This window comes from Populus nigra, chromosome 5, assembly GCF_951802175.1.
Source record: "Populus nigra chromosome 5, ddPopNigr1.1, whole genome shotgun sequence".
NCBI classification, from domain to species: domain Eukaryota; kingdom Viridiplantae; phylum Streptophyta; class Magnoliopsida; order Malpighiales; family Salicaceae; genus Populus; species Populus nigra.
The window spans coordinates 13,122,032-13,179,221 of NC_084856.1; the positions used below are offsets into that span (position 1 = coordinate 13,122,032).

General features: G+C 33.4%; 5 protein-coding genes across 9 annotated transcripts; 3 read left to right on the plus strand and 2 right to left on the minus strand.

The window, feature by feature from the left end:
* The first annotated feature begins 2,036 nt into the window (after nucleotides 1–2,036).
* Nucleotides 2,037–5,396, plus strand: LOC133694652 (pentatricopeptide repeat-containing protein At3g57430, chloroplastic-like). The gene is made up of 2 exons (XM_062116273.1): nucleotides 2,037–4,280; nucleotides 4,407–5,396. The coding sequence occupies exons 1-2, from the start codon at nucleotides 2,369–2,371 to the stop codon at nucleotides 5,279–5,281; spliced, it is 2,787 nt and encodes a 928-aa protein (XP_061972257.1). The 5' UTR covers nucleotides 2,037–2,368; the 3' UTR covers nucleotides 5,282–5,396.
* A 449-nt stretch (nucleotides 5,397–5,845) lies between these two features.
* Nucleotides 5,846–17,004, minus strand: LOC133694650 (uncharacterized). 2 transcript variants are annotated; one of them, XM_062116272.1, is made up of 9 exons: nucleotides 16,837–17,004; nucleotides 13,231–16,651; nucleotides 10,599–12,353; nucleotides 10,281–10,516; nucleotides 10,061–10,205; nucleotides 8,394–8,574; nucleotides 7,971–8,303; nucleotides 7,186–7,877; nucleotides 5,846–6,886 (listed from the first exon to the last, which is right to left on the minus strand). In XM_062116272.1, the coding sequence occupies exons 2-9, from the start codon at nucleotides 16,519–16,521 to the stop codon at nucleotides 6,236–6,238; spliced, it is 7,284 nt and encodes a 2,427-aa protein (XP_061972256.1). In that variant the 5' UTR covers nucleotides 16,522–16,651; nucleotides 16,837–17,004; the 3' UTR covers nucleotides 5,846–6,235. The 2 variants fall into 2 exon arrangements, with proteins under 2 accessions (XP_061972256.1, XP_061972255.1); XM_062116271.1 differs by having other exon boundaries at nucleotides 8,394–8,592; nucleotides 16,837–17,003.
* A 5,231-nt stretch (nucleotides 17,005–22,235) lies between these two features.
* On the plus strand, nucleotides 22,236–25,165 carry LOC133695292 (B3 domain-containing protein At3g19184-like). Of its 4 annotated transcripts, none has more exons than XM_062117216.1 (6): nucleotides 22,236–22,487; nucleotides 22,749–22,829; nucleotides 23,743–23,774; nucleotides 23,881–24,037; nucleotides 24,138–24,344; nucleotides 25,006–25,165. In XM_062117216.1, exons 1-6 carry the CDS (start codon nucleotides 22,464–22,466, stop codon nucleotides 25,153–25,155), a joined length of 651 nt encoding a protein of 216 aa, XP_061973200.1. In that variant the 5' UTR covers nucleotides 22,236–22,463; the 3' UTR covers nucleotides 25,156–25,165. The 4 variants fall into 4 exon arrangements, with proteins under 4 accessions (XP_061973200.1, XP_061973198.1, XP_061973199.1 ...); XM_062117214.1 differs by having other exon boundaries at nucleotides 22,238–22,553; XM_062117215.1 differs by having other exon boundaries at nucleotides 22,238–22,487; nucleotides 23,875–24,037.
* A 1-nt stretch (nucleotide 25,166) lies between these two features.
* On the plus strand, nucleotides 25,167–26,206 carry LOC133695291 (B3 domain-containing protein Os01g0234100-like). Its single transcript, XM_062117212.1, has one exon. The coding sequence runs from the start codon at nucleotides 25,209–25,211 to the stop codon at nucleotides 25,959–25,961; it is 753 nt and encodes a 250-aa protein (XP_061973196.1). The 5' UTR covers nucleotides 25,167–25,208; the 3' UTR covers nucleotides 25,962–26,206.
* A 20,954-nt stretch (nucleotides 26,207–47,160) lies between these two features.
* Nucleotides 47,161–48,529, minus strand: LOC133693456 (cyclin-dependent kinase inhibitor 6-like). Its single transcript, XM_062114675.1, has 4 exons — nucleotides 48,082–48,529; nucleotides 47,933–47,988; nucleotides 47,568–47,768; nucleotides 47,161–47,452 (listed from the first exon to the last, which is right to left on the minus strand). Exons 1-4 carry the CDS (start codon nucleotides 48,421–48,423, stop codon nucleotides 47,383–47,385), a joined length of 669 nt encoding a protein of 222 aa, XP_061970659.1. The 5' UTR covers nucleotides 48,424–48,529; the 3' UTR covers nucleotides 47,161–47,382.
* Between the last annotated feature and the right edge of the window lie 8,661 nt (nucleotides 48,530–57,190).

Below are 57,190 nucleotides of genomic sequence, written 5' to 3' on the forward strand. Positions count from 1 at the left end.
AAGATTTACATTTGAAATGCTTGTTAGATTTGCAAAACTCTTGTAAGTAATTTGAATAACAAGAAAGCAAAATTAATCCAGTGACAAAAAAAAATTAAACATCCCGACCTAGACCGTATGTGAGATCTCTTTTATTTAGTTTTTAAACTCATCATCATTATTTATAATATCCAGATTAATTAAATTTAACGAATTGAGACAATTGCATAATGCAAATTTTATGGTATCCGGTTTTCTTGAACACCCGAGCAATTACTTAAAATTAAGGTTGTTAATTCTATTTTGGTAGGTATTTTATTTTTTCAATTGAAATAGAATGTTTCAGTTTTGAAGTGTTTCGGTGTGCCGTTCCAGGGTTGTACTGTTCAGAACAAACATAATTCAAAATCAAGATATATTAATTATAAATTATGCAATACAAACACAATGCCAAACAAATATAAGTTCAAAATTTAAAATATTTCTAAATAACCAAGATTAAATAGATCTTTAACTTAAAGTAATTCAACTTAAACAAAATATCAAAATATTATGAAAGTAAAATATTTTAACACGAATATTTTAAATATAAAGTTAGGTCAATGTTATCAAGACTAATGGAATCTAAAGCATCTCTTGTTTTGCTCAAATTCCTACAAAGTATAAACATGAAAAAAAAACATGAATATAAACCATATATATTAGTGATAAATCTAATTTTAAAAAATTAATATCATTGTTAATGAAAATAGTAATAATAATTTTCAATATTATTATTAATATCATTGTTATTGAAAATACTAATGAAAAAGAGCTTTTTATACTTGAGTGGTTTAATTAATTAAATTAAACAAGGTTCAATTTAATTTAATGGTTTTTTAAGAGCAGAACGAAACATGTGGAATGAAACCGGAACGTTCTGACCGAAATTTAGCTGAAAAATCCGGAACGGACCGAGATTTAAAATGAGATGAAAATTATTCCGTTTTATTCCATTTTTTAAATTGGTATGGAATGTTTTAGCTTTTCTGAACGAAACAGAACGGGATTGACAACTTTGCTTAAGCCATGTTTGTTTCCCGGAAAGTAGTTTTCGGGGAACCACTTTCCAAACTTTCCTATGTTTGTTTGCTATTAGGAAAGGTGGTCAACGGAAAACACTTTCCAGTCAAAGAAAAATTTTACTTGGTTTCTAAGAAAGTATTTTCCCTTTTGGCTGTGTTTGTTTTCCGGAAAGTGATTTTTGGGAAACCACTTTCCAAACTTTCATGTGTTTGTTTGCCATTAGAAAAGTTGGTCAACGAAAAACACTTTCCAGTCAAAGGAAAATTTGGCTTAGTTTTCAAAAAAATGTTTTCTTGAAAAATTTGAGCGGAAAACACTTTCCAGAAGTTGTAAAAAATTTAGAAATGTCATTATTTGCTGATTATATCAAATTTGATCCTCAAACTTTTGATTGCTATATATATTTTGTTTTGAATATTTATTTTTTAATTTCATCTTTTAAATTTTAATTTTTATATTAACTTTGGTCCTTATTTTTATAATTGCTATTTTCTTTTTTCTTATCATTTTTTTATTGAAATTTTTTATCTATTAAATTTGGTCCTTATTTTTTTTATTATTACTTATTTTATTTGAAATAATTTATGAAATGTTAATTATTATTATTTTAATTTCTTCATCTTTCAATTTTTTTATTTTTTATTTGATTTTTATTATTTTGATTATTATTTATTTTATCTATGATAATTTATGAAATTATATTTTTTTTTCAATTTCATTCTCATTCAAATTTTTAATTTGTAAGATTTGTTCCTTATTATTTTAATAAACTTGAAAAAAATAAAACATTAATAAGTTATTTTCCAGCTCATTTTTCATAATATAACTAAACACTAGAAAATATTTTTCAATTTGTTTTTCATTACACTATTAAATATCAAAAAATATTTTTCCAAAATTCACTTTCTTTAAAATTTACTTTCTAAAAAAAAATATTTTACAGCAAATAAATAACAATTTAAAATAAATTGGTTTGTCCCTGCCATCAAAGCTACAAGCCGGGACTCTCCCAGAAACGGGATTTGAAAAGTCTGTCCTTAGGTGTTGGAGGGTGTCTCTTGGGTGAAGCTAGCGGCACAGGAGCCGACTCGGCTTCAGCGGCTTCGTGCCGCACTGGAGAGGCACTTTTCACTCAACTGTTGCATGCATCTACTTTCAAAAGATTTCTTCCTCTCCTGGCGGGAAACGCAGAGCCCCAGCCTCGAAGATCCAAGCATAGGCAAGCAATGCGAGGCTATAAAATAAAATCTGCAAGAAATTTCCTCGCTTCCAACTCTCTTTTCATGAATCTGTGACCACCTCTGTCTCACTATACCCCTCAGTGATGGTCTCTCTTAAAAACAAACAAGAATCTGCTTCAATAATGTACAGTTCACTCAATTCAAGATCCAGCTGTAACTTCTCCAATATCTGCAAAAACACCAACCACTTGAAGTCCTTGAAAGCTCGACTCATAGTTAACGGTCTAATACAATACAAGCTTTTGCTGAGACAATTTTTGGAGTCTTGTTTTAATTTGGGTTCTGTTGATATAGCTCTCTCGACTTTCAATACAATTAAGAAGCCAAGCTTGTTGTTGCAAAACTTGATGATTAGGAATCTAAGTAATAATGGGTTACACGAAAACGTCTTGTCTGTGTATAAAAGTTGTCAGGTTTCGAATTGCCTATCTGATGATTTTACGTTTCCTTTTGTGATCAAGGCATGCTCGGTTCTTGGTGCTTTTGAAATTGGAAAAGAGATTCATTGTGCTGTGTTGAGAAATGGGTATGAGAGAAATGTTGTTATAGAGACTGCTTTGGTCGACTTTTATGGAAAGATTGGTCATTTAGGGACTGCACGCTCTCTGATTGATGGAAGTCCACAACCAGACTTGGTTTCTCTGAATGCTTTGATTTCTTGTTATTCTTTTCATGGGATTGATCAACCAATGTTTGAGGTTTTTAAGCTTATCTTCGTGGTGGGTTTGAAGCCTAATTTGAGTACTTTGGCTAGTGTAATTCCTGTGTGTACCAGATTGGGATGTTTGGATACAGGTAAGTCTCTCCATGGATTTGCTGTGAAGTCTGGATTTCTTGCGAATGAGTTCTTGGTGCCTGCTTTAATTTCAATGTATGCTCGTGATGTGTGTGTATCTAGTGCTATAAATATGTTTGAAGATGTAAAAAGGAAGAATGTTGCTGTTTGGAATGCTATGATTTCTGCTTGTACACAAAAGGATATGGCTTTTGAAGCATATGAGATGTTTCGACAAATGCTTCATGCTGATGTGCTGCCTAACTCAATTACTTTTGTGTCGGTCATTCCCTCATGTGAGGTTGCTGGTGGTATACTGTATGGTGAATCATTTCATGCTTGGGTGATAAAACACGGTTTAGAAAATCAGGTTTCTGTTTTGACAGCCCTCGTGTCCATGTATGCTAAGCTTGGAGAGATGCATAAAGCTGAAAATCTTTTTGATCGGATTTCCAATAGGAACCTCTTGTTATGGAATGTGATGGTGTCTGGGTATGTGCGCAATTGTCTATGGGATCTAAGTCTCGCTGCATTTTGTGAAATGCGGCTTGGTGGATTTAGTCCAGACGCAGTCTCTATTGTTAGTGTTCTTTCTGCTTGTTCCAATCTGGAGGCTGTTTTGTTTGGTAAGTGTGCCCATGCATTTAGCATTAGAAAGGGGATTGATTCAAGCCCCAATGTTTCAAATGCTCTCTTGGCATTTTATTCTGATTGTAGACAACTCACCTCTTCTTTTAAGCTCTTTCACAAAATGCACACTAGGAATACTGTGTCGTGGAATACTTTGATATCTGGGTGTGTGCATAGTGGAGAAATGGAAAAGGCAGTTGACCTTGGTCACAGTATGCAGAAAGAGGGTGTGGCATTGGATTTGGTCACCCTAATAAGCGTTCTCCCTGTTTACTGTGACAGGGACTATTTAGTTCATGGGATGGCCCTTCATGGTTATGCGATAAAAAAAGGGTTTGCTTCTGATGTATCTTTGGTCAATGCACTTATCAGCACATATTGTAAGTGTGGCGATCTTGATTCTGGGAGATTTCTTTTTGAAGTTATGTCAGAAAGGTGCGTAGTGTCTTGGAATGCCCTGATTACTGGCTTGCGGCATCTCAACCTACAGAACGAGGCTTTGGTCCTTTTCAGTCAAATGACGGAGTATCAGAGGCCAAATTCTGTAACTCTGCTAAATGTATTACCTTTGTGCTACAGCCATTTGCAGGGTAAGTCTGTCCATGCGTTTGCAATTAGAACAGGAGTTTTACCGGAAACGCCTCTTGTTACTTCTCTGATTCACATGTATGCTAGATTTGAAAATATGAATTCATGTCTCTCGCTATTTGAAATAGGAACAAAAGACATACCAGTGTGGAATGCTATTATTTCTGTGCATATCCAAACAAAATATCCTGAAAACGCAGTTTGCTTCTTCTATGATTTGCTTCGAATGGGTTTACAACCTGATAACATAACAGTTCTGAGTTTAGTTTCAGCATGCGCTCAACTAAATTTCTTGAGTCTTGCTCATTCTGTAATGGCCTATGTGATATGCAAGGGATTTGAGAAAGATTCTGCCGTTAGCAATGCCCTAATAGATATGTATGCAAGATGTGGAGACATTGTTACTGCTAAAAAGCTGTTTGAGGGCTTGATTGAAAAGGATGCTGTCTCTTGGAGTGTGATGATCAATGGATACTGTCTCCATGGGGACGGAAAAGCTGCCCTCGAAATTCTCTCCCAGATGCAGTTATCAGGAGTGATCCCTAATGTCATTGTATTTTCAACTATTTTATCAGCTTGCAGCCATGCTGGTTTAGTTGAGCAAGCTTGGATGGTCCTCAACTCTATGGTCGAAAACGGTATATCAGCAAGAATAGAGCACTATGCATGCCTGGTGGACCTGTTAGGGAGAAAAGGTCACTTGAAGGAGGCGTACAATGTCGTTAAGAAGCTACATGGTAAACCTTCAGTTACCCTGCTTGAGTCGCTGTTGGGTGCCTGTAGCGTACATGGCAACGTCGAAATTGGGGAGGAAATTAGTGGGCTGCTGATTGAAATGGACCCAGATAATCCTGTTCCTTATGTGATTCTTTCCAATATCTATGCAGCAGCTGGTCGATGGGCAGACGCCAATAAATTGAGGTCAAACATAGACCGGAGACGATTGAGAAAAGCAGCTGGTTGCAGTCTTCTAATAAGGGAAAAAAGTGACAACATGTGGTAATGAAGGAAACCTAACTCTCTATCCATGGTTCTTTGTATATTATACATTTTCTCTTATATGTTCCCCTTTTGATTTTGTTAAAAAAAGGAAAAAATTAGCATCCATATGCTCTACACATGATTCTCTAGCTTTCAAGATTTAATATAGCATTGTTACACACAAGGAAGCTGTCTCAGGGCATTGATGTTGTGTTACAGCAACCGTGCCGCTATCCGTATTTCACACCCGTATAGTGAGCGTTCAGCAAAATTTGATTTGATTTTTTTTTAATGTTTTTAGATTGTTTTAATATATTTATATTAAAAATAATTAAAAAAAATATTATTTTAATATATCTCTAAATAAAAAAACAACCTCATAAAAAAAATTCCACTTTAATGTAAAAGTGATAAAATTCACACTTAAAATAACAAAAGTAGTAGCAACACTCAGAAAAATTATAAAGTTCAAGCACTTGTTAGAATTTTCTCTTCGTTTAAACAAAAACGAACTGCATCAAAAATTTAAAAAAACAAAATAAAGCCAACTCCCTAAAGCCCTAAGCAAAATAAATTACCAAACGAATTCTCAAAATTATAAAGATTTTCGAAGCAGGAAACCCGGAGGATCATAAACGTTTTGATACATCAATGCCAAGATATTACAATTGGGTCTGTACATCCAGACAACAAGGTTAATGAAACAGTGGTGGACCAAACCCAACTAACACACACAACACTTGGAAAAAATAGCCCCAAGCCAACTGACACACTAGACCTCCCACCTCATCCTAAAATCCAAAAGACAAGGCAAGGCTATAGTCAACCCATCTTATGGACACTGGTAAAATCCAAAACCCAGTCATCCCCTACCATAGATTCTGCCAAAAAAAAACCAAAATTTTTATTCTCGAGAGATGCTTCTATCCCGAAGCTTTCAGCTTGTAAAATCCAGGAAAATTAGCTTCAATGCTCCTCATGACATTGATCTCCCGGTTGCAGTCTGTTTAGCTACGTAAATCTGCTTCGTTTTTGAAGGGGGGTAGTTCTTTTCTGTACCCAAAGTTTGATTCCTTCCTTGGTATGCCATTCTACGATGAGACCATTCAGCCCCGGAACTACTCTTCTGAGATCCTCCACCTCCTCGCTGATAATTATACCCAGAGTAATTGTAATGCTGCGCAGATGTATTCTTCTGGTGCGAAGGCTTTGTCTTCAAAGCAGACCTTGAGTTCTGGCCACTACCACTGCTAGCCCTGTCATTCTGCATAACATCTGTCTTGCCAGCCTCTGGAATGGTGCTTGCAGATGTGCTCTTAGCACCAATGCTCTGAGTTGAAGTCCCCACACTGGTGGTAATGGACTCTACCAATCCAAGTTCATCAGGTAACTGGCTGACAGTGGCTTCAGTTGCTGCAGGGAAGTTCTGCCTATTGTCAGGAGGAGTTGTTGTTCGAGACCCAGAGAACCTGTTAGCAGCTAATGGTTGGTCAACAGGAAGGCTGTGGTTAAAATGAGATGATGCAGGAACACCCTCTGCCTGTTGCAATGGCTTTGACACAGGAAGTGATTGAAGAGGGGATGCAGAGACATGAGGCCAGCGAGCTTGGACTGAAATGTCAGAAGACTGGGCAAAACAATTTAATCAAAATGTTAGGTTATGGTACACCATTCTTCAATACATTAGCAGCATCACACGATAAGCAATAGGAAAGAAATCATTAGTCAACCTCAAAACAATTGATGTCAACCAATTTTGGTCCAAACATCTGCTAAAACACATGACAGAAAAGCTTCCAATTCATTAAACAATTTTTGGCAAAAAAAAGGCAAACACTTGTAGAGGGAAAAGAATGGGAATTAAGCATCATTTTGGCAAGCAAATAGTTCTCAGCTTCCAAACCAAACCATAGATCAAATGTGTACCTGAAAAGGAGAAACATCAAACATGGCCACAGGCGAGGCCATTGACAAAAGCGGAGAACCAGGGGCAAGATGCTGGATAGCAGGCAAATTGGTGGGATTGCGCTGTGATGACACCATATTCATGTTATTCATGTCCCCTTCACCAACACTCATGGCAGAAGATGCAGGGTTATGCTTCCAATCAGGTTGTTTTCCAGATGGGATATATGTGGTGCCCATATAACTCAAGCCAACTTGTCCGAACTGTCCCACTGGTGCAAAGTGATTGTAGACAACCATGTGAGGTGGACCTTGAACCCCCGGGATGCTCCCAGGTGAGCTGATGAAAGGGCCTGTGAAACCAGCTGGAGGACCATAGAATGAATCTACAGCAGAATGCTGTTGCCAGGCACCCAGTGGACCTGTAACTGATGCATTACTTTTCTGGGACTGTGACTGAGTAGGTGTTGATTCATCATGTGGCCCAAAAGCAAAGATTGGTCCTCCCAACATGGGATTCATCTCATAGAATGGAAAATGAGAAGGTGGAGCTCCAGGGACATGCGAAAGCATATGGCTTCCAGAATTCTGTGGAATTGGCGAAGGTGGCCATAAGGAAACTGGAGTCTCCACTGAAAGGTCAGCCGGTAGAGCCACACTAAGAGACTCTTCAACTCTTGATTGACTTGCTAATTGTTGATCAGCAGAAGCACCTACAAATTATTAACAAAGACAGCTTAAAGATAATATAAGGAAAGGAAATGTGAGGCTCCCAACAAATATTGCAGCAATAAAAAAATCAGTACCCGCTGATATGCTATCAAGATCTGCACCTCCAAAAATTTTTGAGTCTGAACCAGAGATGGGGCCTGCACCCAGTAAATTACCACCAATCTCATCACTACTAATAGCTGCAACAGCAACAGCTGAAGCAGCTGCTTCGGCTTCGGCTTCACAATCTTCCGAATGAGCACAAGATTCATTGGAGTGTTTCTCTTTTTCAAAGAAAAGAGAGCAATCTTTTTTGGCTGCAGAGAGATTATGAGAATTATGAATGTCCGATTGACATGGACCTGGAGGGCCAATCCCGTGGGAAACAGCCCGTCTGTTAGAAGGAAGAATCGGAGATGTCACAGCACCTGAATATAAGGGAACATCACAAATTTCAAAATAAGGCCAATAGTAATTCTTTAGATCAAACACAAGTTCACAAGAAAGTAAATGCCCACCAAATTGAATTTTCTCCCCAGCAAGTAATGAATTGATTGGGCTACCAGCAGAAGAAAATGACTTGTCCTTGCTCAAAAGGGATGATGATGGCAAGCTGGGTTCACTAACTGAGTTAGTTGGATCACCAACAGATGAATGTGAATCAAATTGCACAGGCTTCATAGCCTCATCAAGTTGAGTCTGTGTAAGTGCCATAACCTATCAGATACATTTAATCAGATGCCAAATTGATGTTGATTGCAGATTTACCAAATGGTCATGGATGATTAATAACAATGATGTTATTGCAAAAATATGAAGAGATATCAGAATAATTATTTGCAAAGGAAACTAGATCATGGATCTTGAAAGTTGAAACTGTAACACAAAGCCCACAAAATTTACCAGCTTGCTTATTATAAAGGCCTTGCTGTTTTTTTTTTTTTTTTCCTGCAGTTAATTTGCATGATCAACATTATAGACTGGATCTATTTGCCGGTCACCAGAAATTGGTCTAGCAAAACTTAAGAGAAACTTCTCACTGGCATGAGTTGAAATGATATCAACTGACGCTACAGCAAACACATATGAACTCTTTAATGGCTGCAGGTCTCCCAGGTAATGTTGAATGCTCTGATGGAACATTGTATTTCAGAGCTTCGCAGAGAGAATAAATCAGCATGAAGTCAAAATCAATTATAATAGAGCATGACAACGTGCTCCCACTTTTACTAAAACAGTGAAGCACACTGAAATTGTCACCATCACAAATGCCACAGGATAACAAGCACATTCAAGTCACCTGTTCTTATTTACAAGTCCAAATCTAATTAAATAAGGCATAACTCAAGCATACAAATATGCCTTGTTGTCTCTCATTATGAGTATGATGAAATCATCATGAATTTCACAGTTGTTTGGTATGTTAATAAAAAAAAAGTGGTTTCACTGTGTTAAAATCTAATAGTGTGAGGCTAGCCTCTTTTTTTTATGGCTTGACTTTGCAAGCTATGGTTTCAATTTCTAAACCCCTAAACCTTACACCCTATCCCAATAGACTACCATCTTCAAACTTCATCTAAACATGTCATTAATTGTAAGCATTTTAAAATTTAAAGCACATGATCTATCTACATATATGATACCTCTTATCACAGAATTTATATATTTTCCTCTTAAGTGCCTGTCCACTTTTTTCAACACGAAGACGCAAAAGAAATTAAACAGAAATTCTATTCTCATCCTTTCACTCCCTTCCCCTTCCTTTCCTTCTACTATTTCACCTCCTTTCCATCTTCTTTGGAAAAAAAAAAGTAGCATTGGTTCTGAGGGCTTGAAGACAAGTGTGGTAGGACTGAACAGAGATGCCAAAATCATTAAGCCAGATCTTGACTGAACTAAGGGTAATTTTTTGCAGTGCACTCCAGAGAAACACTGCACTAAACTTAGAAAGCAATTAACATGACCCAAGACCCAATATCGATGAATGAATCATAAAAAGAAATAGCCGCTAAACTGAAGAACTTCAACTAACAACCAAATTTTCCATCATGTTTTTTTAGTGAGATCATAACAATCATATTCATGCAAAATGATAGGAACAGAAGAACCCTAAGAGAAAATTAAACTATCATGGCACTTTAACAGCAATAATTGGAAAAATGATGGTAATAACTAATTACCATACCTGTTGGTTAATCCGTGAACTACCCCAGGAGCCCAAAGAAGTTTGGACAGTTTCTAGAACATTATTCTTGCTATCAAAAATTAAGCCCGAAGCATGGTTCTTTCCACTACCTGACACACCGGTCAAGGAGCTTGTATGGAAGGACCTGCAGAAGAACATATGAGACTTATAAGTCTGTCCATATATATTTGGATATATCAAATTCTGAAAGTGTACATACTTGATAGCCTGAGTTTCAGTTTTCACAGCAGGAGTTCCAATTGGAGGCAATGGTTGAGACACTATAGGTGTATTGAATCCAGCTGATACTTCAATGTTTGCCAAGCCATGCCCCTCAGGTGCCTCAAAATCAGAACGAATGTTGTTTGCTGCCTCTCCATCAACTGGTGCATGATTTTTATTTGAGATGGAAGACACAGAAGCACTTTGCGAATATGATCGAGGTTTTCGTGGCATCTAATAGCAACAAATTAAAGTAATTAAGCAACATGTTTTTTGATGCAACAAACGCTAATTCAAATTACAACTACAATAGAACCTTTGAAACCCGAGACTTCGCCTTGATCTCTTTCTCTCTCTGTTCACGACGATCATTCAGCATTTGCCTCTTTGACCTCACCTCAATGAAATCATCATCATCGCTAGGGGCTTCTATGCCAGGTTGCTCAAAAACACGCACGATTCCACTTTGCAAAGGAGCATCTAGGTCCTCTCTGGAGTGAGAGATGTTCTGGATCTTTCTCACAGATTCTTTTCCAGCTACCTTCTCAGCCCTGCTTCGAGAATCTATTTCCTGCAAACTTACAGGCCTTGAACTAGATCCCTCTGATTCAGATATCTGTTTTGGTTGTCTATTTGAAACAACCACCCTCCTAGACCCACTTCTTGCACCAGCATGTCCACCATTGATATTAGACTTATCATCTACCTCTGATCCAGCAGATTGCTTCTTATCTGAATTTTCACGAACTCGAAATTCGGTTCGCAAACGTCGAGGTTTCCCCTGAAATCCACTAGAATCTGAGCGAGAAATATCTGAAGCTTGAAATGATGATCTTGGGCCAGAATGTTTCGCCGGGAACGCATACCGTCTACCTCTCCCACTTGACATTAGGCCTGGACCCTTTGAAACTCCTAAACCTTTTTCTTTCATAACAGATAGAGATGACACTTCCTCAGTTTGAGACCGGTGTTCCAATTCTCGAGTGGGTGCAGTTTTGAAATTCTTCACAAATGAATTTTCTGCTTGAAAACCTGATTCAGGCCTCGAATTGATATCGCCACTGTGCAAACAATCTCCTTTGCCCTTGTGTATTTTTATAGTGCTATCAGCTCTTTCTCTCAGTGGCAATGAATTTCCCTCTTTCACTGCCAGATGAGATAGATCCAAGTGTCGTGGAAGAAGGCCTTGTTGGTTATCCATTGAAACTGATGAAACATCGCCTTTCACAATGTCTTGACCAGGTTTAATAGGTACAGCAACTCCAACACTATGATTGAAAGAAAAATTACTTGGAATATCAGGTCGAACCAAGGACATCGATTGAGGATTCAAAGGTATAACCCCCTGTGGAATGGGAGATGTATACCTCAGCTGACCAAACTGAAAGAGTGGAGGCTGTGATGGGTGGATATGAGTGAGGGATGATCCAACTGGGGGATGGAGATGAAGTGGCATCTGTATAGAACCAATCTGTATGGCTGGAACTGGTGAAGGTATCAGAGAAGGACCAGAAAATAGCCCAAACTGAAGCTTAACAGGTACCTCTGGCTGATTATTAGCAGAAGGAATGGTAGACATGACAGTTTGATCAGATGAAAATTGGATTTGAGGCTGAATTGACAAGCCATGATTAGATGAAGCATCAGAATGATCCATGTGCTCGGGCAATGATGAAGTTTGAGAAGCATTTTTGGATTGAATTGCCTTCTCTGTTTCCTGGAAGATTCTAGTAGAATTATCGAGATTCACTTGAGTAGAACCATCCACATGTTGAAGGGTTTGCCCATCACTGCACATTGCATCAAAAGATCCCTGCTCTTCTGAAGGTTTTGGTGTCACAAATTTGGTTTCTTCATTCGTAGAACTTCTTTCAAAATCATCATTAGGCATCCCAACCTCAACACCCTCATTGAAGCCTAAGACCAAGTTTTCCATCATATCAGGAGCATCTTTCTCATCTAAATGCATGTCTTCAAAATCTTGAGTCAGGTTAATATTTTCATCTTCTCCATCATGCACTTCGTCTTCTTCCTCATAACCATCTTCATCCTCATCATATTCTTCTTGCTCCTGCAAGTGTATCATCATTTTTTTTTGTGGATGAATCAAAGGTAAGCAAATAAAAGGAACAAATCAGTTATCAAGATATTCAAATGGCAAAAGTCATCTACAATGGGGAAATACAAGAGAGCTTAGGGCTGTTCCTAAAACCAGATAGGAAAAACACAGAGAAGATGATGGACTGCAAGCAGCAAGATAGAAAGCCAAACAAAACGGTGGCAATTTCATGAACTCGGGATAACAGTATTTCAAACAGCAGTCTCTCCAAGGTTCAGTAATCCATAAATTAAAAATTTGAGGCAAGAAGATTTTAAACACAGATGAATATCCAACAAGTTGGAGATTTAATCATCAACATTAAACGAGCAGCAATGAGGTGAGTTTGCAAAAGAAAGCAGAACCAAAACACAATAAACATCAAGCATTATATGCCAAGTGAATGTGGAGACTTATGATTAGGAAGATGCTATGCTGAAGATGCCCATTTTGTAAATATCATATCAATGTATCCTTCCATCGAAGCACCACCCCACCCCCCACTTCTCTCTCTTCCTAGAAAGAATCTTAATTTCATATACCATACCACTTAGCACAAAAATGATTTGTGAAATAACCAGAACCACGTAACAACATTTGGAGTGCATCCAACGCAACCACAACAATCACATTAACTTCCTTTTAGGCACCAATTTTATGTAAGAAAACATATCATTGAGAAAGAACAAGGTTTCTTGTAAAACAATATTAAGCATATATAGAATAAACAAAAATACCCTTAGACCCAAAAGACAATCACTATGGCAGCAAACTCTAGCAAATTTATCAAGGAAAGACAAGCTTCCAAAGAAAATCTCAAACAATACCGGTTTATTTTTGGAAAATATACCTGCAACTGTTCATCATTCTCGACAGCCCACTCCTCATCCTCGCCATTAGAGACAATACTTGAGCCACTCATCACATTCTCTTTATTGGCTTCAGTAGGCAAGGCTAAAGATTCATTCTCTTGACCCAACAAGGCAACATCTTTTCCTTCACCAGCTGATAACACTGGAGAATCTCCAGATTCATCCAAATCATCATTAGAGAGATGAACTGGAGAATCAGGGGGGCTTGAAACAGAGAGTGAAGACTGTGAGTCACACCTTGTTGTGTTCGTATTCAGTTTCTGCACCTCAGTCTCAGAATTCTCCTGCTGGGCAATTATTTCAGCTTGTCCAAGATTCTCTTGATAACTGCTATCATACCTTGCCTGCATGGTAGAATCATTTCTAGCTCCATGATTGGACTGCATCTCGCTCTCTGGAAAGGTTGAGGGACCAGGGCATTCATTCTCACCTCTATAAGGGTTTCTGTGCAATGAAGCTATTGATGGAGGGGGTAAAACACGAGGTTGCCGCATGGGATACCGTGACCTCCCAAATGAATAGAGACCATCTGGCTCGTGATTTTGATACATTCTATCATGGTATTGAGAACCTGGACTGCCCCTAGTCTGAGCATGCCCCCATGCACTATCAGCAAATCTCTCTGCAAAGTTCTCTTGAAACTCAGATTCAATCTCTGAGTTTCTACTAAAATAATCTCCATCCCCAGAAATATTCCACCTTTGACTTCTAAATTGTTGACTAAAATCATCAACCTGAGGATCAGGAATCCCTCCTTTAAGATAAGGCCTAGAGGGTATTAATCCAGGTCCTCCATAGAACTCTTTCCTAGAAAATGCTCTCCCTCCAACAGATGCATCTTGCCTGGGACTGGGTTGACCATTCTCCTGGTCTTGTGGAACAAATGCTCTAATGTTCACATTGTCAAATGCATCTCTCTTCCATGAATTCACATGTTTTCCTGTGTCTGGAAAAGCTGAAGAGCCATCTCTAGAAAAGTGCGGCCTATAATCTATCTCAAATGGTCTATTCACTGCTGAGGAATCAGAAGAAATTGAAGCTGTGATGCTCTCCACCATCCTTTCACTTTCTTCCCAATCAGCAACATCTGTCACCCTGGAAACATCTTTTTCTGTCACCATCCCTGTCATTATCTCATCTGTAACACCAGAAGAATTGTCATTACCACTCTTTGTTGCTTCAGCTTGCCTCTTCGCAATCTTTTCTTCCAATTCTAAAAGCTTCTGCCTTGCACTATGTTTCCTCCTCTCCTCCTCCATAAAGATTCTCTGTTTCTCCTCCTCTCTAGCTATCCTATGTTCTTCTGCCCTTCGAATGGCTTCCAGACGCTCTTGTTCAGCTCTCCATTCAGCTTCTTTAGCTTCTTCTTCCAACCTTCTCTGCCTTTTTTCTTGTTCCCTAGCTAGCCTCATTCTCTCCTCTTCTTCTCTCCGAGCTAGCTCCATAGCCCTTTCCTGCTTTTCAAGTACCAGCTGCCGTTCCAGTTCCTGCATTTTTTGAACTCTCTCAAGTTCAGCCTCAAAAGATTCCCGAACAGGATCATGGAAATCAGTCTGCTTAAGCACATCCTTCTTCTTCTTAACCAAACCGACAAGGGTGCCAGAGAAGGGATCCTGTCCATCAAAACCAGAAGTTCCAAAGTCCTTCATGAAAGGGTCCTCTACATAAGGTTTTTCACTCTTTGAAAATGGGCGTTTCTCCCTACCAAAATTCCATATGGGATCATTGACTGGAAGCCCTTTACCACCCACAGAAAATGATGATTTGGCAACCGAGTTATTCTGGTAAGTATCACCCCTGTGCCTATTGTATTGTTCGCCATAATGTTCTCGAGTATTCCGGTCAGGACCTCGATTGCCAAAAGAATCCATAGTATTACTCCAAGGCTGTTTCCCTCCTTGCCCATACCCCACATCCCTCCTCCCAACATCATCCTGAGAATTGACCCGGAGTGCCGAGGGGATGTACCTATTCTCTTTGACTGTTTCTCTGTTAAAACTAGGTGGTCTTACACCAATACCATTTCTTTCATTTCCAGCCTCTTGGGTGATGAATTTATCTTTTGTAAGAGGCGAAGAAGCTCTCCATGATTTCCCTTCCCTTCCCTCTCTACTAGGTGTTCTGACATCTCTTAAATAAGTGTCTACCTTAGTGACTTCACTAGAAGAAATCTTTCCAGTTTCATTGTCACGCTGTCCTCGCCTGTCAAAAAGATTGTGAGCTGGTTTCTGCGGTAAAACACTAGGTCTTGGAAAATCAAAACCCCTATCCCAGTAGGCCTCATCCCTTGGAAAACCATGATCTCTCCCTCTGTCAGTCAAACCATGCCTTGTGTCCCGCTCATCATCAGCCCAATCTGACCTAGGATTCAACCGAACTAATGGCAAAGGACCTGCAAAGTACTCTTGCTGTTTCCGCTCTTTCTCAGATGTAACAGAATGACCCAACCCTTGGTTGTCAACACCATCCTCATCCATTCCATTACCCACATTATTCCTCGCCTGCATTTGGGGACGCATATCAACAACCCTGCTCAAACCAAATCCATCCCTCTGCTCATTACCCAACTCCTCACTCAAGACCTTCTTATGTTTCTGATTCAAACCATCCTTCTGCTTCTTTTCCAGCCCAGAAACAGAAGGCAAAGTTGCCTGCAATGAAGGAAAATCCTCACCCCTCCAAACCGTAGCTTTATCCACCACTGAATGACCCCTTGGACCATCAGAAACAACAGTCAGCTCCACTGACCTCACTGAAGGCGGCACATACACACCACCGCTACTACCAGTGCTTAATTTATTAACCCCATTACCCACATTACTCACTCCCTGATCACCACCACCATAATTATTTCCACTCTCAGCTCCATTATTATCACCACTAACATCAAGCCCTTCTTTTTCCTGAACTACAATCGCAGCAGGCTTACTCCACCCCATGCCAGAAGAACTAGGACGAAGCCCATTTCCTGGACCACCACTACCATGCCCACCCCCGGATCCCAATGAATCAAACCTTTCATGCTCCTTACGCAAGGATGGCAAATTCAGGGGGGGCGGAACAGAAAGTTTCGGCCCAGCAGCTTTTTGAGAGCTGCGTGGCCTCGAAAGCACCACCATTCCTCCTCCTCCTCCTCCAGCCACACCAGGCCACCCCCGACCCTGCCCATGATTATACTGATTATTATGGTGATTTTGTTGGTGTTGTTGGCCATAAGATTTATTCAAATTCACAGATACATACTTAGACCCTACTCCAGGATTGGCCATTTCACGGTCCGACCCGAAATAATCAAGGCGGATTCCGATTCAGATCCCCGCCAAAGCATCAAAAGTAAAATACAACAAAACCCTAACCCTAATTTATTCCTCTTCTTTATTCCAATTAAAGCAGATCTCACTGTATCAATGATAAAAAAAAAAAAAACAGATTCCACAAAATCAAACGTTAAGAGGGTAAAATGATAGTCTTTATAATCCTGATCAAGCAAGCAATTAAACGTGAAATTAATCAGCGACTAACAACAATAATTTTAGTGAAGCTAGGGTTCGAAGAAATGGGGTGGGGTGTACGATAAGGGGTACCTGCAAGGGCGTAAGATAGAAACGGCGACGATATCGTGCGCCGCGGGGGTGACGCGTGAGAGATGTTTTTTCTTACAAGAGAAGTCCTGAGAGAGAGACAGAGAGAGGAGAGTAACGAGAAGAGAGAAAAATGAAGTTGAAGCAGCGGCCGGGCGGAAGGGAAATGATGGAAAGTTTCTTTTTCTTTTTCTTTTTTTTTTACTTGTTTATTTATTTTTGTAAGGGTTATTTGTGTCTTTTTATGTCTACCTAACTTATGTGTTTGATTATAATTTAAAAATAATATGTTAAAAACAAATTTAGTTTCTACCCGTTAAATTTTATATACATTTAATTTAAACTATTGTTGAGATAGTTATTGAATAAAAAGTAATTTAAAGATATTTGATTAAAATAATTTTTAAAAGTGTTGCATGTATTAAAATGATTAAAAATAAAAAATAGTAAATTCATAACTTTAAATTAAATAAAAAGTATATGATTATTAATAGATAAGAAATGTAGCAAAGCAAATTTAAGATACTAGATTTATTGTCTCATTAAATTAGTTGCAACTTTATTACAAACATAATACATTCATGTAGGACTGTGATATCTATAGCTTTCTGAACATGTCATTACATTGATTTAAATATCATCATAAACAAAATTTAAATGACGATCAAATTCTACAAATTTATGATTTTTTTAAGTTTTTCTTCTAATATAATTATGTAGAGCCATTAATGACATTACAATTTAAACTTGTTTTTTTGTAACAATAAACAGGCATGTTTTATAAAATTTTTCATCACTTTTTCAACACTCCAAAAGTATATTCTATTACATTATGTATCAAAGAGTGTGCACAATATATACACCTTTTTATGATTTATTGGTTATCCTTAACGCTAAAAATCTGGTAAGTGATATTTTTCATATTTATATGAACCTAAAAATTCATATTCATTTGAATATCAAACATTTATCAAATAATATTTTTCTACAATAACAAGTGATGAATTTATTAGTTATTTCACAAAGAAATATTATCTAGAAAAATAAGTTAAAATAACATGAGATTTTTCTCATGTAACCTTGAGGTGGTTTTGAAAATTTTATTTTGGAATTATCAATTACCTTTAAAAAAATATGTGTGTCATGTATACTGTGTTCTCATCCAACCCAACACGAAAATGAATTGTATATCAAAGTTACATGTGGTCATTATATTTTGAGTCGGTATATATTTTCTACCGGTAAATAAGATTTGATTTTCTATGGATACTATAAAATGCACTTGTGTTCCATCAATTGATCTTACACGATACTACATCAAATAGAAAAAATATGGATATTAATGATTGAACAAAAATTATCCAAATAATTCATATTTAACATTAATAATACAATAGTATATTACAATTTATATATGTTCTGCAGTTGTATCTTGGTGAAAGAATAGGTGGTCTTTTTTTTTAAGTTAGTCATTAGATATTTCCATTTATTTTTATCAAAATAAATATTCGATTTCATACATTTATCAATTATTTTGATACAAATATCATAAAAAATACGCAATATATTTTTAGTCCAAAAAGATTTATCTTAATTTCGACAATCTTCTATTGTTTTATTCAATTTCATATCCTTATTGATTGTTTTGATACAAATATCATAAAAAAATATACAACATATCTTTAGTCCAAAAAGATTTATCTTGACTTTGACAATCTTCTATTGCTTTATTTCCTAGATTTTATCTTGACTTTGACAACCTTCCATTGCTTTATTTGCTACACTTGTTAAACATATAAAAGCACGCACATGAGTATTTAAGAAGAAAAAAAAAGAAGGTTATGTTTCTGATTGCATTAAACCCATTAATCTATTTTTAGCAACTATTCAATTAAGAGTAGAAAATGAAAGAGGTACTGCAATATAGTAACATATGATATGTTTAGCAGTATGGTAGTTGTTATTTTTCAAATAACTTTTCGCGCTGAGATGGATGTCAATAATATTTTTTTATTTTTTAAAAATTATTTTTGATATCAGTACATCAAAACGATCCAAAACATACAAATCATATTAAATTTTAACAAAAAAAAGTAATTTTTTTAGGAACACGGTTTGTACCGCGTTCCCAATTATTTTTAATGTAATTTTGCATACTAAAGAACGAAAACACACTCAGTGAAATAATAACTATAAACATAGTAATAAGTTTGAAAAAAAGTTGTTAAAAGATTTTGTCTATGAGCATGCAAAATAAAAGATGATAAGCCAAATTAATTTTTTTCCTTTTGGATTTTGTTTTAGCTTGAGCATTGGAGATGCCCTAACATGAATAACTTGTACCGAACCTCAGTCCATTGCAGTAGAGAAAAACCTTCAGAAAACATTATGCTAAATCCCTGTAATTTTATATTTGTTTTGCAACCTAGTCCTTCTATTAGTTTTCCATGCCAATTTGTTTTTCCTAGTAAGATTTTTCAAATTATGCCTACTACAAACAAAATGATGCCCATCGATCCATAAACCTCTACCAACAAATTAAGCCATAAGCCACTAAGCAAAGAGATCTAAAAATATCAGGTCCCAAAATCTCTTGTACTGAATATTCACCATCTTAAATCAAGCCTATCTTCCCATATTTCCAAATATCTCATAAATTCATAAAATTATTTCCCATTTAAGTCCTTAATTTGCAAATCCACCATCCAGCTTCTGAGCAGCATCAAGTCCAGACTGTCTTGGAGTCAGGTCTAGCAGGTGTGCGAGGACATTCTAACATTCTAAATATTCCAACATCGATTTCTCACATGGATTCATGTTTCAGTGAGGTTGTAGATACTGAGAGCTGGAATCTCGCATTCCAAAATTTCTTTCTCTTTCAAATGGAGATGAGTTTCAAACCCTAAATCAAGCCTAAAAATTGTTGTTTCTCATCGACTTCTTTATTTCCTGACATCAAATGGAAATGGTTTAGATAAAAGGAAAACCACGCAGGTATGTAATTTTAAGATAGATAATGAAGGGCTGTAGATAGATGTCCTATTATCAATTATGTTGTTTGTTCAGTTTTGAGGAGATGGAAATAGCCTTTAATTTTAATTTAAACCGCTCATTTTTTCCCAAAATCTTAATTTCTTAATCTTTCTTATTAACAAAATGTGTTTGGTATTGTGGTAACTATTGTCATTTTAAAAAAATTATTTTATAAAAAGTACTTTTACTTGAGGTTGATTTGATATTTATATATGTTTGGTTAAAACTGTAGTTGAAATTAAGGTTGAATAAAAAGTAGTTTAATGTATTTGGTTAAGAATGCTTTTCAAATTGAGGTTATAAAATAATTTTTTAAAAATATATTAATATTGATGATTTTTAATTTAAATATTGTAAATTTAACTATTGGTATCATATCATGAAATGAATAATACTTAATATAAAATATTTTTTATTGTTCCATTAAACTATCTACAATTCCATCACGTATGAAATACATCTGACAAGGACTATAATTTTATTGGTTTCGTAAGCGTGCAACAACATTAGGTAAAATATCATCAGGAATAAAATTGGGATTGCGATCAAATTCTACAAATATTACGTCATCAAGCGATCTCCTTCTAATTTATGTAGTGTCATTGAATAATGTGAAACACTAGTTTTTTTGAATAAAATACAATTAAAAATAAAAAAATAAAATAAATTTTTTTTATTTTACTTAATCGGACCCAGTTCAATGTATTTTTAGTTTTGAACCAGACTTAGTCCGGTCGGAACAGTAGGGACAATCTTCACTGTTCACTTGAGTGAATAGCGGAGAGCTCACTCTCTATGCATAAGAGAAGGAGAAACAAATAAAAATTACTTATCATAAACTGAGGTTCAACCTCAGTTTTTAAGTGGGATCCATGTAAAAAAAGTGTGGTTTGTATTAACCAAACACTTTAATTCAGTATTTGCTTTCTGTCATTATCGCTGCTGCAGTGCCAAACGGGCACAAAGCCTTAGCCTTGTATTGTAATGTCAATTTTATTTTTTTAGCATCGAAGATGGAAATGTCGATGAGTCTACTACTATTAGGGGTGCTCAAAAAAACCGATAAATCGATTAAACCGAGAAAATCAGAAAAAAAATCAAAAAAACCGAACCGTGAAAAAAAACCGATTAAAATTTTGAAAAAACCAAATCCGAACCGAAAAAATAAAAAAAAACCGAGCCAAACCGAAAAAACCAAGCCAAACCGGTTTGAATCGGTTTTTGTTCTAAAAAACCGAACCGAACCGAAACCGGTCGGTTTGAACTGGTTTTGGTTTTTTTTTAAAAAAATTCGTTTTGATTATTTTTTTTTGATAAAAATCGAACTGAACCGAAAATGAATACCCCTAACTACTATCATGAATTCATGATTGCATTGAAGTGCCCATAAATTGAAGTCGTAGTTGTAAATATTTTTTAGCCACAAATTATTGCATGTGATTGAGGGAGAGAGTTCCACAAATTGCAAATTTAGTGTGATAGCCCTATGATCTGGTATTTGATACTATGAGAGAATTTACTTTTTGGCAAGCTTTTATTTTCTTCTTATTTTTTCTACACGGCATAAGTTGACTTGTAATGAAAAGTCATGAACTTGGTAAAGGGTGTAGAATATCTCTATATGAAGTAGGTTCCATGGAATCAGTTGGTTGAATTCCTTATCTAAACTATCTATCCCCTTTGATGCAATTATCTGAATTGTCTAACTCTTTTGCTTGTTTCTTGAATTTCTTAGATTCACTTTTCGAATCTCGAGGAGAATCATGTGTGATTGCATACAAAGTTTGTATTTGATGAAATACAGTTTTGGTTTTTTTTTTAAAAAAACAGAATTAGTAAAATTATAATATTAATTTGATGGTAAAGTTGTAATATTAATATTGTAAGTGCTCTTTAATTATTGAATAAAAAATAATAATAAATTTTTAAATAATTAAATTTATTAATATTGTAAGTGCTCTTTAGTCTAAAACATATTTAGGCTAAATTACAGGATAAAAGGGTAATTTTCTTTTTTTTAATTTTTTTGTAGTAGCTCGGTAGTGGGTGGGTTTTCATCGTTCATGGCTTCAAAAGCAATGTAGCGGCAGTGACTTTTGAGAAATTAGAAAAATACGTACTTTCGTCTAATTTGTCAGGCTTGTTGATAAAAAAAAATAAAAATCATATTAATATTATTAGTCCAGGCCTAGTTTTAATACTCTCTCTGAGCAGCAGGCTCAATAGATAACATGTAATCCGATTCTGGCATGATTATGCATTTAATTTCTCTTTTAAAATCCTATTTCATGTCCGGTAGGAATAGTTTTTTTTTTTAAAAAAAAAAAACTCATGAAAAGAAAAAAACAGCAATGGTGCAGGACAGGCGCACACAAATACGGCACGTGATAAGAAGAGCCAGCCAAAACGACCTTCATTAGAACAGGTAAGCAGTCGTTTTGCACCTTCTCCAATCGGATTACCAAGTCGTCCCAACCCAACGCTTACAAAAACAATGTTGTAGCAATAAGCAACATTGAATTCCAGGACAGGACAGGGCAGGACAGGGTTGTGGTTTCCTGTGGTGGTGATTCAGAAATTCCGGCGAGGAAGGAACTATGAGCGGAAGAGTGAAGAAGGAGGTAGAAGAAACTGATTTCATTAAACCGCTGCTGTTTAATAAAGAGCAGCTCAAATCTGTCAAAGACGTACCTCTCCCTCTCCCTCTCTCTCTTGCTGCTTATCTTAACCTCCTTGGTTTCTTACGAGATTTCCAGAAACTAGCTCCTCTGGACACTTCAGATCTCGTTTTTTTCTACCTGTTTCTTTTTTATTGCAGCAGTAATTAATGTGTTCCGATTTTTTTTTTAAAAAAAGGTGATTAGGTTTTTAAATGTTGGCAGGGTAAACAGAAGAGTCCGATGGAGGCTACTGAAAAGCATCTTAAGATTAAGAGAAGATATTCGGATCCGAAACTCAAGTTTGTAAGAATATCTCTTCTTTCCTGTTGTTGCTTCGGTATTTTTTTCCATCCAATGCCAAAAGCTGTGAGTAATGCCTGACATGCGCAGGAGTTACAATATTGTGTAGGTTTAGACGAAACTATCCTGTTAACAATGGACCATTTCTATTGTTTGCTATCACGGCATTGCTCCGATGCTTAGTGCCGTATTCTCTAGTCTGATTTTATGAGCATGGATGTATAAGCCCTTTCTTGTTGGAAAAGATTGGGGGACAGAGTTTTTCCTTTTTGTTTTCCATTTCCTTTGCAAGTATAAAGTTTAAACCACTCTATGCACAAGACCGGTGCCATTATGTAGCAAGCTGATTTACTACCCGTAAAATATTAGTTTTATCTTGATGCTTTTTCCAAAACTATTTACCCATCTAGCATCTACTGAACTGAATTTAATCAACTAAGCTTCATTTGTAAATTAATTGGACCCGTACACATTTCTATGCATCTGGGACTTTCCGTCCCTGATATAACTCGGGCGCAACTGAATTTTTAGACTTTGTTTCTTGCCAATGTCTCAATTTTCTGAAATGCATGAGATGGTTTTCCTTGTGTTTTCTAACCTTTCCTGTGGTATGTTTTATGTCATTCTGATTTTGTCTTCCAAAATTAATCTAGATGCCTTTAGTTCTCTAATATAATGAGGGTATCAATGGCATTGCTCCTCAAGATGTATGTGGGGCATTGATAAACTCTTGGGCTTGCAGCATCAAGAGTGCTGTTTATACTCTTGAGAGCACTTAAAATTGCTTATATGCAGCATTGTCTGTAAATTTTTCCTCTCAAAATCCCACTCAGTTCACGAGGACCATAATTAGATATTGATATATGTTGCTGTTTCGGTTTTATACTAACAGGAACTGTAATAAATTCTTGAACAGGTGATATCAGGTCATGCAGGGAAGTGTATCTGGTCAGTGAGGAAGCCACTATGCCTATTATGTGTTCCAGTCTTAGCTGTTTGGCTTTTGAAAATCTAACTTGTGATCATTTTCTCCCTGCTTTTGCTGAAGTTGTAGGCAGAATAAGGCTCCGGTTGAAAGATCGACCACTGTTGGAGATGGTAAGTCATCTGCTATGATTCGGGCAGAAGAGGTTCAATCCAATCTAGAACCGGCATTCCCTAGCTTTGTGAAATCTTTGGTCAGATCACATGTTGCTAGTTGTTTTTGGATGGTAAGAGCAATGGAATTGCATGAGCTTGAGTTGGTTTATAATTATAACCTCACAAAACACAGTTCATATATGCTGTTACTTGGATATTTTTGCATAACAGGGGCTTCCTGGAACATTCTGTAGAGCACACTTGCCATCTGTGGATACTACTGTGACTTTGCAAGATGAATGTGGGAAGGAATTCAAGATGAAATACATCGCATATAAGACAGGCTTGAGTGCTGGTTGGAGACAATTCTGTGTTGCTCACCAATTGTTTGAGGGGGATGCATTAGTCTTTCAATTAACTGGGTCTTGCACTCTTAAGGTGATGGTTTGAATTGATTGTCACATTCATAAACTGACCTTTTCTTTCAGCACTTCTGCAATGTTATGCAAAAACTTAGAAATGACTGCTTTTAATGTAATGTGCATGGCTCTTGTGCTCATTAATGTAGAAAATGTTTTAGAACTTGCTGGAAATTATTCATTATCTTCCGTTTGGTTGGTGGCAGGATGATTCCTGTTTGGAAACTAGGAATTCTGTCCAATGATGGCTGAATTATGGAAATAACTCTACATCATATTGGATTTGACAAGAGAGTGCCAGGAGAAATGACCAATAATCCTTTTGGGACTGGATCCTGAACAACATGATAAATGGGGCAAAATTAACTCCTTACTGCTTTCCCAGGATCATTTAGTGCATGTTACATCATCTGCGGTCTATGTAAAATGTCTGACACACTTTGTTATTTGAAGTCCTACCTCTTGTGAAGCCAGTCAATTATTTGAATGCACATTTGAGAAACCTTTTAAAAGTATAATACAAAGTGCCTATCCACCTACAATACATAAAAGATACCTTTAGAGAATATGTAACTTCTGTGAAAAATAGAAGTTAACACTTTCCTAATGTGTTTGGTGCCATTCCTTGCCTACTGATTCTATTGAAGTATCTGATTTAAGTATCTGATTTCTTGATGCAGGTGTACATAATAAGGGCTAATGATTTGACGGAAGTGGATGGTGCTCTATGTCTGCTGAATTTGGATGCTCAAATTAAACAAAATGTTGCAGGCAAGTTGGTTAATGTCTCTGTCTTGCAATTTTTGGTGTGCTGTGTATGGTATTTCTAATATTTCTTTGTTGCTACTGGGTGTCAAACTTGATAAAAATAGATAGTGCTGAAATGAAGACCGCTGCTTGTAAAAGTTCTAAGAGGAAGCGTCCCAGGTCTCTTCCACAAGCTGTTGTCCAAAAGAAGAATAAGAAGTCTAGCCAACTGAGACTGTCAGTCCCGCAAGCTGGCCAACCCGCCGAGCAATCTGAAAATGATAGTGAAGAGGTTGGTTCAGAAGTTCTAGAAGGTTCCAAGTTATCGTTGCCTGCTGTTCATTTTAAAGACATCAAAAGCTTTGAGGATTTCAACATTCTGGTTGATGGGTTAGTTTTAGATTCGGAACTTTCAGAAGACATTCGGAATAAGTACTACAAACTCTGCTGCAATCAGAACGCATTTCTTCATGACAATCTTATCAAGGGAGTTAATTTTAAGCTGATTGCTGGAATCATTTCAGAAACTGTTAATATTGCAGATGCAATGAGAGCTTGTACTCTTACCACCTCACGAGATAAATTTGCTACTTGGGACAAGGCTTTGAAGGCTTCTGAGCTTTTTGGCATGAATGTTGGATTTTTACGTGCCAGGCTAAGCCGGCTTTTGAGCCTTGCCTTCGATTCAGAAGGTGCCACAAAAACAAGGAGGTATCTAGAAGCTAGATTCGAACGAGTGCTAACAGAAGATGAGATAAAAAGTCTTGAAGCAAAGCTTGTGGAATTGAAGGAAGCCTATGAAAGGTATGGTGCTAATGTTGAAAGGCTCAAGTCGAAAGCTGAAGGCTATGACCTCAAGTTCCAGGAGCAGGTTCTTGCTCCATGGTGATCTATTCGTGGCATATTATTGTCAGTGCGTTTTCTTTTTTCTCCCTGGTGACACCCCGTGCTTTGTTTGGCTGGAAACAACGTTTGTAAACATGTATGTTTTTATGATTTATCATGTAGACAATGCTGTGACTTTTGAACGTTTGTAGGATTTTACTATACTGGTGGTTTGCGCTGCTGTGGGGTGGCTCAAATTTCCACTGACGTAAAAAAGGATGAATATGAGATACAAGTGTTTTTGAAGAACGGAATTTTTTTTTTATTCTTAGTGATTGATTTAATAAACTCAATTAATTTAATAATATAATAAAAAAATTTAATAATATAATAAAAAATAAGCAATGAAAGTAAGTAAACTGAGTTAAAAAAAAAAGACAATGGTTAACTGAAAAAAAGGGCCTACTGATATTATAAATGAGAATGTGGTAGCTTTACAAAAAAAGAAAAATGAAAAAAAACAATTGAAGTTTAATTCTAAATATTAAAAGGTAAAATTGAAAATAAAAATTGATTCTAAAAAAAAAAAAGACTCGAGTTCACTTGAGTTAGTTCACCAAATTTATGATCTAATTATGAAACTTGGATAATCTTGTAAAAAGCAAAATTAAATAAAACTATAAATCTCAATTCTCAAATCAATCAAATGTTAAGGAAAAAAATAGAAAAAAATTCATTTTTTAACATAGCAATGAAAAAAAAGACTTGAATCAACTTAACCTACTAAGCCAGCGACCCAATATATTAGATCAATATACCTTCTTAGAAAGGAAATTAAAAAAGATCATGAAGTCCAATCACCAACCAATTTATTGTCGAAGATAATATTGAAAAAAAATCATTTTTTTTATAAAAACCTAAAAAAAGATCAAAATCAACATTGGCTAATCATCCAAATCCGTGACCCAGATCAAGAGATTGAAATTACCTCATTGAAGGTAAGACTGAAAAAATTATAAAGTTAAATTCTCAATAAATCTAATGCTAATGGATGAAATTGAATAAAAAACAGATTTAAAACAAAATAAATAGAAATAAAAAAAAGTAGGATTAAATTTAAAGAAAAAAATGAAACCAATTGTTAAGGGATGAAATTAAAAAAAAATCAATAAAAAAAGATTCAAAAGAAAAAAAAAGAATGAGTACCAGATTTGAAAAAAAAATAAAAATGGTAGGACACCTTTTATATTTTGCAAAACAACGTGAATTCCAAGAAGAAGAGAGAAAAAAGAAAGGAGAAGGAAAAAAAAGGGCCGCCACACATTTGCATCTTGTACCAGCGTTACTCATCTAAAAGATTTCGCTAGGGGAATCCAACACAACAACAAAAGAATCGTATTCTGCCACTAGAAGCCCCTGCACACACAATATTTAGAGCACGCCATAAAACTTCCACATGCTAGCGCATAAACAACCTGCACTAGCAAAGTTATCGTGCTCATTTACACTAGTCCATTATATTTATTTGGGTTTCTATTTTGATCCCTTAACTCCTAATTGTTTGACATAAACATAATTTTATTTTAGTTTTCCAAATCAAACATCAATCAAGCATTGGAATTTTGCTTTGACATTGCGATAACCTCATTCTAGGCAATTAAAACAAACTATCAAGTTGAAAAAAAAAAATCAAGGTGAAAGGATCAAATTATACATATAAAACATTGAGTGACAAGAAAAATAAGAAATTTCCCTTGACCATGCAAATATTGCCTTTATGGTTAGCAAACAAAAAAGGCTCCATATTTGTTTAATATTTAAATTCGATCCCCAAAGCTGTAATTCTTATAAATAAATAAAAAAATAAATTTTATTCTTTCGAACCGAGCATTAATCAAGCAACATAATATCTCTTTGACATTGTGAGACCCCCGTATGCAGGCATAAAAACAAATCAGCATGATCATTTCTAAAAAACACAACGTTAAAAGACCAAATAAAAATAAAAATAAATTGAAGGATAAAAGTTAAAAAAAATAATTTGGAACTAAAAACAAGTGATTTCATTTTGCGAATCCACCATGAAACCTCTCATAAGGCATAATGAAATACTGATGCCCTTTAGTAATTTTTTTTATTTTAGTTTAATTTATGACATGAAAGGAATGCTGAAGTTTATCCAAATGTTTATGTGGAGGAATCTGTGCTCTGTGTGTGTGTGTGTGTGTGTGTGTGTGTGTGTGTGTTATGTGTGATGCTCTCATTCGTTCTATAAGTTGTTCTTTTGTTAATTGTTGGTTATTGGTGTTAATGTGGAAAAGTTTGAGAGCATTTGCACTCATTTTTTCTTACTTTATTGGTGACAGAAAGTAAGCAAGCAGGGCCTGAGATTAAAAAAGCTACTGCTCAATTCTATTTGTGCTCCTCATTTCTTCTTAGTTGTGGGCAAGAAGCAAGCAATTAAAACATAAACAAGTTGACGCTCCATTACTAGTTGCCTTTTATTTTCTTATATTAGATCGTCATTCTTCTTCAATACTGCATGACATCAAGGGAATGGTAAAGTTTACCCAAATGTTTCCATAAAGGATACAATTAGTACAAAGTTAGCTTTCTTTGTCCGATCACAACTATATGAAATGATAGCTTAAGAAATCAGTTGAAATTTCTCAAGCTCCATTTTCATTTGTGTGATTATATCTCCATATACACCAAAACTCTTCACTTGCTAGTGTATGGACAACTTACCCTAAACCTAAACATGTCCACATCCAAATTTACCAATTACCTTTCATCATGGTTAAGATAACACTATACATAATAATAACACTTAGGTAAGTAAAAGTCATATGAGCATTTTATAGCTATATTAAAAAAAACATGAAAATATGAACTTCAAATATAAAAACTATCAAAATATCAATTTTATAAGCAGGTTGTTACTGTTAGTGTAATGACTAATAACAACCACAAGCCATTATTTTTGTGAAGCGTATTATAATTATAATGTTGAATATCGTCCTTAGCAAGGTTGGTGGTGATGACATGCCTTTAACATCAAATACAACATGAATAAATATATGTGATTGCAACTATGACAAGGAGAAACCTACAACTACCTCTTCTTTAATGGTTGATGTCTTACTATTCTTCAATGAGCCTATAACGAAAATCATTCTATTCTTTGTTTGTTTTTAAAGATTCAGGGGGTAGCAGTGACTTGTGATGTGGCTATTAATTCAAATCAGAATAGGCTTTTGGGTGGATTGTTTGGAAATGTAAGAGAGATGGATTTTAATATTAAGCTTTGTATTGGGCTTATAAATAATTTAGCTGCTACTGGAGGGATTTGTGTTGATGAGACATCCATAATGCAAAAAAATTCTCACTTGGGTATATTGATCTCTCATATTTCATGTATGAAAGAAGTAGAAAAGCCTTATAAAGAAGAAAAAACTTGGGAAAGTAAAGGTGTTGAATATGAAGGGTCGATTTGAAGGGTGAGATGATAATTTCAATGTCCCCTCCATGGACTATGGTATTGTTGCATCAAATCTTCATAATTCACAACAGGCAAGAATAAAAGGTATAGAAATGGTGGGTTGTTCCTATCAGAAGCTAGATGTTCGGAGTTTAGTAAATGTCAAAGATGCTTTGGGTATTACAGTAGCTTATGAAAATGATGCATTGAAACGTCAATTTCAAGACATGGCTAACGAAGAGGAAGTGGAATGTTTTTTGTATTGTTGAAACTAAATTGTCTAGGATTATAAACTCTTTTGTTTAACTTTGAGGGTATATCTGGTGGTTTGTTAGTTATGTGGAATAATGATTCATTTAAGATTTTAGACATCAAATTCAATTCTTTAAGGATTTTTTTATTTAGTACTTATGTCGAAATAGGTTTCAAATGTCTGGTAATTTGTCAATATGATATGGGTAGTTTGAAAGATAAGAAAAGCTTATGAGAGGAGCTTACTATTCTTAATTTTGCTTTTGAATGACATTTGTATGTTATAGGTGATTTCAATAAAATTTTGAGTTAGACTAAGAGAAGAAGTCGGTTCTTAAATCATGTAGGAGCAATAAACGTTTAACACTTTCCGAATACTTGTGAACTTATTAAGCTTTCTTTACAAGGTCATCGCTATACTTGGTTTAAAGGTTCTTTTATAAGTTGTATAGAAAGATGTTTGTATACCCATATGCCATGTTGGATTTTCCTCGGAGTAGATTCCCTAGGTTAGATAAAAGCCTTTTAGATCATTGTCCAATTGTTTATGATAGAGAACTTAGAGATTAGGGTAGGAGACCATTTGATTTTTGGATTGTTAGTTGATGCACATTTAATTTTACTCTGACTTAAAGTCGATGTGGACATCCATTAGTTTTGATACGCCACACAAATTCTATCTTATTAAGAATCTTAGTTTGTTGAAAAGAAAATTACGTGAATGGAAATCTAGCACTTATGGATATTTGAAGAATAAAATTAAAATGATAAAATCCAGACTTGAAAACTAAGAATAAGAGTGAAGGTGAAAGTTTAATAAATGCTGAATCTGATGAGTTGAGGTGTTTAAACTTTGAATTGTGAGACTTGATCAGACATTATAAATCTCTCAAGAGGAAAAAACAAGGAACAATTGTTGGACATTAGGTGATAAGAATACTAGATTCTTCCATCTCTCGACTTCTCTTTCTAACATGAAGAACTTCATTGATTTAATTATTATTGATAGAAATGTTATCACTTGTTCTTTAGAGATCAAATTTTAGGCTGCAAATGTTTTCTCCAATCTATTCAATATTGACATTACTCTTAAGATGTATATGGGAAGTACATGTTTTAAGTCTTTAAGTATTGACTCTTCAGTTTGGTTGGATAGAGAGATTACTTTAAAGGAAGTCAAAAAAGCAGTGTGAAGCTGCGAAAGGTCTAAAGCTCCAGTACCCGATGATTTTACTTTTAACATATATAAAAATGCATGGACACTTATAGGAGATGAGATGTTTTTTTGATGATTTTAAGATTTTTTCAAAACCAGTAAAATGTTGAAAAGGGATTAATAATTTTTATATGATATTAATTTTGAAGCTCAAATTGGCTAATAAGTTCATATAATCCAGCCCTATAGTCTCGTGAATAAGATTTATAAGATCATTGCTAAGATCATGTCCTTGGGAATTAAACAAGTTATTAATGAGGTGATAAGTGAGTCTCAGTCTATTTTCATCTTAGAGATGCATATCCTTGATTATTTTTTATTAGCAAATTATAGATAGTATAATAAGGCAACATGTTCAAGGTTTTCTCTTTAAAGTAGAATTTCAAAAGGATTTTAACTTGGTACCTTGGGATTTTATTTGTGAGGTTATGAGTTATATGATTTTTATAGATAAATGGATCTCTTGGATCTAGAAATGTATATCGATGACTTATCATTTTGTACTTATCAATGACTTATTATCTAATGAGTTTCACATGGAGAAAGGTATTCGACAAGGGGATCTTTTATCATCCTCCCTATTTAATATAGTTGTAGAAGGGTTAACTATCCTTTTTGGTAAAACAAGAAAGAGTAACCTCTATTCAAAAGTTAATATATCTTCTCAAATAGTAACTCTGTTTCCATATGCCAATGATACGGTGATATTTTATCTGAATGATATGGAAACTCTTAAGAATATTAAAATCATTCTCAATAGCGTGGAAGACTATTACATTTTCTTACAAAATGCTATTTCAGGAAATAAGGCTCAAATTTCATTTTGAACTTTAAAATAGCTAGGAGATCGTGTTCTCAAGTACATATTTTCTAGGTTTTATGTTGTTTGTGCAAATACAAATACTTTAATCTTATAGATGGGAGCATGGAATGGATTTTCATGGAGGAGGAGACAATGGGATTGGAAAAAGGAAAAGGGAACTTTTGCAAATCTAGGATTTTTTTAAGTCAAAATGTCATCGATAAGAAGATTTAGAGACCATATCTAAATTTATTTTTTTAGTGAAAAGTTGTTTAAGATTTTTTGAGATCATTCTTCTACCAAGAGATAAACCATTTTAGTAAGATATATGATCCTCTTCCGCTTCTTGTAAGGTTGAGTTTAATCTCTGTCTCTCCATTCTAAATAAACTACCTATAAAAGTTTTTCTCCATACACGATGTATTTTACATGGGAATGATTTAAATTGCCTTTTATGTAAAAAAATATTAAGACTATAAAACATGTTTTTCTTTATTGTATAATGGTATGACAATTATGGTCATAAGTGGTGGCTTGGTTATGACAATAATGGATTCTACCAAAGTCTTTGGATGAATTTTACTTAGAGTGGCATGTAACGATCTTGGGATCAATGCAAAGAAACATATTGCTTTTAGAATGCTGGAAACCAATTAGGATGATATATATTACTCACTTTTATATAGAGTTCACAACTTGGGAAAAATGCTATGATGTGAGCTTTTAGTATACTAGGATAGACTTATTAAGATCACCAAAAAGTATTTTTATATGGACAAACAAGGCAAGAGCACGTAGTGAATCACCATGGATTCCTTCTCCTCAAGGTATGCTTAAGTGGAATGTAGATGCATATACAAATGACAAGCTTGGATCCTTAGGGATTAGGGATGTTTTAAGGGACTATGAAAGAAAATTCCTTTGTATCTTTTCTTGTTCCATAGGTACCAAGGAATCCAATAAAGCTAAGGTTTTGAAAATTTAAAAAACTCTTATTTTGAAAATATTGATTGTTTTTATACATCTTCAAAGAATTGGATTATGAAGTCCGATTCATACAATGCAATTACTTTGATAAGAGGAAGCAATATCATGAGGTCGTGGTGGTTACAAAGTGATTTCAATTCTATCTCTAATGTTTGTCTTGTGTTTTTCCTTGTGAATCTTACATATATTCATAGAGAAAGTAACTATCTAACAAATAATTTATCAAGGAGTTTATAAAGAGGCTAATTTGATTGCCTGGTTATAGTCATCTTTAATATATTTATATTTTGTTTGATTTGTATGCTTTTCATAAGTTAATAGAGAAATCAACCTAGTTTATGTTTAGTTTATAAATATTTTGGCTTGTCTTTAGTTACTTTTCTACTCTTGTTTAATCATGCTTTTAATAGCTAAATAAGTTGATTAATAAAATTCATGTTTTCCATAAAAAAAAAAACAATAACACTGAATAACAATAATGAGATAATTTAATTTCATTAAATAACTATTGCTATGCCATTTTATTTATGATGTGTTGTTTCTATTGAACATAATATTTTGTTGGCATTGATTTTCCAAAATCAAGCATCCTTGAGAAATGGCATAATTCATCCTACATACTCATTAAAAGTTTTTTTTAATTGAACTTCCAGGAGGAAAGCAAAGCAAACAACAAAAACCACATAGGGAATCCTTAACCAGCCATGGAGATTGTTTGACCATGGATACAGGAAAGCAAACCAACAAGACGCGATTTTAACCAAAAGAAAAGGAATTGCAAAGGAAACAAAATCTTGGTTCAAGTTAATTATAGCAGTTAAACGACATTTACAACCACACCACAAAACTACTACTATATTAGAAATTATAGAGAGAGGAAAACAAAGGTTGGTTGCAAGAAGAGACGAAAAAGAAAGAGAAGAAGACACAAAACTCAAAATGATCAAACACCCAGATAAGTCAAATTCCAAGTTAAAAAGGAGAAACTTGCTGCAGTTTTTATGGTTTTTCAGCTTAGGGTGAACGAAGCAATCAATGATGTTAAGGCCATCACCATGAGTGGCATGCTTGCTATGTATTATCAGCTAGCCATTAACACCTGGCCGACCTCAGTTTTGATGATTCTAAAATATTTGTTGACTAAAGAAAACTATTTTCTTTTTTTATTGCCATTTCCCCCTTTTTTTCAAATAAAAAACTTTAAAAAATGTGTTTATTTGTTGAAAAAAATTATGAATATATTTATTATGATTACAATTATTTTTTTATTACAACATAAAGAAGAAATAAATTATGTTTTGAAGAGAAAACAGAGCAAAAGAAAGTGTTTCCATTGACATTATTGTTGTTAAAGTATAGCTTGTTGGTATATCCATTGACATTACAATTACCATATAAAACAATTTTTTTCTTTTTATCAAATTGAATTTACTTTGAAAAAATTAAAATTGAACTTGTTGTTGGTACCTTCTTAAGCCATGTAATGTTATCGTCCAATTGAAAAATAAGTTTTTAGCAATTAGTATATAAACTTTCAGCATTTAACTATATATGGAAAGTTCATAAATAGTGCATAAATCATTATTTGACAATATAAGTGTCATTCCAACCTTTTCTATTTCTATTCCCTCTCCATGATTTAATGGAGTACCTTAACTAATTCTTTTATATTTTTCTCTTAAATTGAAATTTGAAGATATTAAATATAAATAAAAACTTTTGAACCGAATATAGTGTTAGAAAATAATATAAATCATATCCTGGGACCTCACCTAATAGTTTAAGTTATTGGGTTGAGATGGTTTTTTGTCATGGTATTAGAGCTTTGATGACCAAGTGGTTACGAGTTCAAATCTCACCATCCTCATCCCCATTTATTTGATAAAAATTAAGCACAAGGTAATATGGACTTGTGCACGTTTCAAGCCCAAAAGACTTTCACTTGAGGAGGTGCGTTAAGAAATAATATAAATCATATCCTGGGAGGACCTCACCTAATAATTTAAGCTATTGGGTTAAGATGATTCTTTGTCATATGGAACCAAACAATATAAATATTTAATTTAAAATCTTATATGAAATTAAATATCATTCACCATTTCCTTAACTTTTGATTTCTGTTATATATATCATTCTAAAATGGATTGTAAAAATTATTAGTTTGTTTTACTCGTTCTTTTTCTATAAAAAGTGTTTTTCTTATATTATTATTGACATTAAAAGACAATGTTCATATTAATAATATATTTATTTAACATTTTTAGAATTTTTATTTTATTAAAAACATGATTGAGAAAAGCTACACTTGATTTATGATTTTTAGTACATAAAATTTATTTAAAAAAAAACATAAAGAGAGTTAGCTTTGTCGCACCATGAACTTTTTGAGTGAGGACATCAATAAAAAGAGATAAAAACTTTCAAAAGCTAGCTCTGAATAGATGAGTTCATATATCTTGCATGCTATAAATTTACTCGAGGGGCTTAATTTCTCTCATCTCTACCATGTTTTATGATTTTAATAAAAAGCGTGTTGAAATGGAGAAATAAAAATGATTATTAACCAATACCTACCATTTTCAATATCAATATATAAACATCTATTTTATTTCTCAAAGAATTTATTAACCATGTTAGATAATTTTTCCAAATTAAGATTCTATTTGAAATGTATTTTACAAATTGATTTAATTGAAATTTTGTTTTAATCAAAAGTTAAAAATTAACTTTTGATTAAAGAACTATAACATATACTCCTTTCCTTTTCAAAATAATTATATGTCATAAGTTTTGAATTATAGAAACAACACACACACACACACCTTTTAAGCCATCTTTATAGAACAACACACACACACACACACACATAAAAGTAATATATAATTCTACTGAATAGTGTTACTATACAAAAACTCTAATTTAAGATATTATTATTAAATATTTTCTCTTCGAGTAGTCTGTCTTTCTAAAAAATTTACAATTCTTTAAAAAAATCTAAAACCCAACCTAAACCAACTAGAAAACTTGAAAATAAAGAAAAAATAATAAAATTCTTAAACAAATAAGGAAATTAAAAAATAAAGAGAAAAATAAAAAAACTAGCCCAAACAATACATTTTAAGCCTAATTTAGAGGCCTTTCAAATAATCAATCGACTTCCGTAAAGAACTAGGACTTGGAAACCTCCTTGAAAAATTTGAACATGATTTAATAGTAGGATAAAAAGTTATGAATTATTTCATCAAGGTGATTACCTTACACGATTCAACCTTCTTTTCAGCTTAGCCTTGGTCCATCAATCCATAAACATCCCTGCAAGGCTACCCATATAATCTAGTTTTGGCAAATTCACAACTAACTAATCAGAATCAGTTATATTAAAACCACAACAACTTGCATGTTTATTAATGATTTTAATCATGGTTATTGAGTTAATAAATCTGTATTGCTATGAATTTTATGCTCTTGATCTAATTGAGAGTTGGTCTACAAATTTATTATTAGGCATAATGACATGGGTCAAAATTAGAAATGGTTGTTTTCTCATATCTTTCTTTCATTTTTTTTTAAAATGAACAATTTATGTTTGTTTAGTTTTATTGTGTTTTTAAAAGAAAACTCCTATTTTAGGTTAAAAAAGTAGTGCTTAATTAAAGGCAGACGTATTTCAAAATCAAAATATTTGGAAGAAGCTTTGCTTTTAAAACAAAGTAACACTCCATATAAATGAAAGTAAAGTAATATATTCATCGGTAAATATTGAGGGGATTATTGTGGAATTAAAATAATTAAGAAAACATTGGGCAAGTATTCCTTTGTTAATTCCATCAACAAACCTGATATGTCAATATTTCTGATGAAATTACCGATGATAATTTATTGCCGTTAATTTCCATTGGGGAATCCATCGATAATATTAAAGTTATAACCATCAGCATGACCCCCCTCTCCCTCTCCTCTATTTCTTCTTCTTCTTTCTTTTTTCTTTTTATAGAAAACAACACCTTCCTCCTATTTTGTCACTAATCCAGCTCCCATTATCATAAATTTGGCCACTCTAATACTTAGTTTGTTAGTATCATTGTTAAAAGGCTTTTTAGGTCTAAAAAGCTATTGTTTATATCATTCCTTGCTAAAAGGCTTTTAGGTCTAAAAGGCTTCATCTTCCATTGCATGCCAATCTTTTTAGTTTTCCACCATTAATTTTTCTCTATGTAAAAGAATTATGTGAAAAGTGAGACACTTGTATATTTTATAGAGAAGTTTATAATGATTTTCTTATGCCAATACTTTGACCTTAACATGATCGATATACCTCTTATTTATAACAGCACCAATGACCAACTCCAACCTATATCGTGGTCGATCAAACTTTGTCTATTCTTTTTCTCCATTACCAATGAATATTTCTACCTTGGGGGTAACCACCATCATGGCTTCCTTAGGAAAAGAGCTTGGGTATCTTTTATTTTCATTAATCACATTAAATTTTATAACCAATATTAGTTGTTACTGTTTTTCTTCAAACTCCTTATCATAATTTGAATCGAGCATTGAATGGGCCATTGTAACCATATTTTTGTGCAAAATAAGCATGTTTTGTTTACTTATTGATCAGTAACAAGTCCTCTTGATATAGATAGATTGAGATTGCCTTGATAAAAAAGGTATTTTATTAGCGATGGTTTTCCCAATTATAGGTTGAACTGGTCATAGACAAAGTGGTTGGGTTATATAATTGGCTTGTAAATATCATAGGATTTACTCCCATATGATAGGTTCATGGAGTTCCAAATCTATTTGCCATAATTTATTCTAAATTTGATTAAGTTAAACTGACATAGCTTACATAGTCTTATTAAGTTTAGAAAAATCCACCACTAGCCTACCAAAGTAAGAGTGTGGATAAACAAATTTTAACTATCTAATCATGATATCAGAACCCCTAAAAGGATGGCCCTGTGTTGCGTTGGAGGTATGAAAACATTAATGCACTCGCTAATAATCAATAAAAGTGATGTTATTTGAAAACATGACATAACTATTGGTTTCTATAATATATGTAGAATATTACACCGGTACTAGTCATGATAATCTATATGTTGCCAATTAAATTTACTTAGGATTGAACCTATGATAAGGTGACAACTACCTCTATCAAACAAAATGAGGACTACATATCTCGTACCCTAAAAAAGGATTATCTAAGCTAAAAAACATTATTGTGAAAAAGCTTTACGGTTACATGAATCTTAAAGTGTATGAAATAAAAAAGCAATAAAAAAAGTAGCACATAAAGCAGTTAAATAAATAAAAACCCTCTAGCTAAAAAGAAGAATAAATTGTAGGAATTTAAATATATGTGATTGGATATATTTCACAATAGTTGATATATGGTCTATTTATATTGTTATAGTGTTAGATTTTTTTTGTAAATACTTGAATTTCACTTTATACAGACTTACTAATATCAAATAAAGAGATTATATGATAAACCCTTATGCAAACCAACCTTCTCTTTTATTGATAATTTTACAAAGCATAAAGAAGTTAAACCACCTGGTAGTTTAATTTGCCAAGAACTTGTATTCTAAGTTTTAGTTACTCGTGTTTACTCATACTTTCATAGTCAATCGCTTTATTTTGATCGAGTATAACTTCTGGTTGTCTGGTGTCCTTTTTCTTAGTTCTTTTGGTTGATTGAGACTCTTTAAGCTTGATTAATTCCATTGTCATTTTAGCCTTTCTTTTCCTGTACTGAAATAAACAATAATTGTTCCTATTTATTTGACAATTGTATGTTTATTTTTTGTATAAACACAATGTTATTTGGATGATTGATGAGCTATTAGTCCTACCAAGTAGTAGCATACAAGTCGCTAACAATGAAATTATGTTCCTGAAGATAAAGCATTTCACATATGGATGCTTAAATTTAAATGATGTGATGATAACTAATACCTTATCTCATCCAGCAACTAACTATAAGCATTAAGGTCATAGATTCTCACTTTAGGCCAAGTTGGTCATCACATGATCTAGTGGATGCATGATTTAGCTAAGTTAATGGACTTATCGAAGCATAACCATGCACTAAGCAGAAGGATATAACATAGTGTTAAAGTCCTCAATGTTCGAGGCAGTATTATAGAAACTTATGTTGACATCTAATGAATTAATGGATGAGGCAGTATTATAGAAACTTACTAATTAAAAGGAAAATTGAACGGGAAGATATGAAAAGGAATGAAGCTTGAATGAAGCTTTTTGAAAGCTGCAATCAAAATGTTTCAAGGTCAAGTTTTTTTCCTCTTTATCATTATGGATATTTTTTCTTGTAAAAGGATAGAAAGATTGTGTAAAAGAAAGACAATTAGGAATATAATCAATGCTCATCAATTAAGATTTATATATATATATATATATATATATATATATATATATATATATATATATATATATATTCTTGAGACAAAGTTGTCTATGTGTTAGGATTATTTGGTTAATAATATGTAGGCAAGAGATAAAGAGAAATTATGATAGTTCTGGAAGAACATCTACAGGGTTTATTAGTTATATGAAATAATGCCACTTTCAAGATCACTAATATTGAATGTAGCAAAAGTTGAATAGTTCTATTGGGTTACTTTTTTTAGCATGATTTTCATTTTGTTGTAGTCTCTATTTATGTTGATTATGCCATAAATGAAAGGAAGCCTTTATATGAGGAACTTTCTCCGCTGAAACATGATTTTATGACCTACGAATCCTATATAGTTATCTCAATGAAACTCTACTGGTTAGAGAACGAGGAAGAAGGCGAATAAACTGTAGCGGTGCTAGAGATATTGATTCTTTATTTGTTGTTTGCAAAAAGGAGTTGCCTCTATTGGGGTGTAGTAATACAGTATGTGCATAGTCTTGCGAGTCGGATTAATCGTGTTTTTGTTAGTCTCGCATAGTCTTTTAAATTCTAAAACCCCCCTCTTATATGTTTATACAAGAACCTTTTGGATCATTACCCCATCTTATTGGGTTTGGGATTCTCTTCGATGGGGTTAGAAGCCTTTCATAATATATTTCCGGACTACTGCTGATGGTCCTATCTGTTGTTTCTAAGGTCTTTTATAAAGCATGTGCTAGGAAATTTGTAAATATGAGTTAAATAGTAACAGAATCATCGAAACATGGAGTTTTCTGCAAACTAAATTAAAAGAGTGAAATTCTCAAGTCTCTGGGAACCTTAACACTCAACTTCATAACATGAAGTGACAGATTAACGTCCCTAGAGCTCATTAAGGGAACTCTAGCCCTTTCAATCTCTGAGTTAGCAGGCCTGTCCAATTCATAGTCCAATTTATAGGAGACTAGTAAGAAGCTTGAATCTCTTTGAGGAAAGAAATAGAGGATCAAATAGTGTAAGTTAGGTGAAAGGAATACCAAGTTCTTTCATACAACAACTTCAGTTAGAGGAAGAAAAAATAAGATAGTTAAGATTGTTATTGCTAACAGTACCTTCTCCGAGCTTGATACTATCAAAGCTGAAATTGTCCATCACTTCTCCAAATTTATTCCAAGACTCTACTTGGGATAGACCAGATTTAAGCAGAGGAGATTTCAAGAGACTAAGTGTAGAATCGGCTGCAAAACTAGAGAAAATGGTGACTATAAAAGAGGTTAAGGATGTTATGTGGAGTTGTGACAGCTCCAAATAGATTTTCAGAAGGCTTTTGACTCCATCTTGTGGCACTACATCCTATGGATTTTTGGATCATATGGGGTTCAACAAGACTTGGCAGCTATGGATAAAACAGTGTATTTCAACTACAAGAATGGCTATTCTAATAATTGGATCCCCTTCAACTAGGTTTGTCCTGGGAAAAGGTATTCAGCAATGTGGCCTCTGTCACATTTTTTTTTTACTTTGATCTTGGTTTTACTTTGCAAAGCTGTTTCTCAAGCCCTACTTAGTGGGTTTCATTTAGGAGGTATTTTATCAATCAGTAATATTCAATACGTTGATGATACTATTATTCTGTATCCTTTAGATTATATATAATTAAATAGATTGCTTGATTTTTTTCAAATATGAAAAAATGCTAACGGGTTGCAAGTATTCTTAATAAAGCAAAAAAAAAATCTATAACATCTGCGACACATATAAGGGTGTTGAGATAGTAATTAGATAGATGATTCAAATGTTGTTATGGAAAATGATGTTTGATTACTAAATGAAGTAGGACACATCTAGAAAGGCTCTAAGGGAGCCAACGAACTAACGTCTACAACACACATGTCGATTATTTTCTTAATAATATTTATATTTGTTAAATTACTAAATAACGCTTAAGTGAATTTGATTTTAACAAAAAAAAAATACCATGATTAAAAGATGAAAACGCTTTCAAAAAGCTTAAGATTTAAGGGTAATTCAACCATTTCATTATATTTAAGAAAAATAAAAAGATGTAAAAGCCCATTTTTACATGTTTAATATTTTTTTTACTTTTAAAGGTAACTAAATCATTTTATTATGCTAAAAAAATATAATAAAACCAATTTGTCCAAATATATTTGAAAATAACCAATATATCATATGGAAAAGATCTTATTACCATCATAGTTGGGTTTTTTTTATGAACAAAAAAAAATAAACATTTCACTGTTTTAAACTAAATCTTGATGCGCAAAGTTTAATCGTTTTGTTTTATTTAATTTTAATATGTTAATAAATGTTAAGCAAGTTTTGAGATGATTCGAATTTTGCTCGGGTTTAAAATTGAATTTTCATGAGCACTCATTGATTAAGGTCAATATTAGTAATAAGAATACTACTGTCATAGATGGACATATAGGATGTATATTTGATTGCCTTCCATTCAAGTACCTTAGCTAGCCTTTAGGGGTTAGTCCCAGCTAAATTCTACAAAGAAGCCCTTGTTAGATAATGTCAGAAATCGCCTTCTTACTTGCAAAGAAAAGTTGTTTCTTGAGAAAAGGATTTTCCTCATCAAAATGGTTCTTAGTAGCATTCCTATCTATTACCTATATCTTTTTAAAACGTCGAATGGAGTGGCCAAAAACTTAGTTTCTTTGTAGAGAAGATTTTTTTGGTATGGCATAGTAGAGAAATGAAAAATCTATAAAATGGCTTGGAATATAGTTGCAATATCGAAGAGAAAATGAGGTACGAAGGAGGTATAGGTTAAGGCTCTATAATTTTAAAAAAGTAGGGCACTTCTCTTTAAAGTGGATATGGCAGCAACTGGTTGGCAAGAGTTTATCCTACAGAAGCATCAGTCATCCTATATTTTCAGGCTAATTATTACTCACTAAAAAGACATATGTCAGTGTACTCTACCTTATCAAATTGTTCAAATGCTATCAAGTATAGAGTTTGATTTAGCGTTAGTGATGGCACTTCCGTTATGTTTTGGACTGATAAGTGGCTTGGTTGACTGTAAATAAAGTGTGCAAAGTTTTTGATATGAAAGAGTGGAATGACAAAGCTTAGATTTGGCGTTTTACATTGGAGAACAGAACTTAAAGGCTAAGAGATTCAAAAAGCTGCTGCTTAATTTGAGATGATTTCCAAAGTTATTTTATGTCAGAATATGTCAGATAAATGAATCTGGATTTACAATCCAAAAGAGGATTATACTACAAAATCTTGCTACATTTTGCTGGAACCTTTATGGTTACCAAAGAGAAAAGTTGATACAGTCTTCGACTTGAAAGTCTTAGCTCCACTAAAGACTTTGAGGCTTATATATGAACATTTTGTTTACACAGAGACTGGCTTCATAGTAGTGATGGTATTAAGAAATGGAGTAATATATACAGAATTCGGCCTCTTCTTCCATAGAAAGCATCGGAATTGGCACTTTAAAATAGAACACATAAGGTTCTTCTTTAGGAAGGCTAGACTTGCCTAAGATTGGTGTGGTTCTAAGAGATCACAGGGGGTGTTTTATTTACATTTTTCAGCACCGATGGGTATTCATAAATTGAATGAGGCAAAAGATTTAGCTATTCAAAAAGATCTTCAATTGATTATGAGTTATTCTACACGAAGAGATGTGAATGTGGTTATTCAATCAGATTCTAAGAATGCTATTAGTTGGATAGGGAGGGGTGTAGAAGATAGACTATGGAAGCTTTAGAATGCTTTCAACAACATCATTATTATGGAAGCTTTAAAATGAAATTTGTTGCGTACAAGGATATACACATAGACTAATTATGTTGCTTATTGTCTTGTTACGAATGATATTCCTAGAGAAGATGAATTGTTAACTTGTTTTTAGTTTTCTTCTAGTAAGCATTATAACTCATCCAAGCTACTTACTTGGTGGCTTTTAATTTAATAAAATTATGATTATCATTAAAAATACTCATATTTTTACTACTAGAAAATTAATAAAAAAAAACAACATAAACATCGAAGGAAAATATTCTCTCATTATTTGTAGATGAAAATTGCGACAACAAATTTTCATTAGTAATTTTTTACTCTTAATAAAAATAAAATTTCATCGACATTTTTGTCGTGTCAAATTACCTATAAAAATTCCATCCATGATTTTAAAAGGATTTAAAACCTTATAGTTATCTTTTCTCCCTCATTTTTTTTTGTTTGATTTCAATTCAAACTCTAACCCTATTTCTTCAAATTTTTGACAACCCCTTGTAAAATCCTTCAACCCAACTCAATGGCGTCAACATAACTTCCCTCCATTGGTTTTATTTTTTGTCATGTTTCACTCCACCTCCTGTTTATATTTAAAGTTAATTTATTAAAATTTATTTGTAGTTTTTATAATTTGATTGTATATTTAAGTGTTTTAGCTTTTTTTATAATGATAATTTTATTATATTAATACATGATTTGTATTTTAGGGTTTGTTCGGGATTTGGGGAAAATGAATTTAATTTGTCACTTGATGAAATTAAATTTGACTTTGTAACTTAGATGTGTTAAAATTGAAGGAATAAAGAGTAATTTAATGGTTACCGATTATTTTGTGTCAATTTTATGGTTAAGTTGAAAATTTAAAAAATATTAATTTCATGCGGGATTGATAATAATTAAAGGTATTAATTTAGACTAAATAAGTTTGAATTGAAAAAATAATGAATAATTGATAAATAAATAATAACAATTAGTGTATTAATTGATGTTATTATTTAGTGATAATAGTATAATATGAAAATTTAATATATTTATAATAGAGATAGTGATGATGATGGTAGTAGTTATGATAATAACATTTGTAGTGATAGTTATGGTAGTAATAGTATTAGTATTAGTGATAATGATGATGATGATGATGATGATGATGATGATGATGATGATGATTGTTATGATAATGGTGATATTGATAATGGTTATAATGTAGCAACCAGTGGCGGTGACAGTAAGGTGATGATTATTATTTTGATGATAGAGGTGTTGAAAAATTATAATACGATAGTGATAAAATTATAATTATATTGACAAAAGATAGTGGTGATGGTGTAGTCAACGATGGTGTGGTGGTGGAGTCGATAATGGTATAGTGTGGTAATGGTTATTGTTATGATAGTGATATTAATGCTGCTAGTGATAATTAAAGTGGTTAAGTGATGAAGTATTGTGAGTTAGAGGGTTAATTGTAATTTATTCTTAATAAATAATTAAAAATATGTTTGATGATATATTTTAATTTTTGAATTATGTTCATTGTTTTCTTATAGGTATTTGGATGGCTTAACCATTGAGGATAATAGATTAGACATCTTTCTTCAATAGATAGCAAAATGGAATGGCAACCTCTCTACGTAGTTTTTTTTTTTTTTTTTTTATCTCTTGATGTTATTTGTTTTTTTAAAAAAGTTATTTTAATATATTGTTCATTAATTTTTTTTTAAAAAATGTTTGTGTATAGAATTTCTCCTATCTCATTATTGTGCACTATTTATATGAATTTGCTACTTGAATCTTTCAATAATGAAAACTTATAGGTGTGTGTAATCTATTTAGCATTATTTAGATGAAAAGTTCCTCATTGGTCTTAACAGAAGATTGTGTTTATACATTGGAATAGTCTTTTTAGGTCATATAGATAGCTAGGTATAAAAAGCCAACTTTGGTTTATTTTCAAGTGGGTGAGCTAAAATACACAAAAAAAAATGTAGTATTTTCCCACATCAAGATTTTTAACATAAAACTCTTGGTGTTGATTTATTAAGATAACTTGCTTAGTTTTATGATTTATTAAGAAAGATTATGTTTGATAATCGTTATATTTTTTACTCTTTCCTACCTAACAGTTCAAGCATGGTGTAAATATACACTGACATGCCATCAACCATCGCGGAGAGAAACTTTGCAAATGTTCTTAGTCCTTTGATTGTGACTAACTTATCATTTTAAACAAACCATTAAGAAACTATCTTGTCATTTAGTGAAGTACTAGCATATGTCCTTCTAAGGCAAATTTTATTTAAAAAATAAGGGAAAGATCAAACCATAAATGGAAACATTACTAGAAAATTAAAAAATACTGACAAAATATTCTATTGGCATATAATGAAAATTCAATCTATTTATCCCTAATGTTGATGAAATAGGCAATGGAATGCTATAGTAAAGATTTTCTTATTAAAGTTTTCTATTTTTTTAACAATTCTATCGACATTAGAAAACATCAAAGAAATTGCTAAAAAAATATTTCATTGGCATTGGAAAGAATATTATATCAGCATTTCCATCGACATTTTCATTTTTTATGTGTTTTGTTTGTTATGATCCTTATGCCAATAATTGCTCACCTATACTACAAATTAATGGATTCTAATACAAATTTTGGATTTTAAAAGACTATGATATCATTGAATTAAAACATCATATATTCACAAATCAATAACCAAACAGCCTAAGATTTTACTCGTTATTTATTTACGTACATTCTAAAAAGATGGAAAATTTCAAAAAGAATAAACTAAGTTACATTGAAAGAATTCCCATCTCTGAACTCATTGTAAAAACTCAACTCCCCTTAGAGGAACTCCATTTGGAGAAACTTCTTTTGGAGGAACTCACATTTCTAAACTCATTGGAGAAACTTAACTCTCTTTGGAGGACTCTCTTTGAAGGATAAAACCCATACTTAGAAAATTTCTAAGTTACTGTGGGTTCCTTGGATAGTGATGCTATTACACTAAGGAGTCTAAGTTCATCCCTTGAAGAGTTGTGGGGTTATTTCCCTAAGATCTCATGTCAATCATTTGAAGAGTTATGGGACTATTTCCCTAGAGAGCCTTCATGTCAATTTCATCTTTGAAGAGTTATGCAATCGCACTAAAGAGCTTTAAATTCATCCATTTCAAAACAAATTGTGCAATCGCACTAGAAAGACTAAGCTCATCCCTTCCTTAGAAGGTTGTGGAGTTGAGCTCTTCTTTTAGGCTGGACCGAAGGGAGATAGGTCATTTCTTTTTGGTTAAGCCCAATGGAGGTGGGTACTTCCCTTGACAGAGTCCAAGAAAAGTGGGCTCTTCCCTTAGCTTAGCTTATGGCTTTGTGTCCAAGCATATTACCTGAGACCGTGGGTTTTCAGGGTCTTTTATGCTTATTAAATTTTAGTTTATCATTATTCTTATTATATACATCATAAAAGTTTTATTTACTTTATAAGATGGTTACTTTATTTTTATTGAATACTTTTTTTAGTTGTTATTTAAGTATATTGTATAGATGAGACTAAACTATTATTTAAATAAAATTTTTATTGACTAAATATCTCTATTACACTATATATATTTTTATTTTTATTATTATGTTGTTTTTTAGAACAACAATTATTGATTTATAAATTTGCTTTCACACTTGCACTTTTATTTTATTTTTTTTATAATCAAAGACTCCTATATTTTCTTTCACATCACATGTCCTCACAGGAACCTTCAAATAATGAAAAAGTAATAAAACAAATTAATTTAGAACAAAAAAAAAATCAAAACAAAACAAAACACTCTAAGATGAACAAGATAAACTTTCTGTACTTGACCTCATGCTGGTAACTTCCATGGAATGGTGCGTGCACTTTGCCGCCTCTTATCCCAGCCCACCAAATTACCACACCATCATCTCTCTCTCTCATGATGTCTCTATCATACTTTTCTTTTGTAATTTCTTTTTATTTTTTTAAAAGAATTCTATCATTGTAAAACACATAAATCAGAATTAAATTAAATGAATAACGACAAAGAAAGAAATCCTTTTTTTCAATTCCTAGCTGAAAAAGCTGAAAATTTTGCGGTAAGAGAAGAAAGTATCAGACTTCCCAGGAAGTGGATAGATAGTTGCCCAGAAATTAATAATAAGAATCTAATACAATCAGCTTGATTATTTACAGTCCGTGCTCCTCCCCAGGTGGGTCTCTTCTATCAAACCCTGCAAATTTTCTTCTTTTTTTCCTTGCAGCAGAAGAAAAACAGGAAAGAAGCTTCTCCTTGTTATGATCACTACTACCAGTACCGTATAGTACAAAGACAGATGAAACTGAGCTTCTAATAAACATAGAGAAGAGACTGTACATGGAACAACAAAGATGGGAGTTTTTTTTAAAAAAAAAATTCTTCCTAACTGAGGAGTGGAGTAGTTCTAAATTAGTAATTGTAAATTTAATAAATCCAGGGAAGGGGATCATATTATTTATGATCATGACCTAAACAAACGCCATTGTTAATTTCTTCTTTTTTCTTCATGGATTTAATCTAGCCCATTCATAACGTCCTTCCAACGGCTCATCTTTGTCAAAATCAAAGTTATACCTGCCATGGACACCAACATAAATTAACAAATTTATTAATCCCATTTAGTTTTACAGCCAAATTTCCTTAGAATAGATTAGTTTTCATGTGCATGCACAATATCTCTTCTCCTTACTTGTCTTTGAAGCATTGTGGAATGTTTTTCTGTATTTCACCGAAGAACTTTTCAATCTCTTCATCTGTTATCCTTATCAGCCCCGCCGCGGGCGTTGATCTTTGATGAGGATTCGGCTTCTTCAATGGTGGGTTTGCCGTTGAATCCATGTTCTCTGAGGTCGACTCCTCTCCAAGATCGCTAGATGTCGGTGTTGTCTCTCTATAAATTCAGCAGCCAATAAAAAGAATATGAAAATTAAGAGACCTTAATTACGAATATAAATACCACACCAACTTAGAGAGAAGGAATTTGAAACTGAACAAATTTTAAAACGATTTTCGAAAATATATTTGTTGCGAAAATAAATAGCGCAGCAAACAAACCTTTCTCCACTTCTACTACTATAATACATTGACGTTTCAACTTCAACACTCCCTTCCTGCAAATAATAATTAATATATATATATTAAATACAAAAGAACCCGAAAATTAATTCAAGAATTGAAGGGAGTATTGATATAATTATTCTCACCTCCAGATCTGTGAATTTAATCCTCTCATCATCACACGATCCATTACTAGAACAACAAGAAGCAGACATTAATGCATCATCATCATCATCGTCTTCCAAGTTAGGGCTTGAAGTTGAACATCTCTCTTCAGTCACCGTCCGGTCACCGGAATTAGCATCCGGTTTACATGGAACTGGATTTTCAGACCTAATTATAACGTCTTGGCGGCGGCGGCGGCGGTGGTTAGTAACATTGCTTCTAAATTCAATAGAGATCCTGATGTGCCTTGATCTTCTCCTTGAAGTTTTCGCTGAAGCTCCACTACTTGTCACCCCAACTTGAGCAGCAGCAACTTTCACCATTGCTAGTTTTCCAATCGCTCTCTCTACGGCCACTAGTAGTATTGCTAGAGCTTCGCAGTCTCTGATATTTTGCTGCTGGTGTGGGTGTGTTTCTTGACGGAGGGGATTGATTTGGTGGTATTTAAGGGATGGAATTGATTATTTTTTTTAATTTTCTAGGTGGGTGGTCCAGAGTCCGTTAACAGCGACGGGAAATCTGTAACGGGGAGATTGACGGCGCCGTTATGAGGATTCAGAGGCCGTTGTGAGAAAGCGCCGGACTCTAGGCGAATTAGAGAGAGCCACGTGGGGATGCGAAGGTTAGAGAAGGGGGGGTAATGATTTGAGTGCGAGTGAGGTTAAAAAAGAGGGAGTTGGTACGGTGGAAGTTAGAAATGGTTTTCACGGAATTCATTAGAGGAGGAGCGTGCGGTTGGTGTGGCAGCTCACAGGTACCCGTTTGGTGTGAGGTGGTCTTAAGCATCATTATTTTGCGCGTTACATGTGCCACCGAGTTTACTCCATGCCCCCCCCAAACACTCCCTTAAGAAATTCGACGGTCTCTAAACTATTGGTTTTATTAAATAAGATCCTTCATCTCGTAATGTTTTTAATTCAATCCTTGCAGTATTAGCCCGGAAGTCTATCGAATCTTTCTATAGAAAAAGAATAGACATAAACTCTCTATATTAATTTGATAATTTCTCAAAAATTTACTTTTAGTATTTATAGTTTTTTTCTGAAAAATTACACCTTTTATTATAATTAATAAAAAAATTAATTCTAATAAAATAACTAAATTACTTTTATATTTAGAAATGAAAAACCATCAAACCAAGTATCATCTTCCCTCTCTTCAAGTAACCGGATTTTGCTTGGTCCTCGAAATGGTGGTAGGGTAAAATTTGAAATTTTATTTTTTTATGTTTTTGAATTTTTTAATGTATTGATATAAAAATAATTTTAAAAAAATAAAAAATTATTATTTTTAATTTAAAAACACTTTGAAGAACAATTGATTTTCAAACACAGTCTTAATTAGGATTATTCTTGCTAGAAACTAGTGATGCTGTTGCAACCATCAATGATGTGTCGTTGCCTCCGAGCCCCATATTCCTAACCAAACTCACTTTATAACAACTTCATTTGGATTTTTGAACAACGAACGCAAATGGTGCAGAGGCAAGTGACGACAATAATTTGGGAATTGAAAGGAATTTCCCAAATCTGGCTTGAAGATTTATGGGTAATTTGATTTTTTCCTCCTTCCCCAACTACAGGGGGGGGAAGACAGGGCACACGTTGTCATTTAATTTAGGGCCGTAACGGCATGGCGGTTAGGTGAGTTTATGAATTAATATAGAAACGCTTGTAATGTATGGTAGCATCACACGTGGGGCTCAATTATTTAGACTGTTCCACAACTTGGACCACCTCCGTAAAATATTTTGCTTCTGTAACCTACGAAAAGAAAATTACCATTTATTAAGATGGTCCGTGCAGTAATTTTTTTAGGTTTCTTGGTGAGAAAGGGCCTTCTGAATTAGTGTTTGATAGCATTGGTACGTAGATAAAAGTTTATATAACTCAAATATATATATATAGTTTATTATAGGAAGATTATAGTTTAAAAATGATTAGCATGAATTGATAGTTTGTTATCACAAAGGTATGTTAAATAAAAATTATTCTAAAAAAACTAGAGTTTATATACGTTTAAATTTATAAACTCAAGACAAACATGTTTAAGAATCTACTTCAATTAAAATAAGAAGAGTACTTACTTATTGAATCATTTTAAAGTAATGAATCTTAATTATGTTGTTGTCAATGATAAATCATTTATTCTTAAAAAATTTATTACTTCTCACTATTTCAACAATACCACCTTGATTTAGATACATTTCTAAGTAAGGTTTTTGAACGAAAATTATATAACTCAAATATATCTAAATGTAGCAAATATCTCAAATATTTCTAAATTATATAACTCAAATATCTCTAAATTTAGATACATTTCTAAGATAAATATCTTAATATTTTTAGGTTTTTAAAAATTAAGGTTGCAATTTTAACAGTTTTTAAAATAAAGGGCTAGCATTTCATCGATGTCACTTTCAATTTATGTTTTTTTATTTTTAATTCTTCATCAACAATCAAATCGAATCTATTTTTTACAAAAACCAAATCAATACAGGAATAATATTTTTTAAGACTATCAAAACCAACACAAAATAAATTATCATACCTAATTGAAAGTCAAGCTCAAAAGTAGAAGTCGAATGACCAATTCTCAAATGAATTAAAGTTTTGAGGTTGTCTGAATTGTTTACCTTATCTCTTAAAATATAATAAAACAGATGTGGTGATCTTTATTATGTCCAGGACTTGACACGTGTTGAGATGACATGGCATTTCCCCCTCATTTTACACTTATGCCAGGTGACTATATATATTACATCTTAATTAAGGTGTGACAATTTATTAGTTTTTTGTTAATCATATAATATTATTTAGTGATTTATAGAGCTTTCATCTTCTCCCATCATCTCTTTATTAGAATTCGATCTACTTTTTAATTTGAGAAAAGAAAAGCAAATATGTCCGCAAATAGTTTAGCTAAGCAATCTCTTAATTAGTAGAGATATGAACATATATTATTCAATAAATATAATTATTTTTTGTCTTTTTTTTAATCAAACATATTTTTATCTATTTTTTTAAAGTAATTTTAACAAAAACTAACAATTAATGCTATTAATTTGTTTTGAAAAGAAAATAATAAAATACAAAGAAATTGTGGGAAATTAACATTGAAACAACGTGGAGACATTGTAAAAGTTATAGATATTGCGTCTTTATTGTTGGATGTAACAAAGAAGACTTTTAGATGTGATTTTTTTTTATTGTTTAAATTAATATAATTACCTTGCAAATCTTACAATGTCCCACCGTTCTCACTGTTGAAGGAGACTTGCTGTCTGATCATATAAGTGCAAGATCTCCTTGAAACTTTAACAATTACATATGTAGTAACTTTTGAAAGCCCATAATTTTCTTCCTTCTACGAGTTAAAACTGATTTTCCTTGTTTATTTCTTGTTCCCTTATGTTTGGCTAAGCATATATAGGAATAAATTTGCTTTCCGTTCAATGTAAATAAATTAAAGAATTCAAACCACAATTATGAAAGTATGGGTTCTAAAGTTAGATTGAGTACAATTACGGAAAGAAAGGTTAAATAAAGTTAACATTGATGGATAAGAGCTGGGCGAATGTTGGATGTTTGTTTCAAATTAAAGGGTGCCTGACACTAGAATAGATCTCACCTCCTTCCTATAAAAAAAAACCTGGCTATTTTTGAAAACTAGCAATTTTTAAAAAATTATTTATGAAATAGCACAATTTAAAAAATAATTGATGAAATAATATAATTTTTATATGTCACGATTAGAAAAAAAAATCCAAGCTTGTTACTATTTCAATTCAAGATATTTTTTTTAAAAAAAAATTATGAAATATATGCACATGAGAAGAGACAAGAGAAGAGAGAGAGAGAGAGAGAAGAGAAAAATATCTTAGAGGCACATCAAAACTTCGGTTATATATGACACCACCAGTATCATCACAAATATCTCAACGAGACAAATCTAATGACAATGAGAAAGGTTACCAACGGTGAACCGAGTGTATCACAATTATCATCTAAATGTAGCATTTGGCTCACTTGCCATTAGCGGCAAGTGTAGCCCACTAAGATTACCATTGGTGACCTTTCTTGGTGTTATTAGATTTGTCTCGTCGAGATCTTTTTGATAATACCGGTTGTTGTACCCTAGAATCGTGGGGGCACGACCTCACAACGACCCTTCCCGGGTAGGAGTCTAGAAGGTTTTTTTAGTTGGTCAAGGAGTCGCCACCTAGTATTACGACTATTAGGAACCCTAACAGGGTTTTTTTTCTAGAGATTTTAGGTAAGGAACTGGTTGCGTAAACGGAAGGTATTAAACCCTTAATATGCTTTACCTGGGTAAGTTGCATTATTTTTTTTAATTGTTTGAAAGGTTTGATGATATCTATTTCTACTGGCCTACTATGACGGGTTTGCTATGATGAACAAACATTGGTTTTCTAGGTCAAGAACTAGGTCCGGGAATGTGAAATATTTTCAATTATCGTTGAGGCTTCTTTCGGGGTAAAACTAAAATTTTTGCTACTACATCATTCCAAATAATATTTAAGATGAAATTCCTTGTAAATTTGGGCAACAAGTATGACACACTCGAATCACCACTGGTGACCTTCCTTAATGTCATTGGATTCATCTTGTTGAGATTTTTTAGAAGGTACCAGTGATGTCATAATCAAAGTTTCGGTGGATTTCGAGAATTTTTTTTTAATTCTTTTCTCTCTCCCTCTCTTCTCTCCTTGTATGCAGCCCATTCACAATTGTTTTTTAAAAAATCACAATTCGAAATAGCAACAAACTTGAATGTCTTTTTTTTCATCAATAGTATTTCTTAAAGAAATAAATGCTATTTTTCAAAAAGAAAATCTAGAAACTTGAGGCTGTAGTCATATAGTCATGTCTCCGCCCCTTACTATATGTCCAAGATTTTGAACTTTAATCTGAAAGTGCTTTTGCACTACTTTTGTTGAAACTCTACATGAGTAATATTCCCAACTAATCTTACTGAAATATATTTTCCTTTTTTATCATATTGTGGTTTTGAACTCAAAAATAAAATGTTTACGCTAGTGTTGTGAGCTGGTTAATTTGCATCTAAAAAATCGCAACCTCTTGATGCGTGCATGGGCTATAAAGCTTTCATGTTAGTAAACAATTTGTGTATGTGTGCATTTATCCATTCCATTTTATCCATGCCCTAAGGAATAATTATCTAGAAGAAAGACAACATGTGTTCTAATTCATGCATTTCCTGTAATTAATTAAGATAACATGATGCATGCAGCGAGGCTTCTAAAATCTGGTCCAAGCTCAGCTAATTAAGGGATAATACAGCTCAGAGACTTGGTTTCACCTTCTAAGTGGGAAGCGTACGGTTGACTTGACTAGTTAATATTTAGCTTCGGTGTTGTCTCCATGTTCAATCTCAGCAATAATTAAGTAGATAGCGCTTGCGGGAACATCTCTTACACTATATTCAATGGTGGTGGATCCAAGGGGAATAGTAAAGGTAGATACAAGCTTGGCATATTTGTTACACTTTACAGGCCATAATCTTACAAGCCTAAAGGAATACCAGGGCTTTTATACTTTAAGTTCTGCAATCTCTTTATCGTTATGATACTGAACAGCTGAAAGTCGTAATTTCAAGGTGAAAGGGGAATAAAGCAAGATGAGGAATCTCAAGGTAGAGAAGAAGTAGTAGGAGGGAGATGGGAGTGGTTTTTAAAGAAACGAAATGAGGGCATGAGAGCTTTATATGTCCGAGACATGTTTTCATTGATAGTGCGCTGAATGGTCCTCCTCATCAGTTCCTAAAGCATTCCTTTTCTCTTTCCGTGCTGAGGACCTTTCGCCTTTGGCTCAGACATTTTTTGGACCCCCTCCTCTTAAGTCCTCTATTCACTCCTTTTAAAAGTGTGACTTTTGCGGCTTGTATGTCTTTTTTTTCTTTTCTTTTCAAAGTCATCATGGGAAAAAAAAAAAAAAGTAAGATTTTACTCTTCATGGATGGTGAGCGGTGCCTACGTACGTACGTTGCTATAACATGGAACTTTTGAAAGCTATAGTCTCAATCCCACAGCCAATATATTATCTAGGTTTTGCTAATTTCTTCCAAGAACACCAGTTTCTTACCTTCAGGAAAATGGCACTTGCCATTCATGAAACGGGTGTGTGTTGCTCATTTGGGTTGGTGATTGTGGGTCGTGATCTTAGATGGCCATGGGGATTTCGGCTAAAATATTGCCAAATGAAGCATATGTGATTCAGTTCATATGCCCTCTATCCAACTCAACAGAATTTAGAAGATTTTCTGTATGATTGGAAGTCATAGTTCTTGGACCATTAGGTATGAATTAGAATGAAGTGATGACAACGATCCAACAACCTCTCGAGATAAGCCTCTGACAAGGGAAAATAATCAATAATTGGTGCCATTGCCTCCCATTATACCACTTCTCTTTCTTTCATTCTATCAAATGTAAAACAATTTTCCTGTCATTTTTATTCTGCATAAAACCAATGCAAAGATGCTCTACAAGTTTTAACTTACGTTGGGAATTGAGAAGCTGACAAGCTGATTAGACAAAGCTTTTGTGCAGTTCTAGGACACCTTTTTCTTTCCCAGTGAAGAATGATGACGCTAGTGATTTTAGTAGTCTCATCTCGATCATTCTCAATCGGGAAACTTGTTTTGGTCTGGTGGAGTTATAGCATGCACACCCTCAAATTGACTCCATGCATGTGCCTGGTCATCTGTTTTGATGGAGATTGTGCGAGAATCACTTTAGTTCTCGACCTTATCCACGTTTCTACAAAGAACATTGTGGAAAACAAGAAATCAAAAGAGTAATTGTATCTTGAGGAAAAAAAAAGACTAAATAAATTGCAATTGATTTTGAAATTAATTATAATTTAGTGCTTTTAGCTTACCAAAAAAAATAATCCCAGTATAAAAAATAATTAAAAATAATATTATTTTGTTTTAAAAATACTTTCTTAATTAATTTTATCACCAATCTTTTCTATCTTTCAAAATAAATTGAAAGGAATTGTAAGATTTACCAAAAGTTAAATTATAAATGAATTTCAAAACATAATTAACTACGTACAAAGACTAGTTAATTATTTTGCTATGATGCAAAAAGCTATATAGTTATAATTAATTTAACTGTCCATACCCATTAATTACATCATGTGCCCCTTGTAAAACGCCTCTCATATATATAGTCGCATTCATGCGCTTAAGAAATAATTGTGGTCCAGTTGGAGCCAAGTGCTGTGGTGGGGATGTCCTCTTGTTCTTTGCAAAATTAACCCAAACCTTTTTAAGCCTCTTCCTAAATTATTGAAGGCATCTTTTCTATTCCTGCTACTCTTAAACCTTTGCTTTGTCGCACGTCTCAGTTTGTCATACACTTCAATTCTTCCTCAAGTCATCTTTTCTATATATATACACACACACTAGCCATGTAAAAATAAAAAGATTTTAAACCTTGTTAACTCATTAAACTTGTAACTCGAGTAATTTGATCAGAAGCAACTAAATAGAAAAACCTTGAATCTGCTCGAGTTAACCTGTCAAACATGTGAGTCAAGTTATGACATTGAGATAACTCAGCATAAAAAAAATAAATAAAAAACACGAAACTCAATTAAAAAAACTATGCCAAAATATGAGATGTGAAGAAAAATAAGTCTAAAAAAAACAATGGCAAAACTTGATTGAAAGCATCAAATATGGAAAAACCACAAAAGTCAATTCTTAACACATCAAATATTAAAAGATAAAATTATATAAAAAAATAAGAGGATGAATAATTTTGAATCGAAGAGCTAAGTTGAAAAGAAAAATTAATTTTAGAAAAGAATTAAAAGAAGAAAGCACCCAAAAAATGAGGACCGAATTTTTTTTAAAAAAAATAACAAACTAGATATTTTAATTAAAGGATGAAATTGAAAACAATTGAAAGTTTATAAAAGAGACTAGATAAAAATGAAGAAAAAAAGAAGGAACTAAGACCGAATATGAACAAGCAAAAAACAAAAAATGTAGATTGAAGGATAAAAATGAAAAATAAAACAAAAACATATAAAAGGATTAAGGAAAAAAATAATAAATCCAAAGAATGAGTACTAATATTAAAATATCTCTAACTAAGAGGACTATCCTGAGATTTTAATTGTTATGCGGAAATTTCAAGGGAGGAAAGAGAAAAAAATGGCTTCGATGACAATCCGTCAAGAAAAACCATACACATGCTGCTGCATGGAATCAAACAACACAACAAAAGATAATTTTTCATTGTTGCACGCGTCGTCTAAGCATGGCAGTATCCTTTCACATCACTTGCACACATCTTATAGATTTTAAAATCTAATATTTTTTAATTAATACGAAATACTATTTTATCACTATACTAGTATGCTTATAACATTAAAACCAAAGTAAAATTTAATTTTTCTACTTTTAACCCTTTGTTTTCATGAATAATGTATCCAGCAACTTAACCCTAAAGACCTGGCTTTCTGTTTTTATATAATTTTAGATTGTTTTAATGTGTTTTGATGTATTGATATAAAAATAATTTATTTTAAAATAATAAAATATTATTTTAATATATTTTAAAATATTATACTCTGTAGCTAAATAAACATGTATAGTTAGGTTTAAATGTAATCACAACTTTATTTCAGTTTGGTTCGTACAAAAATCAAGTGAAATATTAGTGTACTTTTAGTTTAAATCAATTTCGGGCAGACCAAAAGATGACTGTGCATGTATACGCGTGCGTGTCAAGCAAGGATTAGCTAGCTCCATTGCTTTGGCGGCATTCCTTTTGTTGGCAAAGAAGCTGAATTTATTACATTTACTGCTAATTAGTAGCTGGGGACGTGGACCAAAGGAAGGACAATTTTCTTTAAGTTTTTGCTCAATAAAACTTTATGAAAGTGGCTGGCAAGAATTTGCATTTCTTAGCAATAATTTATTCATGGGCCATAATGTATAAATAGGCTACTTGTTCACACATTAAAGGTTCCAACAAGTTTAATTCCGAGAGTTATAGATCATTAGCCAGCTTCTAAATTTATTTTTAAA

Coding starts and splice junctions, on each gene's coding strand:
- LOC133694652 (XM_062116273.1), top strand. CDS start 2,369: ATGGTCTCTCTTAAAAACAAACAAGAATCTGCTTCAATAATGTACAGT. Junction 4,281..4,406: donor GTGCTACAGCCATTTGCAGG/GTAAGTCTGTCC, acceptor TATTTGAAATAG/GAACAAAAGACATACCAGTG.
- LOC133694650 (XM_062116271.1), bottom strand. CDS start 16,521: ATGGCCAATCCTGGAGTAGGGTCTAAGTATGTATCTGTGAATTTGAAT. Junction 10,206..10,280: donor ACTGAAACTCAGGCTATCAA/GTATGTACACTT, acceptor GTTCTTCTGCAG/GTCCTTCCATACAAGCTCCT. Junction 8,304..8,393: donor TGGGGAGAAAATTCAATTTG/GTGGGCATTTAC, acceptor CCTTATATTCAG/GTGCTGTGACATCTCCGATT.
- LOC133695292 (XM_062117213.1), top strand. CDS start 22,464: ATGAGCGGAAGAGTGAAGAAGGAGGTAGAAGAAACTGATTTCATTAAA. Junction 22,554..22,748: donor AGCTCAAATCTGTCAAAGAC/GTACCTCTCCCT, acceptor AAATGTTGGCAG/GGTAAACAGAAGAGTCCGAT. Junction 24,038..24,137: donor TTGCTAGTTGTTTTTGGATG/GTAAGAGCAATG, acceptor TTTGCATAACAG/GGGCTTCCTGGAACATTCTG.
- LOC133695291 (XM_062117212.1), top strand. CDS start 25,209: ATGAAGACCGCTGCTTGTAAAAGTTCTAAGAGGAAGCGTCCCAGGTCT.
- LOC133693456 (XM_062114675.1), bottom strand. CDS start 48,423: ATGGTGAAAGTTGCTGCTGCTCAAGTTGGGGTGACAAGTAGTGGAGCT. Junction 47,769..47,932: donor AGTAGTAGAAGTGGAGAAAG/GTTTGTTTGCTG, acceptor CTGAATTTATAG/AGAGACAACACCGACATCTA. Junction 47,453..47,567: donor CCACAATGCTTCAAAGACAA/GTAAGGAGAAGA, acceptor TGTCCATGGCAG/GTATAACTTTGATTTTGACA.